At 32.9% G+C, this 72089-nt stretch overlaps 4 protein-coding genes across 4 annotated transcripts; 2 read left to right on the top strand and 2 right to left on the bottom strand.

Moving 5' to 3' along the window:
• The first annotated feature begins 15528 nt into the window (after positions 1 to 15528).
• LOC136235053 (uncharacterized) lies at positions 15529 to 17312 on the top strand. Its single transcript, XM_066024569.1, has 2 exons — positions 15529 to 16255; positions 16346 to 17312. Exons 1-2 carry the CDS (start codon positions 15917 to 15919, stop codon positions 16949 to 16951), a joined length of 945 nt encoding a protein of 314 aa, XP_065880641.1. The 5' UTR covers positions 15529 to 15916; the 3' UTR covers positions 16952 to 17312.
• Positions 17313 to 20012: 2700 nt separating this feature from the next.
• LOC136235325 (serine hydroxymethyltransferase 7) lies at positions 20013 to 25676 on the bottom strand. The gene is made up of 5 exons (XM_066024925.1): positions 25546 to 25676; positions 24285 to 25425; positions 23211 to 23616; positions 20695 to 20796; positions 20013 to 20563 (listed from the first exon to the last, which is right to left on the bottom strand). The coding sequence occupies exons 1-5, from the start codon at positions 25665 to 25667 to the stop codon at positions 20340 to 20342; spliced, it is 1995 nt and encodes a 664-aa protein (XP_065880997.1). The 5' UTR covers positions 25668 to 25676; the 3' UTR covers positions 20013 to 20339.
• A 21975-nt stretch (positions 25677 to 47651) lies between these two features.
• Positions 47652 to 50865, top strand: LOC136200527 (uncharacterized). Its single transcript, XM_065990896.1, has 3 exons — positions 47652 to 47755; positions 47862 to 48015; positions 50592 to 50865. The coding sequence occupies exons 1-3, from the start codon at positions 47653 to 47655 to the stop codon at positions 50614 to 50616; spliced, it is 282 nt and encodes a 93-aa protein (XP_065846968.1). The 5' UTR covers position 47652; the 3' UTR covers positions 50617 to 50865.
• Positions 50866 to 53061: 2196 nt separating this feature from the next.
• On the bottom strand, positions 53062 to 56454 carry LOC136235656 (uncharacterized). The gene is made up of 3 exons (XM_066025490.1): positions 56129 to 56454; positions 54274 to 54789; positions 53062 to 53640 (listed from the first exon to the last, which is right to left on the bottom strand). The coding sequence occupies exons 1-3, from the start codon at positions 56348 to 56350 to the stop codon at positions 53440 to 53442; spliced, it is 939 nt and encodes a 312-aa protein (XP_065881562.1). The 5' UTR covers positions 56351 to 56454; the 3' UTR covers positions 53062 to 53439.
• Positions 56455 to 72089: the final 15635 nt, after the last annotated feature.

A 72089-nucleotide genomic window follows, 5' to 3' on the forward strand; every position in this document is an offset into this window, starting at 1 on the left:
TATGACATAATTTAATATCGACAATATGTATATTTGAAACACATATCCTTAAATATGTGCAAATAATAATATCATTGAAACAACTCAAACAAGTAAAAAATAATACAATTCACAAAAAAAAAAAAAAACTATAAAATACTCTTGAAGTCATAAATGATATTATGGAAATAAATAGAGAAAACAATTAAAAAAAATCAAAAAATAATAATTCACCCCTAAGCGCCATCTAGATGGTAAAAAAAAAAATCTCAGGGGTTCTAAAACGAAACGAAATCTTGATTTCAAACACCAATGCGAGTCTTAGGGGGTTCAAGTGACCGTTTTTTTTAACACAAGCGTTATGTGACACATCTTAAGCCATAATCGTTTTTAAAAAGAAATAATATTTTTTGTCTAATATATCATTTAGTTGGCATATAATTGACTGTTTTTTTTGTATCACGCCAATATTTTGACGATTTCTTTACACATAATTGGAGAAATGACTTATTTGAAATCAAATGTAAATTTTATTGAAAGAAAATAAAATTCATTATAAAACAAACTCCAAATTTTTAGTAACTATTAGTAAAATTTAGAGTTACTTCCAAACAAAACTATGTGGTTTTATATTTTTTTTACAGATCGGTATTTATGGCTGGTAAAAAATTTATTTTGTTAAATTTGGCCCATAATTTCAAGAATTAAAATTGTTTAGTATTATTTTTACTACAGAACCACATGTTTTATTTTTCAAAATCATCATTTTTGGAATTTTTTCTCTCTAAACATTAATTTTCTTTCTCCTAAAACACACACCCAAATGACCTTAAAGCTAAAAAGTTGAAGAATTAAAATTATTTAAAGTATCATTGAAAATTTTCATTTTGAGGCTGTTATTGACCAAATTTGGAAAAATGAAATTTTTACCAACCATAGGTACCGATCTGCAAAAAATACTAAACAGTGAAAAATACAAACAAAAATCCCCATATTAATTACATAAATAGTACTATTTATTCTTTTCTAATTTTTGTGAAAAATGAAATTGTACATAAATTAAACAATTATTCCTTTATATCATTTTCATATACAGTTGTATCCTTGAAATGCCATTAAGAAGAAAATGAAACATTCCCTAAAATGGGTTTTTTTTGGGTAAATAGGAAAGTGATATATCCTAATTAATAACTCTAATACATCAAATCAAATGGTTTTACTTCCTTTTCCATTTATGGACCCACATTCAATTTGATGACCTTAGTTTATAGGGTAATTTTTATTTTATTTTTTTCATTAAATTACACAAATATGAAGGAAATTTCCCAAATTGATACCCATTTTTTTAATTTTTAGTTTGGTCTGGCATGAATTTTGTTTGTTTTTTAGTAATAAATTCAACCATATGCCATACATAACTAAGCAATTTTTTAGATCCTTATTCTTCACTTGGCAATACATTGATTTTTAGAACTAGTTTTGATTGTTTGTCAAAAATGGCAACCTCTTAATGGCTACCATTTTTTGGCCCTTCCAAAGAATTTTTCATCATTTTTATATGTTTTTCCAATGATGTATACCATATGCCTAACATGGCATGGTGGAGGAAGATTAGAGAATGAAAAATGTATATAAAGATGTAAAATTTGGCAATTATAAGTTTAGTTAATTAATGGGTTTTGATTTTAATAATTTAATGATGATTCTCAAAATTATATATGAGGTTAGATGAATTCAAAAAAAATATATAAGTTTTTGAAAAAAAAATATATGTTTAATTTTTTATTATTAAACTACTTATCTTTTTTAACTTGATAGGATGAGATCAAAGATTTACAGTGTTTTTGGTTTTATAAGCATTTCAATCTTTTTGAGATTTCGTTTTTCAGAAATCATAATTTTTTATCGATAGGATGAGAAATTTTTTATTGATAAAATTGTTTCCTTATGATATGTGGTGATATTTTGACATATGGGCTTGACATGCCATACGTTTTAAAGTTGATTTACCCAAATAATTAATGAGATTAAAACAAAAAAACAAATCTCTAAACTAAAATTTATCAAGTCTAGTTATCAAAATATCATCATATGTCAATAATTCTATTAAGTTTCCATCCAAATTGGATTTAAATTTCACCAATTGGGATAGTTCAGTGGCCAAATAATAAAATTTTGGATAGATCAAGCGCCAAATGACAAGATTCCTTGGATCAATCGATGTCCAAATAGTGATTTAAGCCTGTAATTCATAATAAATACGCGGGGTTCGATTCCGTGGAATAGCATTTTTTTGTTCACATTTTCTCTTATTTTTTCTTTCTTTGACAACACGAATGTATAATTTATTACTTTGTTATTGTAGTTATTTTTAAATTTTTTATTTTTTAATAAATTACAATATGAAATTCACTTATAAATTATAATTTGGTACAAAATGTTATTTAGACTCTGATTTATTTAAAATTTTAATATTTGGTCACTAATTTATTATTTGATCACATTTAGACTATAAACTATTTAAATTGATAAAATTGACTCAATTTTGATTAGGGGTGAGCATCGGTTCGGTTCGGTTACTAACCGAACCGAAATTTGTTCTATTTTCATAACCGAACCGAACCGAATAAGTTTGGTAACCGAATTTGATTTAACCGAAAATTTTCGGTTCGGTTCGGTAACCGACCGAATAACCGAAAACTCAAAATATTTAATTTTTTGTACATTTTTATTTAATTAGTTTTCAAATTATATCCTTGTACAAAAGTTACAATTGAATAAATTAAAGGCTACTAAACCAAAATATATGTATACAAAGATAAAGTGTATTTTTTAGGGTTAAACTTTTTATTTATATATATATAAAGATAAAATTATATTTTAAATATGTATATATGAAGTTCGGTTCGGTTATCGGTTACACCGATATTTTTTTTCAATAACCGAACCGATAACCGATTACCAAATAAAGCTAAAATTAAAACCGTACCGAACCAGAATGTTAAAATAACCGAACCAAACTAAAATTTCGGTTCGGTTATCGGTTTGGTAATCGGTTACCGGTTATTTTGCTCACCCCTAATTTTGATGATTCCTTGGATCAACATTTAGTGGTTCATTTTTTCTCTTATTTTTTCTCTTTCTTTTGACAACACATGTACTGATTTTTTCTGAACTTTTTTTCCTATTTGGAAACAATGTATAAACTATTATTTTGTTATTGTAGTGATTTTTTATTTTTTTATTTTTTTTAATTACAAGACGAAATGCACTTATAAATTACAATTTGTAATTTGGTATAAAATATTATTTAGACTCTGATTCATTTAAAATTTTAATATTTGGCCACTAATTTATCATTCGGTCACATTTGGACCATATACTATTCAAATTGATGAAATTCTACTTAATTTTGATGAAGTCTTGATATAATTGTTTCCTTATGATATGTGGTGATATTTTGACATATGGGCTTGACATGCCATATGTTTTAAAGTTGATTTACCCAAATAATTAATGAGATTAAAACAAGAAAACAAATCTCTAAACTAAAATTTATCAAGTCTAGTTATCAAAATATCATCATATGTCAATAATTCTATTAAGTTTCCATCCAAATTGGATTGAAATTTCACCAATGTAGAGGAGTTGGATAATAAATGATAACCTTGAGATCTTACATCCAATGTATAATTTTGTCTTGGCATATTGTATAAGCGCCTCAATTTGCACCTACTCTAAATTTCCGGGCTAAAAGATCCCGATTCAAGATAAATTCATGAGGAAGTGGGATTTCTTTAGGATCTACTCCAGCGTTTAGAAATTGGTTAATTGAAGATATGAAGGCAAGCCACCAATATCATCATCACCGTCAACAAATAAGTTATCCTCATTTTATTGGATGTATTTCTCCTCGAGGTCAAATAACATGTAATGAACTCCATCATCTCTATCAGTTTGGAGCTAAAAAGATAGGTGTGTTCCAGTAAAATTACACAGAGCATGAGTCGTAGTAACATTACCTTTCAGCGCTGGCACCTCCTTCAACCACCTCTGTCGTTATTTACCCTAAAGGAATCTTATGTCTGTCTTCGTCGGATCCTGCACTGGTCGCATCACATTTTGGATCCCTAATTCTATTCTGAATAGTCTTTTTACAGGATTTTCAAATGAAATAGCTCGATTATTTCCCTCTTATGGAACTTATAAACTCTCAGAATATCATTATTACAATTATACTCTTGCTTTTTTGTACTTGATGGTTATATTGTTATAGAATAATATTATTTATTTTGTGTGTGGAAAACTTTATTTTATACATCATGATTGAATTTGTAAGTTATGAATAATTTTAGGAATTAGTCCACACCAGTTTGTGAAATACTTTGGTGGACTTGAGATTTTAGGTTTTAGTTTTTTATTACTCGCGGAGTGTTAAATAGTGGATTAGAGTCTCAATTTTTTTCCTATTGCATAATTTGAATGGAAATAGGAAATAGGGTTTTTTTTTTTTGCAAATTTTTTTAACTCTTTAATTAATTTAACCAGGTTTCTTGTTGTTGCTTCATGCTTTGAAGAGTGAGGATGTTGGGTAGGAACTTTTTAAGTTCTTCTCTTATGTAGTGTTTATAGGGTTTTAGTGCTATTAGGGGTCTCATATGTTGAGTGAGTGATTGTCATGCAGTAACATGCTTGGAAGGTGTTTTTGAAATGCCATTAAGAAGAAAATAAAACATTCCCTAAAACGGGTTTTCTTGGGTAAATAGGAAAGTGATATATGCTAATTAATAACTCTAATACGTGGCTCTTTATATATAAACTCTCAGAATTTACATGGTATCAAAATCTTATATCCAATGTCGGATAACCCATGGATAGTTACTTCATACTCCAGATGGTTCAGAGCTTATGGAGAATGTTAGATATCTCATGTTACTTGATTAAGAGCTATATAGCTCCTTACAATATGAACCAACCTCCTTCTTTAATGCATATTTCAAATTAAATTTAACTTTTATTTTCATAATATGAGAGCTTTATTCTTTTCTCTTCCTCTTAAATGAACTAATATATTCATTACATTTTAATTTAGTGTATTTAAGGTTTATATAAATAAAGGCGTCACGAGTTTCATAAAAATAATAAGATATAAAAATTATATTTATATATTTTATATTCTTTTATGATCTCTTACTGACTTGAGCGTCAAAATATCTTCGCTCGTTTTGGACATCTCAACTACTCATGTCCTCAATACATTCAAATTCTATCCAATTTTCATTTTCATAATTTATCATAAAGAGAGGGAGCTATTGAGAGGAAATATAAATGACTTTCATGCCCTTCAAACAATAAATGAAGAGGGACCAAATATTTTTTATTTAGGGCACCACAAAAGAATTAAATAGAAAAAAGAGAACAAAAATTCTTATATTAATTAGGAAGGATTACATATCTAATTATGGAGGGGCAACCATATATACATATAGGCATTACACCCATTTGGTCCCTAAACTAAAGCTTCAAAATAAATTAGGATCCTAAACTATTAAAATCATCAATCAGGTCCCTGAACTAAGCAAAAATTATCAATTGAGTCATCATCTTACCCTAAAATCAGAAATTGTCACTGTTTGATATAGACGGTAATAATCTCTGTGTTGATTCAAACTTGGTTTGTGGAAGAGAGTCTGAAACTGTTTAACCGAATGATTTTCGATGAGGCATCAATTGATGATTTTTGTTTAGAATGGAGACTCAATTGATGATTTTTTGTTAGTTTAAGGACCTTATTGATGATTTTGCTAGTTTAAGCTCCTAATTGATTTTGAAGCCCTTAGTTTAGGGAGCCAAAATATTATGCCTATACCTATATAATTTAGGATAAATAATTTATTAGTCCCCTATTTTTTACCTAATACACTATTTGGTCCTCCTATTTTGAAAAATACATTTTAAGGTCAATATCTTTTGCCAATATTAACTCTTTGGTCCTTTTATCTATTTTTTTAGATTTTTAACCGAACATATCTTAGCTTTTAGGACAGCCACAACACAATACAAAATGACCATGTTATTCTGTTATTTTATATCTGTCTTTTTATGCCAAATATAACGGTTACAAGTCTAAAAAAACTAGACAAAAGGACCCAAATGATTAATATTAACAAAAATTAGGGATCTTATAATGTGTTTTTTAAAATAAAAAAACTAAAAAGTGTATTAGATAAAAAGTAAGAGACTAATAAATTATTTATCCTGTAATTTAAGTGGAGTGAGCAAATAAGAAAATGGAGTGGTCATAGCCATTCCATTAACTTAATTCTTCTTCACTTTCCAATGAAATCTCAAAAGACCAACATACTCATATATTTTCTTAAGATGTCCCATTCTCCAAAAACCCACGAGCACTCTTCCAAAAACAATTTTTTTATTTTTTATGAAAAATCAAATATATAAATAAAGATTTCATGGTCCCCCACCTTCCCAACTCAATAAAGACATATAAATATAAATTAATTATTAAAAAATACTAATATATGAACTAAATATTAAATATAGGTTTGCTAAGAGAATAAAGGGGAAATTTTTTGAAAAAAGAAGAAAAAAAATACTAGTTCCCCACAACTTTAAACATTCTATTGCTCTTGATTACTACCAACTAGGACCAATTAATCATTAGGAGCCCATTTGGTCAAATGCACAAAATTTGGTCCCTAATTAGCAATTTGTTCATTAAAAAAGAAAAATAAAGGTCCTTTTTCTTTCTATATTGCCGTTTAATGGGTCCTAATTATAAAGCTGTAAAGATGAATTGTGTTTGATGGATTAAGGTTTAGGAAAAAAAAATTAAATAATAAACATGTAATGTAATGTAAGAATCCAATTTGTTCATAGAAAAAAAATGAATTAAGAAATCATTTGGTCTCTAAAATTGGTTAGTAAGATGAGTTTAAGTATCAATTTGATTATCCAAAATTGATATCTAGAGTTAATTTAGCTTAAATGATACGTATCAATCATGGTTGTAAAAAACGGACCGATCAGAAAACTGGTAAGGACAAAGGGTTAAGGGTTTAAAGTTCAACCGGAGTTCAAAATATCGTATGAAAACTAATATTTTTTGTTTTATTTAACCTCTTAACATGGAAAAATATTGGCATTACATCAATTTTGGTCCCCAAGCTAAAGCTTCAAAGTCAATTAGGACCCTAAACTATTAAAATCATCAATTAAGTCCGTGAAGTAAGCAAAAATCATCAATTGAGTCCTTATCATATTCTAAAATCAGAAACTATGACTATTTGATATATACTGTAATAATCTATCTGTTGGTTCAAAATGGGTTTAGGGAAGACAATCTAAAACTGTTCAACCGAATGATTTTTGATGAGGCCTCAATTGAATATTTTTGTTTAGAATATGGACTTAATTGATGATTTTCTGTTAGTTCAGGGACCTAATTGATGATTTTGATAGTTTAAGGTCCTAATTGACTTTGAAGCCGTAGTTTATGGATCCAAATGGGTATTATGCCAAAAATATTAATAATATCAATAAAAATGTATATTAATAATAATATAATGTTCTTTAACATCTGAAAATTAAAATTTTCTTCTCAAATCCTTGATTAATTAGCATATTCTATTCAGACTTGACATGAGACTTGAAAGTCATATGAAGAGAATAATTTATAAATAAAAATTATAAAACTAATCCTAGAATATACTTTGGTAGATTGCAAATAGCATATACGAAATAGAAAAGAAAAACTAAACTAGAAATTATAAATATAGAGAAAGGACAATGTAAAAAGTTGTAGTATCTCTGTACCGATATATGAAAAAGTTGAAAAAATAACTAAGGACTAAAGTAATAAACTTATTGAATTATTGGAGTGCATAAATTCTCAATTTTCTATCAAACTTATGTAGTAATTAATTAATTAACGAGTCATTGAAAACTAATAATATAACTAAACTTAATTTTAGATTTTCTTTAAAGAAAGAGTAAAATTTTGACCGTGAAACCCGCTAATCCGTTATCGGTTTAATGGTTCAACGGGTTTTAAGCATGTTTCAGTAATGTTAATTTTTTAGTATTTTTGGACTGGTTTATCTATTAGGTCCGGTTCAACCGGGTTGAACCGGCTGGGCCGGTCCGGATCTTACAACCTTGGTATCAATACATGTTTAGTAGTTACTTATTTTGATAAAGTGTCATTTTAGACTAATTTGATACTCCCCCGTTTTTTAATAGATGTCGTTTAAGGGCTGGCGATTTGTTTTTTTCTATATGATGTTTTGTATTACAAACACGTATTTTATAATAATAAAAGTTCAAAATTACCCTGTATGAGAGAGGTTTAATATTTAGAATGAGCTAGTTATTTTAATAACCCAATAAGTATTTTAATTTTTTGGTAAATAACCTTAAACGATATGTATTAAAATTGGAGTAAGTATTCGATATCAAGTTAAAAATTCAAACTAATACTAGAATTTAAATTTAAACTAAATTAATTTTTATAACCAATTTTAGAGACCAAATTCATCCTTAATTAAATAATTTTTTTGGCCTAAAAAGACTAATTTTTTTTATTAAAAGAAGAAGAAGATAAATTGCATTGAAGAAGGTCCTAAAACATGTAAAAAATACAAATAACCTCATCATTTCAATATTGAAAAAATCAAAAAAACAAATCTAGGATAAATAAAACCCACAAATTTCAATAGAATAGATTGCAAGTAAAGGACCAAAGTCAGTTGCTCGAGGAAGAATAATCCAAAATCAAAAGAGGAAATTCACTTCTATCTAAATTGATTATATTTCACCATTTTATTAAATTAAATTAATTTTACAACTTGTAGAACCAAAATCTCAGTCAACTACTCGGTCAAACTTTTTTATAACCCAACAATGTAATCATACAAACAAACTTTGCCAACTAATATTAATATTCTTTTATAGTACTAATGTTAATATTTGAATTCATATATAAATTGATTATAAATTTGATCAACAAAATCTATTGACATTATAGTTTTCAAAATGTCTTATTTAACATGTAGAATGATAAAATAGAAAAATTATCGAGGGATCGGAGACCAGTGACTCCACTCTGATGTCCAAGTCGGTAAAGGGAAATGTTATTAAGTAGTATGTAACGTTTAGGTGAACTGTGTGAATGAATATAGTACATTTTAGTGTACTGTGTATCTTATATTTATAAGAGAATCGAATTGTGTATCCTAAATGACAATAGAGATCCACGTGACAATCAGTCAATGGTGAAGGCATGTTGTCGATCAGAAATGGTGTAACGACAACACATGTAATTCTGCGAATCACGGTGTCGGACATGGATAGGAATGTGTGTGATCCTGAAGTCTCATTTGACTAGTCCACGTGGCTTCATCGGTTACTTTGAAGGAGAGAGTACCTCGTTTGATTGATCCACGTGTATTATGAAAAAATTTGTATGATATCAGTTTTATAAAAGTATATAACCTCAAAATGATTGTTCACGACTTCAAAATAGAAAATTTCTAAAAACTAAAGTTATTTACAACTGCATTTCTTATAAAACCATTATTTTCTATTTTCCGAGAGTTTTTTCTAAATATTAGCTTTCTTTTTGTTAACCAAACAAGATCTAACCTGAAAACAAAAAAAAGTTTAAGAATTAAACTTGTTTAGAATATCATTTCTATCAGCTTTATAATAAAGGTTTTCTTGTTATTGGAGTGCTCGACTGCTAAAAGACTTTATATTAGTAAAAGGAAAGCTCGAGAAATTTTATGTTCCTTTTAAAATTTAGCTACCATAAAAAAAAAGTAAGACCAAAATTGAGGAACTATATATCTAAGTTGTCTTATTGTTATATCTCATTTTAAAGTTTAAGCGTAGTCGTGAAAAAAGTAAGATCAAAGTTAAAAACCATAAATATAAATTTAAGTTAATTTTTACTAGCTACTAATAATTAAAAATATTATCGTATTAAAATAGTATTATATTATGGAATTGATGAGATATAAATATAAAATAATAACAATCATATCAATTGTGTCATATTAGTTAGATAATTTTTATAAATCGTGTTATTGTGTTTGAAAGATATTATTTCAACACTCATAGAAAGCTTATCCTATTTCTATCTTTGTTAATAATATTCTAAACTCTTAAGCTAACTTACTAAATGTCTAGGGCTAGGCGTGTTGTTGCTTATATGAACACGAATAATTACTCGATCAGTAACAGTGATGAATTCAAGAAGCATTGGAGGGTTTGAACATTCACTGGCTGAAAACTCCATGGAAGCTATGTACGAGGTTTTAATTTTATATATATATAAAATCATCTAAAAAATATCAATTGAGCATCCATAAATTATCTGAGAATATGTCAAACACTTTCTATCGATGAATCATGAATCTATCACTATACCTCGGTAACAAAATTTATGGATTGAGATGTTTAATAAGTTGAAACATTTTATAATTATAATTTTATAATTCATTATTTTATTGAACTTTATTATACAAATTAATGGTCAATTTATTAAAATTAACATATAAGGTTGTGGTAACAATTTTGAGCACTTTTAATTTAGTATTTATCAAATAGTTACACCACTTAATATATTCAACATTTATAATAATTAATATTTAATTTTAAGTTCTATCAAATACCATCTTAATCTTTTTTTTTCTCTCTCTTCTATCGATGTATATACGGACAAAAAAAAACATGCAATAATATCGATCCATAAAAACTTGTAATTACAGAATAGCCACATAAATAATGCAATATTATAATAAGTGAAAATATTTTGTGTCCATTTAGTTCTTTTTTAGCTTATTTTTTTATTGTCATCTACACCAAACAGTAAATATAGAGCGTTTAGTTAGGATTGTAGAATAACGATCTACTAACTACCAACAAGCAATAAATAGCTAATAGTAACAACAAACAATGAAAGTGATTAGTTATTTGTTATTGTTGCTAAGTGGTAGATATTGTTTATCGTATGCTCTTGTTTTTAGATAGCTGATCTGTCTTACAAAAAGTTATAATTAGATGTTTCTCAATTATAATCAAGCACTTTATACCTTCTATGTAAAAAAAAAACAACAGCGAAAATAAATTATAAAAAAATGAACACTTTGTATGAATCAAGATTAATGTAATACAATTTGACAATAAATTACATCTACGATAGAAGAATATATGATGTCTCCATTTTTCGATCCTTTTACCTATCTCTCACTCAATTTATGACATGTGACATACTTATCATACTCTAACCAAAGTTAACCAAAAATTACCAAAGTTACCTGTCTCCCACTCAATTTATGATACGTGACATACTTATCTTGCTTTAATCCTATTAACTTTGATTATTTTTGGTTAACTTGATTAAAGTAAGATAAATATGTCATGTATCATAAATTGAGTGAGAGACAAGTAAAAGAATAGATAAACAAGCACAACTTATTTTCTTCCATCCATAACCTTCCAACTAAAGTGTTACTTTCTTTATGGCTCCTTATTAAACATGTTCACGAGCTTGTTGGGGTACTCAAACTCTTTGTGGGTTGGTTTGAACATACATATTTGATGTTTGGCTTAACCCGATCAGACCTGCTCAAATCCACACATAAAATGGGTTAGATCTGAGATTTGTCTCAAAAGTTCAAATCAGCTCGACATGTGCTCATATCATTTATATGATGTTTTTTTTTATCTATATTTGTTTTTTTAGTTTGTTAAAAATGTTGTTTATATTTATTTAAGAATTTTGTTAAAATAATTAACTAAAATTTAGTTTGATGTAATTAATATTAATTTATTTTTAAATTTAAATATATTAGTTGAGCCGGATGGGATGGACTTAAAAATCAATTCATTACCCAAACCCAACTCAATATGAAAATAGTGCAGATTGGTCTGGGTTTGGACAAGGCATGCATTTATATATGAAGCTCAGATAAGTTCGGTCTGAGCCTGGTCGGTTCAATCCATGAACATATCTACCCTCACCTTTATTACTTGAACTGTTGAACTTTATTATTTACTAATATAAAGGTCCTTATAAAATAAACTACTTCAAAATGATAGTTGACTACCTTAAAATTAAAAAATTCCAAAATTAAAATTTTTTAAATGACATTTCTCATATAATCAATGTTTCCGATTTTCCAAATCACTTTGGAGCTTTTTCTCTCTAAACAGATTTTTTTCTATCTTCTAACCAAATAATATGCAAATGAGTTCAAAACCGAAAAGTCCAATAACTAAAATTGTTTAAAATATTATTTATGTTACAAACTTAACCTATTAAAGGCCCAAGTCCACATATGGACCTTAGACTCTCAAATGGGCTCGTCCCTATATGAATCTTGGAACCTCATACTGAATCACAATCATTGCCTCACCTAGGGGGTAGTAAGGTAATCTCTCCCTTTGAGACCTCTATAAAAAAGTACTTCTCTCTCTTTTTAGGACATATTCTATATTCTTTTATAGTGTTTTTCTGACACTCATATTGACTTTGGCATCAGAGTGTACATAGGGCCCACTATAACACATGTAAATATTTGAAGATCGAGTCAACGATCGAGCTCTTGGGCCAGATCCAACATTTGGTACGATGAGCGTGGAAACTACTTAGATAACCTTCGGGTCTATTCTCTCAACTCGACTGACATGAGAAATCCTCCCACAAGAATTTTTCATTAGACATGACGAGAGCGTCAGCCTACAGTTCTCAACAAGGCTCTTGTAAGCATCCTTAAAGTGGTTCTGACATCGACGACTTCTCGCCAGCTAGGGAAGGAGGGTACACACCCTCTTATGACAATGAAACCAGCAAATGTGAAGATATTCTTTAGGCTCAACAAGCAGACCCTACTGTGACCTTTGCAGTCGTTCTACAAAAGCTACAAAAGTCTCACAACAAATTCAGAGAGGCTCAGTTACTGTTGCAACACAATAACCACCATACATGGTAATATCTTATCAGGGAAAATCTCACACACCGATTAGGCGAGATAGTAGTCCATTATACAGGCCCAACCACAACACTAATGGAGACTGAGTCAATGTCGACAATGGAAGTAACCCAAAGGAAACTCCTAATAACAAACTTTTTAAAAATTTCAACACAGAAAGCAAGCCTGTCAGGTCAACGGAAGATGAGTCCTGGGAAGTTTCATGTCAGAGTTTTCTCAATACAAGAGTCGCCGAAGGTATGGTAGGCTATCAAATACCTTCCCCCATATTGTAAGACACCTCGACTACCCTACTACTAGGACAACGATGTCATATGTATGATATTTCCTACAACTACATAGGGGTGTGTTATCACCATTTTAAATAGGGTTTATAATATAGTTTTATCTGTATTTTTTGAGTCTTAATGTATATATTCCACTGATTATTAGTGACTTTCAACTTATTTTGGTCTTGGTTAGGGTTTTGAGCGATTTTAGGCAATCTCTGCCTTAAACGGAGAAAAAACGAAAGTTTGGAAGGTTGCTCATCCATGCAGCTCGTCGAGCAACCTGGACGAGCTATGATTATGAGTCAACAAATGAAGTTCAAAGTCACAAACACGAGTTACATAGGTTGCTCGGTGAGCAGGGCATAGTTGCTCGGTGAGCAATGACAGAAATCAACATTTGACTCCAATCGGAACTCTAATTCAAAGGGCTCGTTCTTATCCCTCCACTCTTAGACATTGTTGATATCATTCTCGAGGAACTTCGACATTTGGGCATTCTAACACGCATGGCTAGATCTCGGATCTTGGTTGGGTTGGAAGAAATTTTTGAAAACAGGAATGGTGAGCCTATAGATCGTCTTATGACAACACTGAAATGATCTACATAGAGCAACCTCAAGGTTTTCGAGATCCCAATAGGCCCGATCATGTGTGTCTTCTACAAAAATCTCTTTATGGTCTCAAGAAGGCTCCTCGAGAATGGTTCATTCGTCTGAAGGACTTCCTTCGAAAAATCAGTTTTAAAATGTCATGTGCTAATAACTCCTTTTTCATACATCACACTTCGAAAGACAAACTCTTCATCCTCTACTGCATAGATGACATCCTCATAACAGCATCATCATCCTTTTCCTTAGCCCAATTCGTGCTAGTGAACTTGTCTCTATATCTCGGTGTTTTTTGTGGTTAAAAGGCCACCATTTGCACCACGACCACCAACGTAATCTAGCTAGGATGAAGCTTTAAGTCCTGCAAGACCTCCTGAAATAAAGGGAGACAATGAACTCAAAAACCTTGAATAAGGTGTTCCTCTTGGGTTGTTCGCTCGCACATCCAAGATAGGGGCTTCCGATTCATAAGCACCCCCAACCCTATATACAATGGTGATCATGGCGATGTCCTCGAGGGTTAGCAGGCTCGCAACGTTACCCACAAGATGCATCAATGTATTCAATTTGGGGCGTACATAATAATCAAAGTAGCTCCCCCTCTTGGTCGAGCTATGCACGTCTGTTGGCCATAATTGACTCATAGCCTCGTCATATAACTTGCTAAGAGTAACATCGACTTTAATAAAATCAGAATGGCCAAGAAACTCTTTGGTGTAGTGATCCATTGTAGTAAAGAAGTTGCATTTGTAACTAACCACGACCTCAAACTTTTAGGGCTTTTCAATTGAGTTACCCTTGATGCCTTCACCAAAATCACTAGTCCATGAAATATTCAAATATGAAGAGAGTTTGGGCATTTGCGGTTAAAGAAATCCTACCTATAGCTTTTCATTCAACATACAGATAGAAAAAGGCAAAGGAAAGAAATGCAGAAAAAGGACATAAATGAGAAACTAACTTGTTTTATAGCCTCATTAATACATTCATATATGTTTCAAGTTCTCAGAGTCACTTCTGAATGCAAATGGGTTTGTCCTCACTCAGTTCAAGATTATATACATTTTCATTGTCAAATTACCATAAATCACAATCGTCTATCACCCAAAAAATTGGCGGCTATTCTTTAGGAAACACACGCATCGGACGACATGCATTAAATTTATATCTCACATATAATTATTCAAGACGCATCATTAGATGGAACATTTATTACAGACCTAACATATTAAAGGCCCAAGCCCCAAATGGACTTAAGACTCTCAAAGGGGCTCATCCCTCTATTAATCCAGGAACCTCACACCGACTCATAATCATTGCTCACCCAAAAATAGTAAGGCAATCTCACGCTTTGAGATCCATATAAAAATGTACTTTTCTCTCTTTTTAGGACATATTCTACACTCATTTACAGTATTTTTTTGATATTCATATTGGCTTTGACATCAGAGTGTACCCAATAAACCCATTCCAGCACATATCAACCTCTGAAGACCGAGTCAACAATCGAGCTGTTATCCAAACCCAACAATTTCCATATACTCTAAAACAAAAAGTTACCTACACTTATAATAATCAATGATGAAAAGATTTGATCTTAGAGTAAAATTCAAACACTTTTATATCAAACAAAAGGGCATGGAAGTAATTCACCCTCCAATTTTATATGGATGGGGAGTACATTTGAATGAGTAGTAGAGAAGAAACAAACACAAAAAAGGAATAAATTGGAAAGAAGCTCATGAAAATTTCATGTTTGTTAATTTTTCTTTTTCTCCTCCAACTTAATTTTCTTTCTTTGTAATATTAATTTCTATAAATTTAGCCCCTTTAATTTTTATTCCTTTCACCCCCATTAAACAATGAAAATGGTATATTATCAATCATCCTTTCCCCTCTATAGGAAACACCCATCATTGCTCCCAACAATCCTTTTCAACCTTAGAAACCTGAGCTTCTAAGATATTCCTCCTCTTCCAATTTCTTCACTCTCCATTTAAATATCCCCCTTCTTCTTCCCCTGAATTTCCCCTGAATTTCAATAATGGATGTCAATGGTTTCTACACCTTTCTCACAAGAGGAATTGATGATCTTGAGAGAGTTTATCTCTCTAATAACTTCATGTCAATTCAATTTCTGCAAAAGGTTTTATCTCTGTTAAGATCTTTTCATTCTCAGTTGACCTTACTTGTTCAGAAACTCCATTTGCCGGTCGGCGATAAGTGGCTCGATGAATACATGGATGAGAGCTCCAAACTTTGGGAAGCTTGTCTCGTTCTTAAATCAGGCATCGCCGGAATCGAAAACTACTGCTCCGCCGGTTTTAACATCACTTCTCCTCTCGATAATCATCGCCGCCTCACTTCTCAGCTCTCTCGCCAGGTTCGTTTGCTAATCGGTAATCGTTAATCAATTCTGCATCATCTGATTAAAACTGAAATTTAAAATTGAAATCGAATTGTTGGAAAACAGGTGATTAGGGCAATCTCAGGTTGCAGAAGAGAAGCGATGGGATTAGAGGAAGAAAACAGAGCATTAATGGAAACACGAATCCAACCATTATCACTACGATTCGACGAAAAAGTATCAATCGAATCAAAGCTGAACGGATTCAATGGATTCAGAGGAGTTCTATACGCAATGAGAAATGTGAGTTCTCTCCTTCTAATGATACTCTTATACGGCGTCGTTTATTGCTGGCCGGAATCGAATTTCCTCCGGAATGGTTACGAAGGATGTCTGTTTTTCGGATCGGCGTTCATGATCTCAACGGCGAGATTACAACAGAGAGTAGCAGAGGAGATAAATCAGATAAATGAAAGACCAGGAATCCTACTCCATGAATACAGAAGATCAAAGATCGCCATGGAAGAACTTAAAGGGGAATTAGAGAGAAGATGTGGACAAGTATTGGATTGGGAAACAGAGGTTGAAATTAGGGAAAGAGTTGAGAATTTGAGAAGTTGTTTTGGAGGATTGAGATCTGGTGCAGACAATATTGTTGCTCAGCTTGATGATTTTTTTGATGAGATTGTTGAAGGAAGGAAGAAGCTTTTGGACTTTTGCAGTCATAGGTAGAAGAAGAAGAAGAACTAGAGAGAGAAACTTAAGAAAGATAAATAGAAAAAAGAAATTGTTAAAAAAAAAAAAAAATCTTTTTTTTTTTGTTTTTTATTTTAAAAAGAAATACAAGGTAGTAGAGGAAGCAGTTGTTGGGGTTGTTGTACCTTTAAAAACCCTTTTTTTTTTCTTACCCATGATGGAGGAGGAAATTGGGAGAACAAGAAAGTTTTGGGGTGGGAAAGTTAAATATAAAAAATTAAGGGGTGGTTATTGTATTTTGCAGGGACCAAGGTGTTCCTCCTTCAATATGAACATGAACAACAACTTTCTTTATCGGTTCCATTAATTTTAGGAGTGTTAGGATCGGATTATCAATCGTGTTATGTGATTTATATATGATAAAAATTGTTAATCGTGGGTCGTGTTAATTGTTAAAATTAACTTTTTCAATATTTCTTTGTGATTTATTAAAATCGGTGAAATTTCAATCAATTTGAATGATACGCTAACTTGGATCGAATTTTTGTTACGTAGATTAAAAGCCCGTACGGTTTATCTGTTATAAAAAAATCAGTAGCATCTTAACCAAACACCTAAAACTCTCATTTATCCAAAAGTTTTAATAAAAATGTTAACTCACTATCCACATTTCATTGGGTTTTATTGGTTTATATATTAAAGGAGTATTTGGTTGCTCATTTTTCACCTCATGTTTGTCTTTTTATTTTAAAAATGAAAGTTTTAGGTGTTTGGTTAGACATCTATATGTTTATTTGTGTAGCTTTTTATAAAAGTATGAAGAAAAAAGGTTTTTCCAAACAGTAAACAGCAGGTAAACCAAACGGGTCTTAAATACTGCCTTATAATATATTATAAGGGTAAAGGAGATTTTTTTTTATATATATATTATTGTAATTATTGGAAGTGGTATAGGTGGTTGGAAATATGAATGAAAAAAGAGAAAGAGAATAGTAAAAATGGGTATTATTAAGAATGATGAGAAATGGAGGCTTTAAACTGTAGAGAGAGAGAGAGAGGTACTGTTAGAATCTTGGGGGTTAAATAAAAGCTATAAATAAATTGAAAAGCAGTTTGCTATCTCTATCATGGAAAAAAAGAGTTTTTGTCTGATTCACTTCCAATGGACTTCATCGTCAAACTCTTCTTCCCCCTGACATCTTCTCTTCCTAATAGATAGTTCAAAGATTTCAAATTTTTGGTTGAACTGTTACTGTTTATTGTAGGGACGGATAGCGGATTGAGCATCCACTAGTTGCCGGAAAAATGCCAAAAGTTCTATAAAAACACTCTTAGAATATTAATTTAACACTCATAAATTACGAGATCTCGCCATAAACACCTTATGTGAGTGAATCCTGGAGTCGTCACTAGTTAAAAAAACTGATTAGACACTTGATTGTTGTTCACTATTGTTGTTAGTTGTTGCTAGCAGATATTTATTGAAAATAGGCTTTCATTAAAATAAAATAAAAAGCTTAAATTGACTATTGATGTATCTAAAATATTGGTTTTTACTTCTTGACATATTATTTGATAACATTTATACTCCACCAAGATGTTTACTTTTGCCTTTTAACCTATTATTTGGTAATATTTATCTTCTGTCTATCCAAAATTTGGATAGATCAAAAGGTAAATATTACCGAACAATAAATAAATAAATAATCAATATTTTAAACAGGTGAGGGAAAGATGAAAACAACTATTGATAGCTATTTCGAATAAAAACAACTAATTTCTATCAATTACTAGTAACTATTTATAGCTATTTTGAACCAAAACAACTAATTTCTATAGATTACCAGCAACACCAAACAATTAAACAATAAACGGTAAATATGAACAGCTAAATCAAAGAGTCTTTGAATACAAACAACAATTTCTAATTAACCTCGAACCCATTAATCGTATTCAACTACCACATAACAATAGTATAAAATAATTAAAAGAAAAGAAAAGTAAAAATTGGCAAAATGTTCTTCCCATATTTGGGGTCTGGGGGGAATATAAAATGCTGAAAATAGGGAAGAGAAGAAGGAAATAAAGGGGCTCATGCTTTTTGTTCCTTGCCGGAAATTCATGGCTTGCCTCCCTTCTGGGGTTCCATTTCACAAATGTGCCATTCAACATAACTATATTATATTAATAATGCTAATTCCTCCCTTTTTTTCTACTTTAAAAACAAAAAAGAGAAGATAGCGACAAAATAAGTAGAAATGAATAAATAAAGAAGAAAGGTTGTTCGGTTTGGGTGCAACAGAACAGAAGAGATGCAGCAGCAAAGCAAAGCTCTGCTTCAACAACAAAGCCTGCTCCAGCTAACAGCTTACACTGTAAAAATAAAATAAAAAATGATCATTGCCCACTGGGATTTCAAGGATCAACTTCCTTTAATCATAACTAGCAATCATGTTCTTCTTCCATCCCCCCATCAACATTTCAAAACCAAAATAACTATGCTAAAAGAATAAACCCCAGTTCGGTTCGTCTAAAAAGTCTGTTTAGTTCAGTTATTATCGTAAACTATTTGCTGTTACTGGTAGACAGTGACTGATTCAAGATTCAGTGACAAATGATGCTCGCTCTCTAGAAGTCTATAGTGCTCGAATGATATTTTTTTGAACTTCCATGGAGTTTTCCGGGTATTATTTTGACAACTAATAGGTGCTCAAACCCCCTACCCGGACATCAGTAAGTGTTTCTCAATCCTAACCGAACACTATATACCGTCTGAAGAAAAGAAATAAAAAAAAACCTACAAAAAGAAGAATCACATACATTGTTCGATTAAGAAAAACAGTTTAACTATTTTAGAAGAAAAATCAATTAACATCTACCAGCAACAATAGCAAATATGAAATAATAGCCGAACCAAACTCGTTCTAAAACATTAAACAACAATAGTTGAACCAAAACACGTCCTATATTGACACCAACTCTCGCGTCCAAGTACAAAATTCCACCTCACGACAGTTCTACAAGCAGAAGGTTCTTACCATAACATCTGCATTATGGCCAAAATTTGAAGGACAGAGATTTGTTCTCACCAAGTAAATGCTCAAATATGTTACATGTTCAACTCATTCTAAACACCGATTCAGATTGAGTGCTCGAAACAATCTGAATCTCAAAATAAAGTTTCGAGCGAGCGATTTGTGTAATCTTTACATAAATAGGAAAATATAGTTCTGAAACTGATATGCTATGTACTCAAGTTATACAAAAAAAAAAAAAAACACTTCTATTTTAATTTACAAGATATGAATGAAAAGTATAGTATGGGGAAAAAAATTGGGGGAAGTTACCGCGGTAACAATCCCTACCGAAGCCACAGATAAAGAAAACAATATTATGAATTACTACAAGGTTTCCCCTACCGCATTCAGAAGTCACATCCTGGCATTGCAAATTGGGACGAGAATGTCTCGACCCTGTTATGGAGCTCAATGATATCTCTATTGTTTTTAAGACCCTTTAGAAATTCTTTCTGCATTTTTCCATGCTCTCTCTGTAGTGTACATGTGATTTGAGCTGCTCTAACAAGAAACTCGGCAATGGTTTCGAAATCACCCTCTAAACAGCCTCTTGATGTCATCGCAGGCGTGCCTGGAAGACAACAGGCAGAAAATATATTAATATATCAGCAGTCTAAGATTTTTTTTTTCAAAGCTAATACAATGAAGTGCACCGAAATTACTGTATTTGATAAATAGTAAGATCTTCCTAACGCAACTCACCGATTCTCACTCCACCAAGACAGATATTGCCATTGTCCAAACATATCGCACTTTTATTTAGAGTGATGTGGCACGTTTCACATACTTTCTCATAGTTTTTTCCTGGAAAATAACAGAAAAGTAGTGATTATAAGTAAAATACAATATGGTACAAGTATACACAAGCCAAGACAAAATTACAACAATAACTAACATTAAGACACAGAAAGGGTGCGAGAAGAAAACACATCCACATCCAGGTGCATACTTAAACGGAAAATGTTTTTACCGCAATCAAAATTAGGGGTGGCATTTTGGGTTGACATGTCATAATCGTATTATGTTATCTATATACGTGATTATAAGAACATAAAAGACACCAAAAATGGACAATCGTGTCAATTTGTCACCCCTATCGAAAATGATGAGCAATTTAATTGACAATATTATTAAGGCATAGTCTACCATAACTTTAAAAGCTATCATAAATAGTTACTTTAAAAGCTACCATCCCAACAATAAGATTCTAACTGCTAAAGCAAAAGGCTCAAATGGCGTCCCTACAAATGAAAAAGTGATGGAAAGTGGAATAGGAAATCAAACAAGGCAACAATTTAGACAGTTTTGGAAAGAATACAGCTGCTTATTTTGCTCCTGGACCCTAAACATCTTTTCCTTCTACTGACCATAATAGTGAATTCAAAACTTCCATCATCAACTGGACCCCAACTAGAATCACAGCATTATCAGGGTTATCGTCAAAAGTAAACAAAATATTTAACTCAAGTCAACCATCAATATGCTAAAGAAAGAAAGAATCAGTATTCAGAAAGAGTTACTATTCTAGAGCATAATATCCATTCCTAAATTTCCCATTTATGTTCTTAACTTGGGTCATAAGTATAACAGCGTTTCTGCGCTAGGAGGTTATTAATTTTGTATTGGGAGAAGTACAAATAAAACCTTTGAGGTTTCATTGATTTACAAGTAGAGAAGTGTAGTATTTTTCTTTTTACAAAAGAGAGCAGATGCTTTGCAAAGTTAGCGGAAAAAAAAAAAAGGAATTTGACTAACACTGTTTGTCACGTCATCAAGTCAGCATGCCACATCATCAAGTCAACATATCACATCATCAAAAAACCAATATTTCATTGTGTCATGTCAATATGTCATAGGTTTCATTGATTTACAAGTAGAGAAGTGTAGTATTTTTCTTTTTACAAAAGAGGGCATATGCTTTGCAAAGTTAGCGGGAAAAAAAAAAAGAATATGACTAACATTGTTTGTCACGTCATCAAGTCAGCATGCAACATCATCAAGTCAACATATTACATCATCAAAAAATCAATATTTCATTGTGTCATGTCAATGAAGTCAACAAGTCAATGTGTCATGTCATCAAAGTAAATATTCCACGTCATCAAGACTTTTTTTTTCGCTAACAGTGTAAAACACATATCCTTTTTGCAAAAAGAAGTACCATGTTCATTTACTTGCAAATCGATGAAAGCACAAGAGGGTTTCTTTTGTATCAAATCCAAAAATGAGTACACACGTCTTGGAGACAAGCTTAAACTGGATCCAAAGTAAAACATGCATATGAAAATCATACTTCAAATGTAGTAATCAATCTTCTCATCAGAAACACCAAAGTTTCTATGAGTCCAATGCATTTTCAGCAAAAAAAAATGAATTACAGAAAATGTAATATTGAATAACAATGAGTGCTCAAAACAAAAATATCCAATAAAGTTCTCCTTGCCAAGTATTTACTTCTGTTCACTTGGGTTAACTACTGAATTTTCTCCAAAAGCCAACTCAAGCCATTAAAGAGGATGTGGTTATTGTAGAGAATTATGGAAAAACAAAAAATCGAAATAAAACAAAACAAAACAAATGAAATGATAATAAACTTTTACTGTAATGACTTTGACAACACAGCCAAAAATATCTTATGAATATTGTTCCAGAGGATTAATAGCAGCAACAGTTTTTCAGCAATCAATCAATCAAATATGGAAATACCCGACCCACATAAAAGGATGCAAGGGAACAAAAAGGGAAAGACAAACTAGATCTAACTGTAAAGAGCAACTTGACGCTTCATAAGTATGAAAGGCCAATGCCAAAAGTAAAGCAAATGTCTGGTTTATTTTGTTCTTTTTCTTTCTCTCCTAAATCTCTAAAGAGTAACATGTGTCCCTACATCTCTTCTTTATAGAATTCTATCTTCTGAAATAAATACAAGAAATTGTTATGCAAATCCAACCGCACATGCCTGATTTCTCGCATCAAACTATAAAATATGGAGCATGAAATTTCCCAAAAAGTCTCCTGAGTTTATCTATTGAGAACTATAGAAGCACACATCACTTTTCATCTTCTAAGTGTCTAACCATTTATTCACCCACTAATGACATTTCCACATATAAACAACCATAGGTTAAGCTTTCAAGATACTGCCATACCATTTTCCAACAACACAACATGCGCTCATATATACTATATATTAAGTTTCACAAGAGAAAAAACAATACCTGCCAAGCCGAGAGTAGTTAGATCCCAGAGCAACAGATGGTTGTCAGTACCTCCAGTCACCAATCTGCATTTTCTTCTCAGCAAAGCACATGCTAATGCTCGTGCATTTTTCTTCACTTGCTGCATGTATGCTTTATACTCTGGGCTTGCAACTTGTTTAAAGGTTATAGCAAGTGCAGCTATATGATTATTGTGTGGACCACCTTGTAGCGCTGGGTGAACTGCAAAATTTATCCTTTCTTCAAAATCATACTGGCTATTACCATCACCGTGATTTGGAAGCATTCCTGGCTTCCTTGATTTTGGGCCTTTCCGGTAAAAAATAATTCCTCCTCTAGGACCTCGTAGACTTTTATGAGTTGTAGAGGTAACAATATCACAATAATCAAACGGACTTGCACATTCCTGTAAAATGAGAACAGGCAAGATTACGTAAGTAGTGAATAGAACTACTTATTATATATGATTAAGCACATTCTCCTTTTCTCTATTGCTAAGTAGAATTGTAAGCTTTATGTACATCAAATAGCAAAAAAATGAAAAGATATGTGTTTCAATAATATGCAACTACTTCAAATTGAGTATAGTTAAGATATGTTGTGATCTTTTTAAGATGAAAAGCACACACCTAGAACAAAATTTTGCCCAAGTGAACTAAAGACATAGAACAAAATTTTGCCCCGAGTGAACCGAAGACCAGAGAACAAACTTTTGCCAGTCTGAAGGTTGATTACTAAAGATGTACGCATGAAAAAGTTAATCTGTGTATGAACTACCAAGAACATAATACAAAACTTCAGTGCTATTACTGAGGACTTCAAATGCAAGACCAATACCTACTACCGCTTAACTAAAACACAAAACACCAAGAGTTAATAATAAATCAAGCTCCAATAAGACTAACTAATAACCACAGTTTGCCTATTAGATGAACATAGTCACAGATTCTGAAAATTCTAAGAAAACTAAAGCATACAAAATGTAAACTCAGGCATAGTGATCCTACGAGTGAAATTTAGATAACAGCCCATATCCACAACAAATAAAAGCATACTGAATTAAAATTCCCATACCTTAGCTGCCACAAGACCACTAATATGAGCCATATCACACATCAATACTGCTCCAATCTTATCCGCAACTTGCCTAAACCTTGAGTAATCCCATTCCCTTGGATACGAGCTTCCACCACAAATCAGTATCTTAGGTCTAAAATCCGTCGCCTTCTCCTCCATTTTTTCATAATCAATGTACCCAGTGAGTGGGTTCACTTTGTAAGGTAAAGTCTCAAAAAAAATCGATGAAGCTGACACCTTTTTTCCTCCCGCTGTATAATAACCATGACTCAAATGCCCTCCAGAAGGTGAATCCAAACCCATAATCCGATCCCCAGGCAACAAAAGGCCAGTATAAACCGCAAAATTAGCAGAAGTACAAGAATACGGCTGCACATTGACACCCCATTTTTCAGAATCAAGCCCAAAAGCAACTAATGCCCGACTACAACATAGCGATTCAATTTGGTCAATATACTGATTACCCGTGTAGTATCTCGCCCCAGGTAATCCCTCAGAGTATTTATTTGTCAGGTGGCTACCTAGGGCTTCCATCACAGCACGGCATACAAAATTCTCAGATGCTATGAGTTCGATCCCTTTCGCCTGCCTATGCTTCTCTTTATCCATAATATCATGAATTTCTGGGTCGGCAAGGGATATCGGCTGGTTCCCCCAGCTTCGCACCATGGCTCGCCGACATTCGAGGCTCGGTTCAACGGCAGGTCGCTTAGGAGGTTGATTCGGTGATGACGACGACGATTGACCATCCCTTTGCCTCTTCAAACACATCTGATGCCCTAAAATGCTAAAATTCTCCTCTTCCTCAGGCTGATTCTCATCTCCTTTCTCAACTGAGTTATCCTCTTCCTGGTCGAGTAATTGCAACGGAATTGGAATCGAAATAGGGCTCGGCGAGGAGTGGGAGTGGGAGTGAAATCCAAGAGACAACCCCGATTGAGCTTGCGAAAAATCCATTTCATACAACGAAAAAACGAAAGGGGTTGAAATTGAATACTCAAGGATAACTGTAACAACAACAGAAACAGCGACAACAGCGCCTGAAAGAAGCACAGTGAAAAAATCGAATTCGAGGGGTATTTCTGTTCTGCGTGGAAGAAGCAGAAGCACCAAATTCCATGTGAATTGAGACCAAACCCTAATGAAGAAATAAAAAAATTAGTACTAAATGAGAAAAGCGTAATCTTTCAGATATAGAGAATGAGAATGGAAGTAATTGAGAATGACGGATATAGAAATGGGAAGGTAGGGGATGAACCTGGATGGAATTCTGGTTATGCTGAAACGCGAACTACCGAAGGAAAAACTACACGTATTGCTTTGAGACGGAATGGCGGTTAGGTTCAGCTGTGAGACTTTGCCCGATTTATATTTAATCATATTATAATTTGTTTTTTGTTTTTTTAAAGTCATGGTATGATTTCTTATTGAGGCTTAATTAAATGTTTTAAAATTTTCCAAAAATATCTTTATAGTTTGTCAACAACATTTCTAATTATTTTTTCATTAAAAAAACATCTTTAATATTTAATTCCCTAAAATAATATAAAATAATAAATAACCAAATTTATATTTTTCTCCAACTATTTAATTATTTTATTATTAAAATTAAAGAGAAAAAATCCTATAAAATTTTTTGAAAATAATAAAAAATATAAATTGTCATCTAAATGACTAGTCAAATTTAACTAAATACTTAAATCGTACTTTCAAAATCTCTAGTTAAATTTAATAATTTAAATTTTGACATTCATATCATCCTATTAGAGATGTTTTTATATGGGGAAAATTACAAAACTAGATCAAATGAGAGGCCCATTTACATATTTAACCTATTTACTCAACCTATTACATATCTAGACTCATTTTGTGTGACTTTCCCGTAATACCCCTACCCTTCCCACTTCCCCCCACTCTATCGGTTTCTCTCCCCTGTTCTCCTTGGTGCGCGAAAACGGTTTGGCTCCTCCATTAATGATTTGAAGACTTTTGATCTTCCTATTTGCCTTTAAATTGCATGAAATCTGCACCATGTTTCCAAATCACAATGAAGTTCTCTTTTCATCTCTTGATTCTGCAACTTCCTCACCCTAGAAAACGAAGTCATGGTTCTTCATCTTCCTGTTCGTTAATTGATTTCTTTCTTCTTGTTACCATTCCAGAAATGGTTATTCTACGTTATTTCCGTCGTTCTTCCCAGTTTATCATATTGTTAGGAGCGAAAAATGTAAGTATCTGTTGTTTTTCCTGCGTTTTCCATGAATTCACTTCGCGTAGTCGATGAATTCGCGGAGATCTGCGAAGAGAACGAGCCTGAAACTTGATGATCTACTTCGCGAATCGATGAATTCGCGACGTTCTGCGAAGAGAAAGAGTCTGAAACGTATGGATCGACCTCGCGAATCTATTAGTTCGCGAAGTCTGCGAATAGATCCTTACGTTTCAGACCTCGCAGACTTCGCGAAAGCATCGATATGCGACGTAGATAGTCACATTTCAGACCTCGCAGACTTCACGAAAGAATCGTTATGCGAAGTAAAATCACCTCTTCCCATGCACATTTACATTCGCATGCTTCACTAATTTTCATTTCGCGAATCCAAAATCGTCCTTTTTCATAACTAACACGGTTAAATTTTTCTGTAGATGGTTGAATACGTAACATCCCTTTCTGGAAGGCGGCGTACTGGGCTGCAGGGAAGATGATTTTCCTTCCTATATAGGGATGAACTTCCCCAAGATTGACACATTCACTCCTGAAATGATTCGTTAGGAGAGATTGTGTCAATCTCGGGGTGCACCATGGGACACGTCCATCCTATGGTGCCAATCTTCAAAGTGGACCTAACTTAATCCGGTGCCAATTTTAAAGCGGATGAGTAATCTTCGTTTCAAAATTGGTACCGGATTAGTTATTGTGGCAATCTTGTTGTAAATTTTGATAATGTTATGATTTGAATGTTGTTATTGTGGCAATCTTTTTGTAAATTTTGATAATGTTATGATTTGAATGTTAGAATCCGTTGTTGTTTGCCCTTTTTTGTTATATACTACTTCGCGAATTAGCTTCAAAACACATCCAGGCTTCGCATATGCGAACTAAATTCATCAAGCAAACCCAAACATTTACTTCGCAGACTTTCGCATAGTATGGAATATGCGAAGTCTGATGATCCGTGAAACCAAACCGGGCCGAATCATAAACACGGGCCCAACCTATACTTAGGCCCATGGTTCAAGATCAAACGGGCTCCGAATAAAGGAAGCGGGTAAAACGAGTAACCGTCCCGAAATCCTAAACGGAGCATTAAACCTCCCACTCAAAACAAACGAGACCACGTTTGTAGCCACGTAAGGGACGTGGCCTGGAAAGAGTAACCGCCCCCGGCGGTTACCTAGGAACACTTATAAAAAGGACATAGAAGCAAATGGGGAGGTACGTTCACATTTTTTCCCCACAATACCAGTATCAATTTACCAACCTTCCCATAAAACTGACTTGATCGTCGGAGAGTTTTCCCGGAGATCCTGTCTCCGGTTCTGTTTTGCAGGTAACCGCGGCGAAGATCATCAAATCGAATCTAGCAAGTTATCATTGGTGCGGTGAGCGTGGACCTTTTTTATCAACATTTGGTTAAAGGTACCCTAAGAACATGTCAGAACCATCACGAACGGCCGGAGTTACAACCAGATCAGCTAGTACGAACTCAAGCCACGGCAGCCTGCGAGTACACAGCCTGTGGTACCCAGCTCGTCGAATCCTTCAGGGCAGTTGAGTTCCTTATTGGAGGTCCAAGTGCAAACTGAGATGGAGATGTCTAATAGCGATTTTGTACAAATGGCAGGACAGGTCTTGGCTTCGAATATGAGCCAAGCGGCTGGGGATCGAATGATTAGTTTGTTAACTGCAATCGCTGAACACAATACCGCCGTAACGGCTGCCCCTCAAGAACCTGTTGTCATCTCCACACAACAACCAACTATTCCTGCCATATCTACGCTTCCACAGCCATCTCGAGAGCCAAATCGGATGAGTCAGAGTAGTCGCATGACACCACATAGCCATCCAGACCACTACTCACACCAAGATCCTATTATGACGATCCATCCGACCTGGCAGTCATCCCAACCAATGCCAGGAATGCAAGGAATTCTTTCGCTACGACAAACGGAACCCTTTGACCACGGACATTCAGGGTTGATGACGTCTGGAGGGAATATGTCTGGGCGGGAGCATACTTGGAACTTTGATCCTATAACTAGACAGCGGTTAGCCCCACGGCGAGAACAAGTGACGACACAGTATGGCGGGTGGACGTCACCCTGAATTCATCAGCAACGGATGAAAGAATTTCGGTGGGAACCCAATACTGAATTGGAAGATCAACTGCGAAGCATGATGGAGCGGATGGGATACACACCTAGGGCAAGAGCAGCGGTGCAGAGTGATTCGCCTTTTGCCCCATCATTGCGAGAATTTATTCCAGATCACAGAATAAAAGCACCGGCGATACCTAAATATTATGGGGATCCAAATTCTGACCCTGAGGCACATGTCAGAAACTATAGAGAGTTGATGGATGTTGCAGGAGCAAGCGAAAGCATAATTTGTCGATTGTTCTCGACCACTTTGGGAGGAGCAGCATCCGATTGGTTTCGGTCCCTACCAACTGAATCTATTCACAACTGGAATCAATACAGTCGTGATTTCTGTGCAAAGTTCGTGGGCTGTAAAGCAGCGGATGTGACGGATAGGCAGCTGAAGGAGATCAAACAGAGAAACTATAATTCCCTAAGGGAATTTGTATTCGCATTCAATGATATTCTGGTACGGTTACAGAACCCAGATATCGTGAGCATTCGCAACATCATGGCGGATGGAACCACAGATTGGAGCATGCGGGAGGAAATCATCCGTAATAAACCACGCATAGTGGCTGAACTCATGAAGATAGCAAAAGAATTTATGGAAGTGGACGATGTTAACAGGGAGCATAGAGCTCAAACCCGGCGAGAAAGAGATGCGGCTAGATCCACCTCGGACAATCGCCGCCATCAAGGCCAGGCATATTCTAAGGGTAATCTGGTTCGAAAAAGCGATCGTTCCTTTCAAGGGGGGGATATCAAACACCATTGAACACGACTCGTCATGAGGTGTTACTTTGGATTGAGAAAAACCCTCTGAAAAAGGATGTGCAGTTTCTTGAGGCGAAAGGTCGAACCAATTTGGGGCGATATCTTATCAAATATTGCAGGTTCCACAGATTGAAGGGCCATGACACGAACGATTGCTATGAATTGAAGAGGCAGATTGAAAAGCTGACTGAGAGGGGCAAACTGAGTCAATTCATTAGAAAAGAAACGATTGATGAGAAAGGAACGCTCCCGCATGAGGTAGAAGCAAGGCCAGAAAAAAAGCAGAAAAAAGGGGTGATTAACGTGATAGCAGGCGGGATCTATGAGCCTCCAACAAAAAGGGCTCGCCGTGAACAGCGAAAAAGCAACACGCGTAGGGGGATGCCCTCAATTACTCATTTACGCGAATCACGGAGCCGTATGCGGATGCTTTGGTGATTACGATGGCCATTGAAGGATGGGACGTTAAGCGGGTCCTTATTGATACAGGCAGTTCTTGCAATGTCATTACTCGAACTGCATTCAACAAGTTGGGAATTAACGACGAGCGAGTGGAACATATGTTCATGGATGTAACTGGTTTTGGAGGTCAATCATCTCAAACAAGTGGACAGGTGGTGTTGGAGACAGAAATGGGCGACAAGAATCTAAAATGGCGAGGTGATCTAGAATTCGCAATTGTTGATCTCCCATTGGCCTACAACATAATTCTGGGGTGTCCGTTCCTATCGGAAACGGAGTCGCTCATCTCAATGAAGCATTTGACATTGCATTTGCCAACACACCAAGGGCGAGTCATTGTTGAAGGGGATCAACTTATATCTCATCAAGCTTATACATTGTCACTTGAACCGAAGCCAGATGGAGAGGATAAAGTTGATGAGAAGTTGCCGGCTGAAGCGTTAGGAGAAACAGAACTATTCGCCATCTCAAATGATAAGAACGTACGGATAACGATAGGACTTCCAGAGGAAACGAAGAAAGCCATTACCGAGGTGTTGATCCAATGCGAGTCGGCATTCGCCGCTCCGAATGAAGTGCTGAAGGGGATAAGTCCAGATATAGCAACCCATCGTTTGAATGTGGACAAAGGTGCAACCCCAGTGCGACAGAAAAAGAGAGGACATGCTCCAGAACGGCAGAAGGCGATTGAAAAAGCAGTGGCGGATTTGCTAGAATCAGATGCAATTCGAGAAGTCACCTATCCGGAGTGGCTAGCCAATGTGGTGCTAGTCAAAAAGCCAAATGGAACGTACAGAATGTGCGTCGACTTCAAAGATTTGAATAAAGCTTGTCCGAAGGATATGTATCCGCTACCTAACATTGATATATTGGTAGATGGGACTGCGGGATTTGAAGCTTTATCGTTCACCGACGTGAAATCCAGTTACCACCAGATACCAATGGAGAAGGCGGATGAGATCAAGACGTCGTTCATAACTCATCAGGCGACTTATTGCTTCAAGGTGATGCCCTTTGGACTGAAAAATGCGGGAGCAACATATCAACGGATGATGAATAAGATATTTTCAGACAAATCAGGCGAGAACTTCTCGATTTATGTAGATGACATGATCATTAAAAGCAAGAAGATGCAAGACCACCCGCAGGATATTAAAGAAATCCTAGAAGTACTGATCAAATATGGCCTCAAATTGAACCCAAAGAAATGCACGTTTGGAGCAAGAGCAGGAAAGTTCCTGGGTTTCATTGTTAGCGGCAAAGGAGTTGAGGCGAATCCTGAGAAGGTTAAAGCAGTGATGGAGATGAAGACACCGAGGAACATAAGAGAAGTACAGAGACTGAACGGGCGGTTGGTGGCATTAGGGCGATTCATATCATGCTCAGCTAGGAGATGTCTACCTTTCTACAATGCCATCAAAAAATCTAAGTCCTTTGAATGGACGCCGGATTGTCAAGAAGCATTTGAGGGGATAAAGCGATTACTATGTTATCCGCCCTTAATGAGCAGGCCGGAGGATGGAGAAGATTTATTTCTTTACGTATCCGTCACCAGTATGGCGATATGCACGGTGATGGTGCGGGAAGAAGAGGGGCAATAATATCCAGTGTACTATGTGAGCAAAGTCTTGAAAGACGCAGAACTTCGGTATTCAAGGTTAGACAAAATGGCCCTCGCGGTGATAACCACGGCGGCTAGGTTAAAGCCATACTTTCAGGCGCATACTATCATTGTGAGAACTGGAATTCCAATGCGAAAGGTACTACAGAAACCTGACGCATCCGGCCGATTAATGGAGTGGTCAATTCGGTTGGGAGAGTTCGATATTCGCTACGAAGGAAGACCAGCTCTAAAAAGTCAAGTACTTGCCGATTTCGTGAATGAGTTCACGTGGGATGAAGACGAATGTCCAAAAGCACAAAAAGAAGAATGGAGTATGTTCACAGATGGGGCATTGTCCACAGATGGAGCTGGACTGGGAGTCGTCATTAAGGGACCGGATGTTATTCGCCTGTACTATGCGGCAAAGTTAACATTCGAAACTACCAATAATGCCGCGGAGTATGAAGCAATGATATGCGGATTGAAGTTGCTTAATGAACTTACGCCAGAAAGAGTGGTCATCTACAGCGATTCTAAACTCATGATAAATCAGATCACAAAAAATTATCTGGTGAAATAGGAGGATCTGGTCAAGTACCATCAGGTGGTCGGCAAACTGACGCAGGAGTTAACAAACAAGGGAGTCGTCTGGGAAATGGTGCATGTTCCGAGAGGCCAGAACACAAAGGCTGACGAGTTGGCAAAAGCAGCGGCGAGTAGAGAACCATGGAGTCAAAAAGCATGCAATTTGGAAATAAGGTCAGCACCAGCATTCAAAGTCGATCAGATTATGGTCATCGAAGAGCTGGAAGATGATGAAGATTGGCAGATGCCCATCCGCCAATATCTGGAACATGGAGATTTGCCGGTTGATAAAAGCTTAGCCAGAAAACTAATTGGGCAGTCAGCGAGATACTCAATTCGAGATGGAACTTTATACCGGAAATCATATACATGTCCATGGTTGAAATGTATTAGCCGCAATGAAGGAGACTATGTACTGCGAGAACTCCATGAAGGAATTTGTGGCGCACATGAAGCATCCGCGGCGTTGGCAAGAAAAGTCAAGTTGATGGGATATTATTGGCCAAAGGTGGTGGAGGATTCCCAGAAGATGGTAGCGGAATGTCACAGCTGTCAAATCCATGCGAATGAAAACCATGTTCCCGGAGCCGAACAAGTCACTATAATGACGGCGTGGCCATTCGCAACATGGGGGATCGATATAGTGGGCCCGTTCCCAGAAACGACAAAGAAAAGGAAGTACTTGATAGTCGCAGTCGACCACTTCAACAAATGGGTAGAAGCGGAGGCAGTAACCGCTCAAACACCTGAGCGAATGATCGAGTTCTTACGAGAGAACATTATCATACGGTTTGGAATCCCACAAACGCTTATAACTGATAATGGCACCCAGTTCAACTGTGTAAAATTCAAAGCATATTGCGAAAGCATGGGGATCAAAAATCATTTTTCTTCTGTAAATCATCCCCAATCGAATGGTATGACAGAGGTTACCAACAGGGCCATGATTCAGGGAATCAAGAAGCGGCTAGGCGATAAAAAAACATGTTGGGCGGATGAGATACCTCATATGCTATGGGCATACAGAACTTCTGTAAAGGCAGCAACAGGCGAAACACCTTTCTCGCTGGTTTATGGAGCCGAAGCAGTCCTGCCTGTTGAAATCAAGTCGCCTACAGATCGGATAATTTATTATTGTGACACCCAAAATCCTATCAATATTAGAGATGCATTGGATTCTGTAGAAGAACGAAGAGAAAAAGCTTACATGCAAATGGCAGTGTACCGCAATAGAATCAAGAAGTATCATGACAGAAGGGTGCGAAAGGTGATAATCAACGAGAGCGACTTGGTCTTGAAAAAAGCGGATAAAATACAATCCAGAGAAGGCAAAGGCAAATTAGGCGTCAACTGGCTCGGGCCTTACAGGGTATCCTAGAAGTTGGGACCATCGACTTTTGAAATAGAAGAAATGAGCGGAAAAAAGCTCCCGCGCACCTGTAATCTAGAGAATCTACGCCTATATAAACAGGCCGAGTAGTTCAGGGAAATGACGAGTACTCTTTTTCCTTTTATGAGTTTTTCCCACTGGGTTTTCTGATAAAAGGTTTTAATGAGGCTTTGATCCCGCACAGTTTGTATACCCATGTAACAAGAAGTCTTTTTTCTTTATCAATAAAGATATTCAATTGTTGCATCATTCGCAAAACCTTATGTTTAATCTTAAACACACATAAATGTGTTGCCTATTAAAGAAAGGCGGATGCATGATTACGCATCATTCGCAAAACCTTATGATTAACCTTATGATTATTTTTGAAAGAAAAATTATAAGGCATAAAATTAAGCGAATAAACGAGTACTCAAAAAATTGCGAAAAGGGTCTGGCCACCCTAATGAAAACAAAACTAACTACGAAAAATTACAAGTATGAAGTCGGCAAGAGGCAAGGGTCATATACGAAAATAACCGGCATTAAAGCGACGAAGGATAAAACAACAATTGCACATATATGAAAAGCGGCGGCAAGGTCGCTCGGTTGATATATATACTGGCAGTTTGTTACATACAACAGTTCGGATATAAATAAAATTATACTACAGTTTCTTCTCCTTCGCCTCTATTGCCCCCTTCGCCTTCAGCGGCTCCTTCATCTTCTCCTGTGGGATGATCTGCTTCAAGCGAATCCCCAACAATCAAATCAGTAACCGCATCAGAGCGAGAAACATCTTGTTCAACGTGAGAAACATCTTGTGGTGCCCCTCCTTCTACGTTCTGATTTGGGATCTCACAGCTAATTAGAGAATCATGAAAACTCTGCCAATCCAAGAGAAGTACCTCATCCATATCAGCATCCTCGGCCTCCAACTTGTCCCATTTCTCAGCTAAATCCTTTTCAGGAATGGGAACCTTGGGGCGATTAAGTACATGATCTGGATGTCCATGCTCATAAGCCGCATGAATCCGCTCTCCATACCAATAGATGCGAGCACCATCTTCAGCTGTGATCTCCTCGGCCCTCCTCTTTTGCATCTCCAAGGCTTCCTTGGACGAATTCAGATCATCAATGACTTTCTGAAGCTCATCGGACTTAGCCTGGAGGGATTTGAGAGCTTCCTCCTTCTCGCTCATAGCCTTTTGACAAGCACCTTCAAGGACCTTTACTTTGCCTTGGACATCATCAAAAAGCGACTTCTGAGTCACCAATTCAGTACCAAGGCTTTCCAACTCTCTAGCTCGTTCAGCATCCCTGCAGAGAGCACCCTCCGCGAAATTGATAATCTGCATATAAGACGATACGCGAATAAAAAGAGCGAATAGAGACATGCGTTTGAAGGATAGAACATAAGTGGAAAGCAATATACCTCTATAGCTCGCTTCTGAATCCCCTCCATGGCAGTCGGAAGAGGCACCTGTTCGCGCACATGAGAAGCGGAGGAAAGTCGCCCAAGGACATTGCATATGGAAGAAACAATGTCCCTACAGGAAAAGCTCACGGCTTTACCAAAGGTTCTGGTCCACCATCCGCTGATATCAGGAATCGGCTATGGATACACAAGGAGAAGGGTCAGGAGAACAGCGAAAACTGACAAGAGAAAATAAATAACGCAAGAAAAGCGAATAAATTATGATACCTCATGAAATGGGGGACCGCCCTTGGCTTTGGATGGAGTGGACGTAGATGTACCACCGACAGTCAAGGATACGGAGGTATTCTTCTTCCTAGGGCGAGAAGACTCCACATCCACATTACTCTTCCGCTTTCTATTTAAAGGAAGCTCCTCAGAAACAGAAGCGGGGCCCTGTGAAACGGAAGCAATTGGGGGGGAAGCCGCCTCAACAGAAGGAGTCGCCCCCACAGGAGAATTCGCCCCTGCAACAGAAGTTGTTCCCGCCATCCGCTTCTTCCTTCTCACCAGGGCTTTCGCTTCCCGATCTGTAGCGAGTTGAGATAAAGGATCACCCCTGCAAAGGGTTAAAAGAAATCATCAACTTGGAAATAAGTTAATAGTACCTTGTACAAAAACGCGATAAGGGATATAGACAACACGATCTCCCTCGCGGTAGGCAATCGCTACTCGGCTTCTTAGCATATGGAATGCCTGATCATATGTCCATACAAAAGGAGGAGTGCTCTTCAAGAACTTTATAATATCGGATTCGTCCTTGCTGGGGTAACCAAAGTTCAAACTCTTTATATTGGGTCGGCCCCAGCAGCGAAGAAAGTTTGGATTCCCTTCATGGAACTTAATGAAAAAATAGGACTTATCCCACTCGCGGATTTTGTTCGACTTCTCATCAAAGCCGTAGTAACCGCTCTTTCGGATGAAAGTAAAGTACTCCCCCGAACTCTTGAAATGATGAAGCTTAGAGAAAATCTTGAGCGAGAGGGGAACCTCCAGACAATCCGCCAAAAATTTATCCAAGGTTAAGTCGGCCCATCCGTTGGGATGCAGTTGTCCAGGTGCGATTCCATAACCACCAATGATGGAAGCAATCTCATCCGCCAGCGGATACGTGAAACCGCAGATAATCTGGGCGATAAAAATGGTGAAATACCCCTTTGGGTAGTCGCCCGGCCCTCTATTCTCCCCGGGTATGATGGTTTCCAGACCTTGGAGCCAAGGATACTGCTCCCGGAAGTCATCAATCGTCTCGCGGCAAACTAGGCTTCCCAACCTGTCCTTTTTTGGTAATAAATGGGGAGTTAGGACAGGTGGTGGAATCAACTTCTTAGGGTCAAAACCTAGACCCTCATCAGTTGTATTCGCCAGATGGAGAAAATCGGCGGGATGGGAATCAGACCAAGGAGAGCTGGTTGAAACTTCATCAACCATCTCATCAACCTCATGAGACACCTCGCGAACGTAATTTTCCTCGAACGGTGCGAAATTGAGGTCAGGGTTCGACATATTAACGAAGAAAGACGATCAGAAATAAAAAAAGGGTCGAACGAGTTACAAGTTGCGGAAAGGAACACTTACATATGAAAGAGAATATAGAGAAGAACGAACGCTAAAGGGTTGACGCCGGAGAAGAAATGACGGAGAACGAAAGAACCACTTTCGAATTTTGAATATCCAGACGAAGACGAAGAGTCCCCTATAACATATGAAAAGACCCTAAAGGGCTCTTGCCAAAATAAGGGGGAGGCATGTGATGATCCGTGAAACCAAACCGGGCCGAATCATAAACACGGGCCCAACCTATACTTAGGCCCATGGTTCAAGATCAAACGGGCTCCGAATAAAGGAAGCGGGTAAAACGAGTAACCGCCCCGAAATCCTAAACGGAGCATTAAACCTCCCACTCAAAACAAACGAGACCACGTTTGTAGCCACGTAAGGGACGTGGCCTGGAAAGAGTAACCGCCCCCGGCGGTTACCTAGGAACACTTATAAAAAGGACATAGAAGCAAATGGGGAGGTACGTTCACATTTTTTCCCCACAATACCAGTATCAATTTACCAACCTTCCCATAAAACTGACTTGATCGTCGGAGAGTTTTCCCGGAGATCCTGTTTCCGGTTCTGTTTTGCAGGTAACCGTGGCGAAGATCATCAAATCGAATCTAGCAAGTTATCAAATTCAGACGGGATGGGGCGAGCCGCGCGTAAATATTGGGGGTATTTTTGGAAAGTCACACAAAATGAGTCTAGATATGTAATAGGTTGAGTAAATGGGTTAAATATGTAAATGGGCCTCCCATTTGACCTAGTTTTATAATTTTACCTTTTATATATCTAAAGGTATTTAGAATATGAAGAAAGAGAGTGGCAATAATAACTATGGATTTTAAACCACTCATACAAAGAAATTAAAAAGGGTGTGATGGCTTCCTTGAGGACAATTGCTTGAACCCTAATGTAGATGCTTGAGTCAAAACTGATGAAAACTCAATTAAGTGAGGAAAAAAAATGAGAAGTTTTCTCTAATCTTATAGGGAAAAAAGTTATGTAGGATCCGAATTAGGTCTTAAGACATCCTCTCTAGAAGGTAATATTTGTCACAAGCGGTCCAACGAAGCCGACTAAGCCTGATTCGAAGGCATAACGAGCATGTTATGCTTTGAGTAAGTTTCAGTCAAACCTGATATTTGACAAGAACATGTGAATTTTATAGGTTCAAGTTTAATCACAAGCGTCATCACGTGTCAATAAAGGTCCCAATAAGACTCCAACAAGACTTACCATGCTCAATTTGGATGTTGGGATAAGAAGTTGAGACTCGATAATGTTTCGGGTGAAATCCAGGATGAAACTATACGTTGACCTAAGATAATAAAAGTTGTTTTTATCGTTGCAGCGTATCAAAAAGTACCAAACTTGCCAAAATTAGAAGTCGAAATCGAATTTTTTGGAGAGAAAATGACTGATGGAAGCAAAATCATGGGAACCACGCACTAATGCTCGGTTGACACGGAAAATGACAAATCCTAGTCGGCACGTCTCATACTACTATTGTTCAAGTACCATAAGCGAAACAACATAGACCATATATCCAATATTAATTCTGAAACCACATAATATAAACTATTAACCATAAGAATATTGTTCTAACATGTATATATCCATCACTGTCACTTAGTATAAACAGTTAATGGTAATACAAAATTGATTAGATAAACAATTTTCTTTGTTATTTTTATAAACTTTAATAGAATTAGTCATATGACATGACATGGAGGCATAACATATCATTTTGTATTGGGATCTAAAGCAACAAAACTAGTTGTAGATAGAAGTAAAGTATGAAATGTAAGGTATGAATTAAACTAAATCTGAGCGATGGTATAAAATCAAACTATTACTCATTCATGGAAAGACGAATGACATTTTAATAGAGATATCGATGGTTGCTAGAGGTATAAACAAGGATCTGTCGAGCAAAGGCACGCACCGACGAATAGTGGAAGGTTGTGAGCCGAGCTCCACCAAACAGTTAGCTTTTAATGTTGTGTTTCTTAAAATGTATGGATATAGGTGCTCATTTCCTCCTAGTGCATCGGACGACCTGTCATTACTGGGTTAAATGTGATTGGCCCACCAAATGTTTGAGGTCCATGATGTTAGGTGTATTAGGGTCCGAGTAGATTGGATTGCATTACAATCGTACATAAATGGAAGTACTATATTTGCACTGGGAGATTGGGCAATGACCTCACATTTAGAACAATTTTTGGAACAACAAAGGAAATGAACAAAAGGTAGGAGAAATGAGAGAGAATTGAAGGTAGAATCGATGATTTAGAGATTTGGAATTCTTCATCGTGTTTGCCAAAAGGACATTATATAAGTATCTGTCGTAAGTTTAATCATAGGGCGTTTCAGAAATATGCAAACAGTGGCATTTAGGTCTATGAGCTTGTGAAATGACAAGAAAGAGTAAACGAGTAGTAAAAAAGTAGGAGATGACCGGGTAAAAAGTGAAGAAGATGAAAATACACATAAAATAAAAGGTCATAGATGGATCTGATGGACTCAATTCAAATTTTTAGACTATATTCAAATTTACTATTCGATTTTTCCACTATCAAATGTACAAATATAATTTTTTCCTGTGTCACCTCGTATTTTTGGGTGTACTTGCTTTGTTCGAGATGTTCATCCACAAGTCACTAAACTTGACCCCAAAGCCCTTAAATGTGTCTTCCTTGGATACTCTCGTCTTCAAAAAGGGTATCGTTGTTTTTCTCCTTCTCTTGATAAATATCTTGTATCTTCTGATGTCATGTTTATGGAACATCTTCCCTTCTTTTCCATGTCGTCTGATATCTCCACAGGTGATACTGATGTTGATGATGAGCTGGTCTATCACGTTCACCAGGTCTCAGATGGATGTCCCTCTAAGCCACCAATTACTCAGGTATATTCACGACGTGAGAGACCTCCTGCTTCTGATCCAATACCAATTTCTGCTCCGCCTTTAAATCCTGCTCCTGAGTCAAGCCAAACCACTGATGAACTTCCCATTGCCCTTCGTAAAGGTACAAGATCTTGCACCCATCCTATTTCTGCTTTTGTTTCCTATGAGCGCTTATCTTCTCCTTCACAGTCTTTTGTTGCTTCCCTTGACTCTACTACTACTCCTAAATCTGTATCTGAGGCGTTGTCCCATCCGGGCTGGCGCCACGCCATGATTGATGAAATGAATGCTTTGGATGCTAATGGTACTTGGGACTTGGTACATTTACCTATTGGTAAGAAACCTGTTAGATGTTGTTGGGTATTCGCTGTGAAAGTTAACTCTGATGGTTCTGTTGCTCGACTAAAGGCTCGCCTTGTTGCAAAAGGCTTTGCTCAGACTTATGGGGTTGATTATTCTGACACCTTCTCCCCAGTGGCTAAAATGGGCTCTATTCGTCTCTTTATCTCCCTAACTGCTCACTTTAATTGGCCCTTGCATCAGTTAGATATAAAAAATGCTTTCCTACATGGGGACCTTTAAGAAGAAGTTTACATGGAGCAACCACTAGGGTTTGTTGCTCAGGGGGAGTATGGCAAAGTTTGTCGTCTCCGCAAATCTCTATATGGGTTGAAACAAAGTCCTCGAGCATGGTTTGGAAAGTTTAGTCAAGCAATTGAGATTTTTGGGATGAAGAAGTGTAAGTGTGATCACTCTGTTTTTTATAAACATTCTGCTTCAGGTATCATTCTCTTGGTCGTCTATGTAGACGATATTGTTATTACAGGCAGTGACATGTCAGGAATCTCGTCTTTGAAATCATTTCTCCATGGTCAGTTTCATACCAAGGATTTAGGAGCTTTGAAGTACTTCTTAGGAATTGAGGTGTCAAGGAGTAAGAAAGGAATTTTCCTGTCTCAAAGAAAATATGTTCTTGATTTGTTGTCCGAAACCGGAAAATCTGGAGCTAAGCCATGCAGTGCACCTATGACACCGAATGCGCATCTCACATCAGAAGGAAAGCCCTTTGAAGACCCTGGAAGATATAGGCGTTTGGTTGGAAAGTTAAACTATCTTACAGTGACTAGACCGGATATTGCCTATTCTGTCAGTGTTGTTAGCCCGTTTATGTCATCTCCCACTGTTGATCACTGGACTGCACTGGAACAGATCTTATGCTACTTAAAGGGAACTCCTGGCCGAGGCTTACTTTACAAGAATTATGGTCATACCCAGATTGAGTGTTTCTCTGATGCAGATTGGGCAGGAGACAAAGATGATAGGAGATCCACTACCGGTTATTGTGTCTTTGTTGGAGGTAATTTAATTTCTTGGAAGAGCAATAAGCAACATGTTGTTTCTCGCTCCAGTGCAGAATCTGAATATCGAGCGATGTCTCAATCAGTGTGTGAGATTATGTGGATTCGTCATCTCCTCTCCGAACTTGGGTTCAACGTCACCACTCCGGCAAAATTATGGTGTGATAATCAAGCAGCTCTTCATATTGCTTCCAATCCTGTGTTCCATGAACGTACTAAGCACATTGAAATAGATTGTCACTTTGTTCGTGAAAAGCTAGAAGAAAACATCATTGCTACAACCTATATTGGCACCAATGAACAGCTTGGAGACATTTTTACCAAAGCCTTAAATGGGGTTCGGGTAAATTACATCTGTAACAAGCTGGGCATGTCAATTATCTATGCTCCAGCTTGAGGGGGAGTGTAATGTACGTAATTGTATATAGATATTAGTTTAGGGACCTATTAGCATATTAGTTCAGGGACCTATTAACATCTATACCACTTTGTATATAAATACCTAATATTCCAATAATACATTATTGAGTTTTCCCAAACTACAGTTTTATTGTTGATATAGTGAAACTTTTCCAACCCATTCCTTTGTTTCAATCTCCAAACTTGTTTTAGTTTGCATTTGGTGTTGCCACAAATTTGTCTCGGCACTATTATATGAAGCAAATTGTGGCGTACAAGTTTGATAACTTGTAAAATATTTTATTGTCGGAGCACTTACCAGTGATGTGCCGTTGGGATTGACAGAGGCACTCTTATGCCAAAGTCAGTAATAGTTTCAAGAATAAACTCAAAAGTACTATAGTAAGGAATCAGTAAACATACCTAATACTCGTTGGGGTTTGTGTATTTATACTAGATTCTGTAACCATCTTTATGTTATTTGAACAATCTTGGATTTAGTGCCCTTTAATGTATTAAGTGTCACGTCCGTAACTAAATTTCTAGAATTTATATTTTGATATTAGTATATATGATAATTATTAGGTGTATGATTTTTATTTGGTGTTATAGGAAAAGTTTGGAGTTAATTTGAGGATTTTAGGTGTAAATTAAAAGTTTAGAATAATTTTTAAAAGATTATAGAAAGATTGAGGATCAAACGTGATATTTGCCAAACTTTTTACTCAAATATTCGAGAGAAATCGGATGATCATCATCTATATATATTTCCTTTTTCTTTTTCTATTCCTGAAAAAGTTATCAGTTTTCTCCGAACCGTTTCTCCACCGTTTCTTTGATTTACGGAGATTCGACCGTCCGAATCACTCGAAATTGAAAACATAGCATCCTTATGTATAGATCTAAGTCCTAACCGAAGAGTTTTTAAGTTTCGACAATGTTTGGAGGGAAACATCTTAGACAGGATTTAGAGGAGAATTGAACGGGTGTATTTTAGCCAAGGTAAGTAACTATCAACTATATTTTGAGTTTGATGTATATAAATATATATATAATCAAAGAATTTTCAGAAAGTGATATTTTAAGGTTATGCAGGAATTTTATAAAATTAAGGGTTTTCATGATCTTGTTTTTATTGTGAAATTATGGTTCAAATGAAGCTATTGACTATGTTTCTATGTGAATTTCAGATTTTACTTGATTATGTTGACTTAAGGTTTCATTTGGTTGATTTACATATATACATATATGTTTTGGGTTTCAATGTATATATATATTGAATAAAATGAATTTGATGATTTCTTACGAATTGTTTTTGGATTGAGAAATCTGTTGCGGTTATTGTTGTTATTATTTTGGATTGAAGTCCAAATATGATTTTTATGAGTTGTGATATTTCGAAAGATTAAATGGTTTTGTCCATCTAGGATTGCTCGGGGTAGGAATTGTATTTGTAAGACCATATCTAATGGCGGTATGGCCAGAGTGCACGGCTGGTAGTCCTAACTGTTAGGCAAGGAACGAGATATAAATGAGATATCTCGATATTGTTATGATTGATGTTATGATCTACACGGGTGGAATTCGAGGATGAATACATATACACAACTTTGATTTTATGAACTTAAGTTTTGAGTATATTTTATAAGGTTTTAATGATTATATTATAAACTTAAGTTTTGAGTATATTTTATAAGGTTTTGATTAAATCCCTTTATAAACGTATATATGTAGCTATGTTAAGTAAAGTTGGTTTTTATGGCTGATAGTTTCTTACTGAGATTTTTGTCTCACATTTTTAAATGTTTTAATGTTTTTAGGTGAGACAGTACAGGATATAGAGAAGGTTCCCGACCGATTAGGCGAGGTTTGGAAGTTGACTGCTTATTGTTAGCATTATGGTTAGAACTTTGGTATTGCAATTGTAATATAATGATATGTGGATAAATTAGAGACTCCTAAGTATTGATTATTATCTTTCCATTTCACGCCCGATGCCGATTGAGGTCATTTTGGGTCGGGTGTGACAGTTTGGTATCAGAGCTCTAGGTTAAATTCTTCGGACCTAAGAGATAGTAATTGAGGAATATCGATATTTGGTAATACCTAAGAAATAATCGATAGTAATTGAGGAATGTGGATATTTGGTGATAGTTAAGAAATAATTTGGAATTTTTCGAGGATTCAGTAACTAGCTAATGAGGGGTAGAAATGAGATTTGATGGTTAGTAACATATTGGGTGTATGAAAAATAGTAAATTCTTTGATATTTGGGTGATATGGGTTATGAGTAAGTTATAACTTTGAGCTAGAGATATAGATAATTGTCTATATCGGTGCTACTGGAAAATTAGATTCGGACCTGAATCTTGTGATGCATTTTTCGACTAGATATAGGTTGAATCTGTCATAGAGTCCTAAATGAAAGTTCTTTATTATTATCTTACGTTTCCAGAGGTTTTTGAATCGCCTTAATCAGACTCCGTATGAAAAAGTTATGCTGGAAATGACATATGTTGACCATGTTAGCTTTAAACCAGAATTTGGTTTTTGTTTGATTTTTCTCCTTAGTATGACTTGGAATTGATATTTGAGAGTTTAATAGTTGGATGAAAAATATACGTATCTCAGATGTGAAGTAAGGTTAGGAGACTTTGAAATGATATGATGAGTTTTGAAGTTAATATATATGTGATTAAGAAAGCGAAAATGTGGAGATTTCAATTAATTGTTTTGGAGGTTGATTATAAATTGGAGATTATGATAGGAGTTTAACAAGTTATGGAATTGTAATTGGAATACATGATATCCGCATTCAAAGTACAGATCTATTGTTGAATTTTATCGGGTTGAGGTTTAGAATTATTGAGAGCTATGAATTTTGAGGACAAATGTTTTTCTGATCTTAAGCACAGTTTGAGGTAGCAGATTAAGAGATAAAGATGAAAGAAGTTATTTTTAGTTGAAGTTTGTGTGAATATGGTTTCAGATTATATAAGGATCGAATTGAGTGTTTATAGGTCAAATAAGAAATTCTAAGGATATTATAGATTTATTGACTTTTATGAATGTACAAATATTATTTGGAGTTTGAAAAAAAAAAGCATATTAGCTGGATTGATTTTAAGGAGTCAAATGGAGACTTATAAGAGTGATGTTGATATTAAGATTTTATGAAATGACTCTGATTGATAGGAAATTGTATCATAATAATGAGGTTTATAGTTGATTGATGATGATGATTGAAGTTAATGATACGAATTATGATTAGAGTGAAAATTTATAGATATAAGTACATTATTATTATGATGAAGTAAGATTATATTAGATTCAAATTATTATTCGAATTATTTGAAGTTTAAGAAAAATATAATATCATACATATTAGCGGTTCAAAAGTGATATTTTTGAAGTCTGTAGAACTTGGAGATAAGTGAAATATATTTGATATATATGTAATTGATGGAATCAATTGTGATTTCACTTTATTAAAGTGAGACTTGGTGTATGTTAGGAAGATATGAGTGATATTTGAAGTTTTATTGTGGATTATGGCGATGGAGATTTTTCATGGAGTTAATGGAAGGAAACATTAGAATTTGTAGTCTTATGGTGATTATGAGGAATCTTGATAATTTGAAAATGGTTTCGGAAGGAAATTAAGATAGATTAGAGAATATGAATTTCGAGGACGAAATTTCTAAAGGTGGGGAGAATTGTCACGTCCGTGACTAAATTTTTAGAATTTATATTTTGATATTAGTATATATGATAATTATTAGGTGTATGATTTTTATTTGGTGTTATAGGAAAAGTTTGGAGTTAATTTGAGGATTTTAGGTGTAAATTAAAAGTTTAGAATAGTTTTTAAAAGATTATAAAAAGATTGAGGATCAAACGTGATATTTGTCAAACTTTTTACTCAAATATTCGAGAGAAATCGGATGATCATCATCTATATATATTTCCTTTTTCTTTTTCTATTCCTGAAAAAGTTAACCGTTTCTCCACCGTTTCTTTGATTTACAGAGATTCGATCGTCCGAATCACTCGAAATTGCAAATATAGCATCCTTATGTATAGATCTAAATCCTAACCGAAGAGTTTTTGAGTTTCGGCAATGTTTGGAGGGAAACGTCTTATACAGGATTTAGAGGAGAATTGAACGGATGTATTTTAGCCAAGGTAAGTAACTATCAACTATATTTTGAGTTTGATGTATATAAATATATATATAATTAAAGAATTTTCAGAAAGTGATATTTTAAGGTTATGCAGGAATTTTGTAAAATTAAGGGTTTTCATGATCTTGTTTTTATTATGAAATTATGGTTCAAATGAAGCTATTGACTATGTTTCTATGTGAATTTCAGATTTTACTTGATTATGTTGACTTAAGGTTTCATTTGGTTGATTTACATATATACATATATGTTTTGGGCTTCAATATATATATATATTGAATAAAATGAATTTGATGATTTCTTACGAATTGTTTTTGGATTGAGAAATCTGTTGCGGTTATTGTTGTTATTATTTTGGATTGAAGTCCAAATATGATTTTTATGAGTTGTGATATTTCGAAAGATTAAATGGTTTTGTCCATCTAGGATTGCCCGGGGTAGGAATTGTATTTGTAAGACCATATCTAATGGCGGTATGACCAGAGTGCACGGCTGGTAGTCCTAACTGTTAGGCAAGGAACGTGATATAAATGAGATATCTCGATATTGTTATGATTGATGTTATGATCTACACGGGTGGAATTCGAGGATGAATACATATACACAACTTTGATTTTATGAACTTAAGTTTTGAGTATATTTTATAAGGTTTTGATGATTATATTATAAACTTAAGTTTTGAGTATATTTTATAAGGTTTTGATTAAATCCCTTTATAAACGTATATATGTAGCTATGTTAAGTAAAGTTGGTTTTTATGGCTGATAGTTTCTTACTGTGATTTTTGTCTCACATTTTTAAATGTTTTAATGTTTTTAGGTGAGACAGTACAGGATATAGAGAAGGTTCCCGACTGATTAGGCGAGGTTTGGAAGTTGACTGCTTATTGTTAGCATTATGGTTAGAACTTTGGTATTGCAATTGTTAGGGTCGTTAATGAGTTGTTTAATATCACTGGTCATAACAGTTTCTTGGAAAAACGACTCGGTGATAATAATGGTGTATCTGCCTTGGATAGCGTATTTTCCCAATCCCGGCGGATGTAGATCCCTCTTGGCGTGACTGATCCACGTGGCGTATCCTGATTCATATGGGGAATATCATTCCTTTAAATCGGTGGATTTTATCATGCGATTGTGCTCTGTGTCAATAGCTCCTTTTATTTATGGATTTTTTATATCCCGAGGATAATATTCGGATGTTATCAAAGTTGCTGCTTGTTGAAGAGTAACCAACGGAAAATACTAATCTCATTGGATTGGAGATGCTGTAAAAAAAAAGGGTCAAATACATAAATATCATAATTAATTATAAAATTACAACTAAATCGTATCGCCAAACTTAATTTTTAATATGTCATTATTCTCTATAATATATATATATATATGTTTTTTGGTAGAAAAGGAAAAGAAAAGCGAACAACAACAAACTACCCAGGAATTAGCCTAGGGAAGCTAACCCCAATCCTATCTTCTAAGAGAATATGAGAGATGAAACTAGGGGAAACATGAAGGGTAGTAACGCCTAACGTCCCTTCATGGCCCGCCGCCGCCAAGCGATCAGCAACACGATTCTGCTCTCTAAAAATGTGTCTGAACTCTACGAACTCAAAGGAGGAGCAAAGCCTTATAATAGCTTTGATGAGGTTGCGACTGTTAAGACCCATAGAATGATTCTCAGAAATCATTTTGATTGCTTCCAAATTATCAGACTCCACAGAGAGCCTCTTAACACCCAGCCTTTTAGCAAGATTGATTCCAGTAAGAATAGCCCAGAGCTCCGCAGAAAAGGAAGAACCCAACCCTAAATTCTGGGAGAACCCAGAAAGCCAGACGCCCCCTACATCTCTAAGCACACCTCCAGCCGCAATCTTACCATTACTGAGGCAGGAACCATCAGTATTCAGCTTCACAACCCCCTCTCTTGGCCTGCTCCATCCCACGAGATGGACATCACAACACTGAGACTCTGGCAAGGGACTCTCCTTTGAAACTTTACACCATAATTTATAAATTATAGACTCCAATTCATAAATCATAAACCCTATAAAAACATATTCTAGACTTCTAATTTATAAATTCTAATCCTTAAAATATATTAAAAGTACTAATTTTACTAGTTTGACATAATCCAAAATTATGACTTGACATAATTGTAAATAGTTTTTTAAAAATGAATTTCTGTGTAATTTTCCCCAAAAAAAGTTGTACCTACTTAGTGTTGTTTAAATGGGCCCAACAAATTTCCAAAATGGACTAAAAGCCCATGTCGGCCCAACCCATGAATCTCAAATAAAAGATAGAAAAAGAAAAAAATAAGCAAAGGTTTCGTCAATGGAGGCTTCGTCTGCTTCCCTTTCGCACTGGGATTACTTGATGCTGTTAATTTTCCGTCCAGCACTCGCAATCTCTTTCGTTGTGTTGTTCATATCTTTCGGTATCTTTCTATTTCTGTAATCGATCTCTTTTCCCTATTTGATCCATTCATATAAACTTTTCTTTCTCGAATTTGAAATTGAATTTGGGGGCGATTGAAATTGCAGGATGGTGTTTGGCATGGAAATTGGTGCTGGTTCACATTCCTCTAGTACAAGAGATATTCGGATTGCGTAAAAAGCCTGTTAAACCTAAACCTGTGACCGGTCGATTATCCAGATACTACAACTCCATGAACGCCCGAAATTCTGCTTCTCCCGGGTAATTTATCAATTTTTCCTATTGCTTTTGTTATTAATTGGAATTTGGAATGGTTTTTATTCAGCTTCGTTGATCGGATTTGTATGTGTAACCTAATTTGAAAGAAACTGGAAAATTTGGGGATTTAGCTCATAGATTGTTTGATCAGGGTTTTCAAAATGGCACTGTTTAGAACAAATTATTTGAATTCAATTGAGTTTTTTACATTATTTACCATCATGTTAAATTAGTTTTTCAAATAAAATTTTGATGAAATTGAAATTTAGTTGAACTGATTCTTTTTCCAGAAACCATCATAATAGAAGTTTGCAAGTACTCCCTCCATTCTCAAATAAGTGTCGTTTTAGATAATTGTTTTTGTTTTTTTTAAGTGTCGTTTTCGTTTTTCAATTATTTAGTATAATTTTTTGGTTCAAGCATTTAAATATTATCTTGATTTATGTGTTTTTTAAGCTTTTAAAGTTTTTTCTCCAACCATTATAGAAGAGAGAATTTTTTATTTAATTAATCCATGTAAATTTATTAATTTAAATGAATATTAATTGTGTTTTTTAATTTGTGTGAAAAACTCTAAAACGACACTTATTTGAGAATGGAGGGAGTATTAATTTAGCTTCTAATGTACCAATAAATTGAGGAATATTAAGAGCTTGTTTGATTTTAACTAGTTTTCTTTCAAAAATAGCTATAATTATTTTTCAATACCAAACATTCTATATTTACTAGTTGGAAAACTAGAGTAAATTACACTAATGGTACCTGAACTTTACCGTAATTCACACTTTGGTACCTAGATTACATTTTGTCTCAAAAATATACCCGAAGTAACGATGACTGGACAATTAAGTATATTTTACCGGTTAATGGTCGGTCAATGCGATTTTGACGAGTAAATTACACTGATGGTACCTGAACTTTACCTGAATTCACATTTTGATACCTAGATTTCATTTTGTCCAAAAAATACACTTAAAGTAAAAATGACTCAATATTTTAGTATATTTGACCGATCACTGATTGATCAACCCGAGTTTCACCATTTTAAATTAAAAATTGAGACCAATCATAAACTCAATTAACATAAAATTATAATACTTGTCATTTAGCTCATAAATGACAATATTATAATTTTATGTTAATTGAGTGTATGGTGAGTCCCAATGTTTAGTTCATGTTACCCGGTTACTAACCGATCAAATGAACTAAACCTTTCAGTCACCTTTACTTGTGTTATGTTTTTAGGATAAAATAAAATTCAGGTACCGAAGTGTGAATTATGGTAAAGTTCGGGTACCATTAATGTAATTAACTCATGAAACTCGCGTTGACCGATCATAACCGGTAAAAATATACTAAATTGTCCGGTCATCGTTACTTCAGGTATATTTTTGGGACAAAATGTAATCTAGGTACCAAAGTGTAAACTATGTAAAGTTCAGATACCATTGGTATAGTTTACCCTGGAAAACTATATAGGATAAAGTACAATTCTTGTTCAAGAACAAATCCACCCGGACCGTTTAGATCCCTCCTAAGCGCTTAAAATTGGGAATTCAAAATTCAGTCTGATTTTCCCACCTATATTTTCTAGTCGTTTTTTTGGCCGTCTTAGATATGATAAAAATGAGAAATATATTTTTTTTCATTATTATTTTAATTTTTTCTTTTATTATAATTCATTTTTAAATATTGTCATGTTGTTTTTGGTGAATTATGTTTATTTTTTTTTATTTAATTGTGTTCTCTATTTATTTTTGTGATATGATTGACACTTTAAAACACTATGAAATAGTTTTCGGTTAATTATATTATTTATACATATTATTTTTTATGTTTCAGTTATCTCAATAATATTGTTGTTGAAATGTTTTTTTTTACAAGTTTTTAAATATACATGTTATAAATATATATGTTTTTTCAATATTAAATCATTTTATATTATTATTTCTAAATAGTACGATACATATTTTAATTACATTTACATCAGAAAATCTAATTAATTTCCAAAGGTTGTATCCGTCCAGCTAGCGGCTAATGTTTTTTTGCAACCTTGCGTACAATTTAACTCTATGTTTATGGATTTAACTTCCACATACAAAATATTGCAATCTTAACTTTACAGTTTAATAGACATAGCAATTTCAAATCTCATTAACTTAAAAATTGGTTTGTTTTTTTTTTTTTTTGGTGCAATTTCATATTTTAGCCATTCTCTAACTTTTCTGTCATCCAGCACATTTTTTATATTAAAAAACACATCTTCCTTCAATGAAACTTTAAATTATACCGTTTATTATCAAACATTAGTGTTATTCTAGGAATATTTACACGGACCTTAATGATCAAATGAATTTGATCATTTACCGTTAGATCTAGATTTATTAAATCTAAATCGCAGGATACTTTAAATCTCCACTTTAGGATTCTAATAAGTTTAGATCTAACAATGAATGACCAAATAATGGATGGTCATTAAGGTCCATGTGATCAAAACTGAGTGTTATTCTCCTCAAATAACATAGAGCTAAATTTATTTTAGTAAATGGGCACTTTAATAATGATTGGTTTAATTGCAGAGTTGGTGAGGAGACAAAGGGCTAATGAGTGATGAAGGAACACTCAAAAGAGATTATTATTGAAGACTTAAAAGTGTACAGAGATGATCATGACATCCTGCTTTCTTTCTGTATTCAGAATCAGCTCATTGGCATGCTTAAAATGAGCTTAAAAAAATGTAAAACCACGTGTTTGCTGTTACTGTTACCTGTTAATTTAACTGTTACCTGTTAATTTAATGATAGATACTAAATATTAGTTAATTTTTTTTCTACAAAAAGCAGTTGTTTTGAAGTTTTACTAAATGATTTTTTTCTGTTTAAACTTAAAAGACAAAAAAACAATTTCGAAAGTTGAAAATAAACAGACACATAGTATAATATAAGAAGAAAGTATTGAAATAAGATATACATGTATATGTATTTTTTTTTTAAAAGTAAACTAGGAAAGGAAGATAGAAAAAAACAAAAGAAAAAGATGGTGCCCAAATAATCCTCCCTAAGGAGAGGAAGCATCTAGGTAGGAGCAAAGGGAAGATTGGTATAACCAAGAGAAACCTCATGAGCTTTATTAGTTCGAAACTCATCGAAGATCGGTACAACCAAGAGGAACCTCATGACCCTTATTAGCCGAAAACTCAGGAGTTCCATTTCTTTCTTTGTGGATGTAACAGAGAACATGCTCCGACGAATGGGACTTAGAAAAATTACTATTCATTAACAACTTCGAGGCAGTCTGATTCAACCAAAACTTATTGATCCTTTGTTTTAAAGCCAAATTTAACCTTAAGCAATACGGTTATTACTCCTCTAGAGCCATCGGTATTTAATTTAAAATTACCATTTTGGGTTTTTCCACCCAACACAAACCTCAGTTTTCTTAAAACAAAAAAACTCATGGTATTCATTGAGTCCACCCAGCTCTAACCGTTATCCGGCTCTTATTACACCATTCTCAGAGAGTAGCAGCGATCATAATAAAATTTTGGCCCCAATTACCGATACTAAACCAACTGTCATTCTTCAAAATAGTGAGAGAAAACCAGACCCCAAAAGTCTGCTAATGAGCCCTAGGGATGAAGATATTTTGGAACACACAATTATTGTCTTCATACGCATTATTTAGATAATTTATTGGGCAAATTAAGTGATGTTAGTTTTGCACTCATGTTGCCTAACTATTGAATTAAGGATCCGTTTGTTTTAATTACTATTGCTGTTGGAAAAAGCAGTTAAAAAAAAAAACAGAGATTCTATACTTTTCTAAAAGACTATTTTTTAAATGTAAAAAACAGACAACCGAACACCTAAAACTCTTCTTTTTGAAGTGAAAAGACAAACATGAACATAAAAATGAACAACCAAACACCACCTAAGTATAGATAAATTGCCAAATTGTAATTTAATTTGAGTTGAACCCCTTTTGGTCAATTTAAGATTTACAAAAACAACCCGCTCTATATAATTTATTTAACATAATCATAATTTTATATTTTGTATCTATGACGGAATATATAAAATACATAAACGATCATCCATTTTACACTCCTAACTTGATGAAATCAATCCAGTAACATCCAAAAAATAGCATAACAAATCCAATCAATACATATATTTTGTTTTCACCACCCACCTCCCTCAAGTAGGATTGTCAATAATGGGGTAGAGATTTATTGGAGATCATCCTGATGAAAACAGGAATTCCCGAGAAAAATCTCACGAAACAGGGGTGGGGAAATTTTTTGTCCCCATGGGCATTCGATCCCCTGGTATTAAACAATTTATTTTTTAACACTTGATAAATATAAGATTAATACACATATATCTTTATATTTGTTCGTATTGTCACATATGCTCCTATAAGATAAACAGACAAATACATCCTCATATTTTTCAAATGACACCAAAAATACATCCACATCACCTCCAACTCACCTGCCACCCCACCTATATCAAATAAACAGCCAGATATGTTCTTGTAATTGTTAACGACAGACAAATATACCATTAGTTGTGTGATGACTAGACTAACAGAATTATGCTAAATAAGCTTATTGTCAGTCGTTAACAATTACAATGATATATTTGGTTGTTTATTTGAAATATGAACATATGTGATAAAACAAATAAATACAATGGCATATATGTATTAACCCATAAATATATTTACAACACTAATTAAAATACTATACATATTATTTATACTTGATTAATATATTAAGCAATTATAGTTTTTTTATATATAAATTTTATTTTTAATTGATATTTAAAGATAAAATCCCAATGCGAAGTCCAACCCCGTGGGGACTCCAACAGGGCGGAAATGATGAAGAAACCATTCCCTGTCCCTTGCTCCTATTAATGATCTTTTTTTTTCCCTTCACAAGACCGGAAGCTTAAAACTCGAACCTATGACCGATAAGACTCTTGACCAAACGTTTAGCCTTTGGTTTGCTGACGTAACTAAACATTCATGCGATGCAACATCATGTAAATGAGAAGGTCATGAGCATGTTTTATTGTGAAAGAATACAATTTGTTCATCTAAATTAATCTTCTGAGAAATGCAGAATTCCATAAAGAACACTGAAACTGCAAAACACAGAGCAGAGGAGATTGTTACATGATGAACCATCATATTCGCAATCTTGCATCATGCAACACTCGTTTTCTCTGTAAATTTCGCCTTGAAAACGAAAATGACTCTGCAGGTATCAGTTCTCATAGCATTAAAGATCAAAGGGTTCACAACTTTTTCCCCCCAGGATGTAAATCATTCAGCAGCAAAAGCTTCTCACAAAAACTCAAGCTAGCAGATCAAAACATAAATCTGATTTTGTATACTAGTTACCTTATGCGTTGATCGATGTTATCGGTCGTCCATGCTTGCAGCTGTTGCTGCAGGTTGCTCTACGCTGATAGGGGCTTTCTTCTTACCAGGGCCGGCAGAAACTTTAACCATTGCTGGTCTCAGAAGCCTATCTCCCAGACGAAATCCACGTCTGAATTCTTGAATTATAATGCCTTCCTTGTATTCTTCAGACTCTTCTCGTGCAATAGCCTCATGGAGCTGCAACCAGAACATAGAAATTAACTCAAATATACAGAGATGATATATATATAAATGTGTGTGTGCTCGTGCGCTTTTAGAGGTGACAATTGTGTGCACAACCCGATACAAACTCAACAATACTATGATGTTTTCACATGTAGGAGGTAATAAAATTACTAGTGACCTGTGAACACGATTTAAAATCCCATATTTTTATATGTCATCTATAATAAAAATAGTATAATTACCCGTGACCTGTAAACACATTACATGAACCCAAAATGATATTAGCAGGTCAAGGGTTTGTTTGATAGATTTTTGGTCAACATTTTAGATGGTCATAGTTAAATTGCTAATCCAAAAATGATATAAATATTCAGAAGTATTACTATTAAAAAAATTAATGTCACCACGACACGAACCCGATTGGGTTGACACGATTACAACACGAAATTTTGGATTGGGTTAGAACTGCCTCATTTAACACTACCTCGATTAATTGACACGAGCACGAGCACTGATCACTTACACGAATTGTCACCCCTAATTATAGCAAGAAATCAGAACCCTTTTTCAGAGGACACACAAAAATAAATCTTTTGAAGCGCAAACTTATGTAATTTAAATTATTGGTTTGGAGCATATACATACCAGGGGATCAAAAGGTTTTCCAACTGTTGCTACAGAAGCCACCCGCAAGCTCCTCATAATCTCCACAAACTGTTTGTATATGCCCTGGTAACTTGTATCAATCTTCTTCTCCATTTCTGTATCTGGTTTTAATTGTTGCTTAGCTCTTTCAAAGCTGTCCACCATGGGCAACAGGCTCTCAATCACCTCTCCTTGGGCGTTGCTCCTAACGTTAATTCTTTCCTTCTCTGCCCTTTTTCTAAAATTATCAAAATCTGCCTGCAAACGAATATGTTTTTCCTTGCCAGAGACTATTTTGGCTGATAACTCTGAAACTTTTTGGGCCAATTCAGAATGCTCATTTTCTATAATTTCTACACTAGCTTCAAGTTCTGAAATAAAACTCTCATCTCCGAGAAGAATTGCCTTCTTATAAACCTTAATCAGGTTCTTCAAACTCGGTACTTGCTTTCCGTTTTCTTCTTTGCTTGAGGTCTTCATATGATCATCATGATGAATCCCCTCGTCGTCATTTGTCTACAAAAGATTATGATAAACCAAACTACTTTTATCCTTTTTAACTAGTATTATCACTTTCAAGAAAGAAAGAAAAATTATGCCCACGTTTAGTTCTCCTTTTTGTAGCTTCTTTTTAGTGTTATACTCCAACCAAACAATAGACATAGAGAATTTGATTAGGATTGAGAAACAGTTGCTTATAACAATTTTGGAAGGAAAATCAACTAATATTTATCAGCAAACAGTAAACAACAACACCTAAAGCAAACAAGTTCTATATCACATATAACTAAACATTGGGAAAGGCTAAAATCATAAACTGAAGTATACTTGAGAACACATTATTGGTTGACTAATTCAACTTCGAATTTACCAAGAACCAATCTAGAATTCACCAGTGCATCCAAAATGGCGATGCCAAACTTCTTTCTAGCATTAGACAAAAATACAAATATCTAGGACATTTTCAGTCTCTTGTTTTGATATATAGATTTGTAAAATAGACGAGCACAAAGCATGGATATACATGTATCAATAACCCAGTCACTGTTTTTGATGGTGCAGGATGTTTTTCTTCCCAATCCACAAACCAACAAGTACTAACTTAGTTTTAGAACAGCAGAAAACAGACTAAAATGCGCATAAAAGGTTGAAAAAACAAATTCAATAGCTTGAAGAGCATAGATACAGGTTCCATAGACATCCTAAGCAACTATTCGAGCAGTCTAAGTTAATAAACCGTTAATAATCAACACATTTATTGGAGAATCGAATTTGGCAATAGACAAATCGAAACAAGAAAGTTAGATCGATATAAAGTCAACCAGCATACAAGTTCAGATAGTTCGGTTTCTGTCATATATTGCACCAACATAATAGATTCAATCTCCAAACATCTCGAATTCTTATGAAACCTTCATTTAATAGCCACTAGTTCAGGCTCAACTCTGCATATTTCCACACACATCAACCCTACTTAAGCATCATCACCATTTCACCTAAATTTTAACATACATAGCGATTATAAAAACATTGACAATTTGTCAAAACTCCACAAGCTTTAAAATGCGCTCCAATTGAACCAATAAACACATTAATAAAACCAAGGATTGTTCGAATGGCTTAGGTTATCTCTTTGAATCTAGAATCAAATAGATAGATTGGTAGAGCAACTTATTTCTGCTGATTTAATCTTCATTTTTAGATCTCCAAATAGTTATGCTACAAGCATCTAAATGAACAAGTTTCTGCGAAGTTCCATTTATCCCAAAAAAAGGCGAAAAAGGTTCGGTTCAAAGTGGAAAGACTTTTCAATATCTATATGAAAAGTAAAATTAAGCAAAAAAATGATACGTACAGAAGATTCAGAGTCTTGAGCGGATAAATAAGCCTTGAAAGAACGCCTTGGGAGAGCGGGAGAAGAACTGGAGTGAGAAAAGCGGAGCGTAGAATTGGAAAACCGAGGAACATGATGAAGCGCTAATGAAGTCTTTGATTCTAGGGTTTTGGAGGATTTTGCAGAGAATGAAGGAGGAAGAGGAGGAGCCAGAAGAGAGCGATTAGAGAAACAAACAGCCATTGCTGATGATAGATGGCTGCTCTGCTCCAAATTTCAGAAAGTCAACTGATTCATAAACAGTTTTGACTATAAATCTTGGGGCTGATTCAAATTTGAAGGCCTTATCAGGAATTTTCCAGAGATTACCGAAGCTACTGTTCTTTTCTGTAATTAATTTCATACTACATGTTTTTTATAGGGAAAAGTACGAAAAAAATGCTTATGGTTTGCCAATTTACAAACAGAGGCATGTGGTTTAAAAGTTTATAAATAAAGGTCTATGGTATGTTTTATTTACAAAACAAAGTATTACAATTACACATTTAAGTTCTAATTACAAACAAAGACATTTTTATCTTAACAAAAATTATACTTACATATCAACAAAACATAAACCCAAAAAAAAAAACTTTCTAAATCGAAACAATAAATAGTATGGTGGAATTTTACGTTTTTTACTAATCTGACAGTTTATGAATTAAACTGATATTTAAGTTCATTTTACACAGTTGCAATTTGATTTTGGAATCTGTGTTTTGTTAATATATAAATGTAATTGAAAAAAAAAATAAAAATGCTTTTATTGTCATCGATTACTTAAAAGTTTAATTTTAAATACCTTGTTTTGTAAAAAAAAGCATACCACATACCTCTATTTGTAAACTTTTAAACTACGGACCTCTATTTACAAGTAAAGTAAACCACAAGCATTTTTTCGTACTTTGCCCTTTTTTATATTACAAATTTATTTTAGAGATTTTTTTTATTATAATACATAAATGATATATAATTAATACATATTCAATCACATGTAGGTTGATAGAAATAACTAGTTTTAAATCCGTGCGATGCACGATATATAAAATATTTTTAAATATATTAAATATAAGTAAATAATATGAAAAATTTATCAATATGTAGTTTACAATATATTTTGACTTTAATTATTAGCACCACAACAAAGTGAAAATAAAGGCGTAGTACTATTTCGATCCTTGTGAATTCGTTCTTGATACTATATTAGTGCACCACAAAATGAACATGAAAAATCTGGATCGCCTATATCCAAAACATCTAAATTGGAAAAGGTAGAAAATAAAGGCGTAGTACTATCCACAACAAAGTGAAAATAAAGGCATAGTACTATTTCGATCCTTGTGAATTCGTTCTTGATACCACATTAGTGCACCACAAAATGAACATGAAAAATTTGGATCGCCTATATCCAAAACATCTAAACAGGGCCGGCTCGGGACTACTTGAGGCCCTATGTCACATCTGTGTCCTCAATTTAAGTTATTATACCCTAATATTATGTTATATTATAGTTATTTATTGATTGGAGAGTTAATTGAATATTATGGATATAGTTTGGAGACTAATTTCATGTTTCAAGTGTAAAATTAAAAGTTTAGGGTAAGTATTAGAAGAAGTTAAATTTTAGAGGGACCAAAATTGACTATTTCTCTTATTGGGAAGATCAATAACACAAATCAAGATTTGTGTTCTTTAAATTAATTTACATGGTTGGAAATAATGTGAGAAATAATTACAAAAATGTCATATTACTTTTATAATATATATATAAAAAATCAATATGTACATAGACTTGACAAGTGTTTATCATGCATGTTTTCCATTATGCATGTTTTCCACATATACCTAAAATTGCCACATGTAAATAAATGTTATTATTATTATTATTATCAATTTAAGTATTTAATTACTTTTAATTTATTATTTATTTAATATATATATATATATATATATTATACTTATTTTTATAGAAATTGTGGTTTTGATTTAAGATATTAATTTAGTAATATTTTATTTTAGAATTTTATATTATGAAAATAAAAAGGTAATCTAGTAAGTTTTAATTTTTATTCCAAAAATAAATAATTACAAAAAAAAAAGATTTTATTTTTTCTAAATGGTTAATTTGCATTGGTATATCACCTACACATATACATTTTTAAACATTAAAAAAAAGAGGCATGCATTTATGAAATGTGTCATACATGCAAATTTTGAAAATTTAAATGTGTCATGCATATGAGAGGTGGCATTCATGCATTTGAGAAAAGATTAATATATGTAGAAATCTATTTGAAAAAAAAAAAGATATTCATAACTATACATTATTTTCATCCTGGAACAAAAAAAAAGGGAAAGAAAAGAAAAAGAGAGAGAACTCAAGGAAATGAAATTAAGGGTGTGAATAAGAGAAAGTTGGTAGTAAATTGAGTTAAGTGAGAATGTCCAGACACTTCAATTCATAGTTTAAGTGGTGAAGATTGAAGTTCGAAATCTTTAAGACGAGTTTGTGTACATTAGACAGATTTTGAGACTCGGGTTGTATCTTTCGTCGATTAATTGTTGAAGTAAGTAATTATCAACTACCTTTTTTAGTTTTTATGTATATATATGTATGTATAACTCTATATTTTCCAGAAATTAAATTTTTGTGGTGATTTTTGACATGCATTTGATTAATTGGAGTTTTTATGATTTAGTTGTTAACATGAGCTTAAAGTTAAGTTCAAGTAATTATATATGTATTTGCATGTCAATTTCAACCTATAATATATGTTTATATATATATGATTAAAGTTTGGTTTTGATGAACTTAGTATATTTGATTAATATTTGTGTAAAATTTGATATTTTGAAGAGTTAAAATTCAAAGAAAAGTTTGTTGAGAAACTTTATTGATAATTGATTTATGAACAATGGTATATTTATATATTAAGTGATTTTCTATAAATTTATTTCTCAAAGTAAATTTTAGTTTTAATTAAAGATTGTTAAAGTTGCAATTTTGATGAATTTATGATTTATTGAAATAAAGTATATTTTTAAATTATTTATTGATGATTTTAGTACAATAATGATTTATGATGGAATACTTTGGAAATTGATTGAGGAAAGGTGTTGATAAAACTTTATGATGTTTGTTTATGAGTTATATATATTTTGATATATATATATATATATATATATATATATTTCTGTTCTTAAATTATATTATGAAATTATAATATTTTTAGTATCCATCAAGAGTAATCCGGATAGGTGGCTTTAATTAAAGTCCGTATTTAGTGAGAAATACGGCCTGTGTACACAGTTAAGACCTAATAGGGCATGGAAAAGAAGTGTTGAGTAAGACCATGCAGGGTTAGGCAAAATTATGAGATATCTCGATTCTATTATATTGTGGGGATTGATACATACGGGGATTATCTCTCGGATGGATACGATTTGCGAAATATTTATTGATATACGATTTGTGAAGTAATTATTGACATACGATTTGTGAGGTATCTATTGAGATACAGTTGATGGAGCTTTTATTAAGATACAGTTTATGAAGTATTTATCGATATACAATTTATGAAATATTTATCGAAATACGATTTATGAAGTATTTATTGATTTACGGTTGATTTGAGTAAATGGTTAATTACGAACCTATTTATTTTGTATAGTTGAGATTTTAAACAAATAAAATATATATAGCTATTTTGGATATGATTTTTATATTAAATGTTTTAATACAGTGATTTACGTTTTGACTATGTGTGGTATTTTGAGAAATGATAGCAAGTTTATGATATTTGAAAATGCATATTTGGTTAAAAGTACAACTTTGAGTGTTTTATTATGGTTTAATCCATAAAGTGTTCATTTTTAAGAATATGAATTTTTATGATGCATTTTGAAAATTAAAAAATATATATATAGCTATTTTGAGTATAAGTACTTTATATAGTTGATAATTGCTTACTGAGATTTTTGTCTCACCGTTTTAAATGTTTTAATGTTTTTAGGTGAAAGTACATGATCTAGAGAAGATTACCGACTGATTAGGCGAGGATTGGAAGTTATTGCCTATTGTTAGAATTATTATTAGAACCTTAGTATTTCAATTGTAATATGATGGAGAGTTAGTAAATATGTTGAGGTTCTTGAATATACATTTAAGAGGAATGCCTATAAAAGTGATATTTATGATATTTGGATAATTTGGAGACTCTTAAGTGTTGATTGCGATATTTCTATTTCACGCCCTATGCCGATTGAAGTCGTTTAGGGTCGGGTGTGACAGTTTGGTATCAGAGCTCTAGGTTAAATTCTTCGGACCTACGGTTGATAGTAATTGAGGAATATCAATATTTGGTGATAGCTAAGAAATAATTGATAACAATTGAGGAATATGGATATTTGGTGATAGCTAAGAAATAAATTGAAAATTTTGAGGATTGGGTAACTAGCTAATGAGGTGTAAAAATGAGATTTTATGGTTAGTAATATATTGGGTGTATGAAAATTAGTATATTATTTGATATTGGTAACATGAGTTATATACATGATATTAAGTATGATTTATAATTGATATTTGGGAGTTTAATAGTTAGTTTAAAACTATATATATTAGATGAGAAATAAGGCTAGAAGACTTGGAATAATATGACGAGTTTATATTCTTAAGAGTATAAGTAATCGATGAATTGATAAATTGATGAATATATAAGCTTGAGAAAAATAAAGTATGGAAATTTTTACTATTTATCATGGAGTTCAATTAATATTTTGGAGATTATAATAGACACTAATTTGGAGTTATCATAAATAGTTGAGGATATGTATATTGACAATTGAATTTATATAGTACCTTCATTGGTAATAGTGAAGTAATTTTAATTGAAGTTTGTGTGATTATAGTGTAAGTTTATATAAGGATCAAATTAAGAGTTTATAGATCAAATAAAGAAATTGGATGACATTATAAATTTTATTGACTCTATATGTGTAAAGATATATTTGGAGTTTGGAGAAAGAAAAAAAAACATTGATATCGTAATTTAGGTACTATATCCGTGACTATATGGTTTGGAGAAATGATTGAAGTTTATTTGGTTGGATTAATGGTATATATGGTGGTGAATATATAAAAAAAATAGCATAGTAGTTTAATTGAATTGGAGGAAATAAATAAAAAATTTTAAGAGTGGCATGAATATTAAGATTTTATGAAATGAGCCTTATTGATAGGAAATTGTATTATAATAATAAGGTTTATATTTGATTGATGATGATGATTGAGGATTATAATATAAATCATGATTGAAGTGAAAAATTATAGATATAAGTATTATTATCATGATGAAGTAAATTATACGTTGATGCAATTTATTGATTCGGATTATTTGAAGTTTAAGAAAAATATAATACCCTACATATTAGTGGTTTAAAAGTGATTTTTTTAGAAATCTATAGAACTTGGAGATAGGTGAAATATATTTGATATATATGAAAGGGATTGAATCAATTGTGATTTAAATCTATTAAAGTGAGATTTTGTTTAATACTAGGAGGATATGAACATAAAGTGTATCATATTATATAAAATTGAACAAATGATATTTGAAGTTTGTTGTGGATTTATTGGTGATGGAATTAACTAAGTTGAAGTTTAGAGTTACTAAGAGTTATATAGGATTATCATAAAGATGTTGATATTGATAAATTATGGAGTTAATGGAAAGAAACATTAAAATTCATGGTCTTATGTTGATTATGAGGAAACTTTGTAATTTGAAATAACTTTGTGATCTCGGAGATTGTTTGAGGAATAAAATTAAGAAAGATTAGAGAACGTGAATTTCGAGGACGAAATTCTTTAAGGTGGGGAGAATTGTCACATCCGTGTCCTCAATTTAAGTTATTATACCCTAATATTATGTTATATTATAGTTATTTATTGATTGGAGAGTTAATTGAATATTATGGATATAGTTTGGAGACTAATTTCATGTTTCAAGTGTAAAATTAAAAGTTTAAGGTAAGTATTAGAAGAAGTTAAATTTTAGAGGGACCAAAATTGACTATTTCTCTTATTGGGAAGATCAATAACACAAATCAAGATTTGTGTTCTCTAAATTAATTTACATGGTTGGAAATAATGTGAGAAATAATTACAAAAATGTCATATTACTTTTATAATATATAAAAAAAAATCAATATGTACATAGACTTTTTTTTTTTGAAAGAAAAAGAACTTTATTAACGAATCAACGAATTATCCTTACTTAACTCAAGTTCGAGCCAAGAGGGAATTACAGAAGAACTAAATGGACTAGCATTGGAAATAGCTTGCCTAGCAATAGCATGGGCAACTATATTCGCTAATCTAGGAACAAAAGAGACAGAAAAATCTGGTCTAGAATCAATAAGTTCTCTGATATTAAGAACTAATGAACCAAACTCCGACAAGTTGTCTTGAAAAGAGTATACACTATCCACCACAATCTTCGCATCCGATTCGAACCCCACATTTTGGATACCCAGAGACTTCACCCAAAGAATACTATAATAAAGAGCAAAAGCTTCAGTTAGCTTAGGTTCAAGCGTCCCCTCCCAGCACCTACTGTACCACCAAAGACACCGACCAGAAGCATCACGCACCGCTGCACCAGCTCCACACCTCCCTTCTCTTATGAATAATGACGCATCCACGTTACACTTCAAATTTGACGGGTCCGGTACAGTCCATCTCGGAATCATAACAGACGAACGATGCTGCAATATTTACATAGACTTGACAAGTGTTTATCATGCATGTTTTCCATTATGCATGTTTTCCACATATACCTAAAATTGCCACATATAAATAAATGTTATTATTATTATTATTATCAATTTAAGTATTTAATTACTTTTAATTTATTATTTATTTAATATATATATATATATTATACTTATTTTTATAGAAATTGTGGTTTTGATTTAAGATATTAATTTAGTAATATTTTATTTTAGAATTTTATATTATGAAAATAAAAAGGTAATCTAGTAAGTTTTAATTTTTATTCCAAAAATAAATAATTACAAAAAAAAAAAGATTTTATTTTTTCTAAATGGTTAATTTGCATTGGTATATCACCTACACATATACATTTTTAAACATTAAAAAAAAGAGGCATGCATTTATGAAATGTGTCATACATGCAAATTTTGAAAATTTAAATGTGTCATGCATATGAGAGGTGGCATTCATGCATTTGAGAAAAGATTAATATATGTAGAAATCTATTTGAAAAAAAAAGGATATTCATAACTATACATTATTTTCATCCTGGAACAAAAAAAAAAGGGAAAGAAAAGAAAAAGAGAGAGAACTCAAGGAAATGAAATTAAGGGTGTGAATAAGAGAAAGTTGGTAGTAAATTGAGTTAAGTGAGAATGTCCAGACACTTCAATTCATAGTTTAAGTGGTGAAGATTGAAGTTCGAAATCTTTAAGACGAGTTTGTGTACATTAGACAGATTTTGAGACTCGGGTTGTATCTTTCGTCGATTAATTGTTGAAGTAAGTAATTATCAACTACCTTTTTTAGTTTTTATGTATATATATGTATGTATAACTCTATATTTTCCAGAAATTAAATTTTTGTGGTGATTTTTGATATGCATTTGATTAATTGGAGTTTTTATGATTTAGTTGTTAACATGAGCTTAAAGTTAAGTTCAAGTAATTATATATGTATTTGCATGTCAATTTCAACCTATAATATATGTTTATGTATATATGATTAAAGTTTGGTTTTGATGAACTTAGTATATTTGATTAATATTTGTATAAGATTTGATATTTTGAAGAGTTAAAATTCAAAGAAAAGTTTGTTGAGAAACTTTATTGATAATTGATTTATGAACAATTCTTTTATATATATATTGTGGGTTTGTCAGTTCTTAGGCCATGAGTGCTCACCCCGCCCAAGTTCTGTCTCGTCCCAATTTCTATCAAAAAAATTGATTTATGAACAATGGTATATTTATATATTAAGTGATTTTCTATAAATTTATTTCTCAAAGTAAATTTTAGTTTTAATTAAAGATTGTTAAAGTTGCAATTTTGATGAATTTATGATTTATTGAAATAAAGTATATTTTTAAATTATTTATTGATGATTTTAGTACAATAATGATTTATGATGGAATATTTTGGAAATTGACTGAGTAAAGGTGTTGATAAAACTTTATGATGTTTGTTTATGAGTTATATATATTTTGATATATATATATATATATATATATATATATATATATATATATATATATATATATATATTTCTGTTCTTAAATTATATTATGAAATTATAATATTTTTAGTATCCATCAAGAGTAATCCAGATAGGTGGCTTTAATTAAAGTCCGTATTTAGTGAGAAATACGGCCTGTGTACACAGTTAAGACCTAATAGGGCATGGAAAAGAAGTGTTGAGTAAGACCATGCAGGGTTAGGCAAAATTATGAGATATCTCGATTCTATTATATTGTGGGGATTGATACATACGGGGATTATCTCTCGGATGGATACGATTTGCGAAATATTTATTGATATACGATTTGTGAAGTAATTATTGACATACGATTTGTGAGGTATCTATTGAGATACAGTTGATGGAGCTTTTATTAAGATACAGTTTATGAAGTATTTATCGATATACAATTTATGAAATATTTATCGAAATACGATTTATGAAGTATTTATTGATTTACGGTTGATTTGAGTAAATGGTTAATTACGAACCTATTTATTTTGTATAGTTGAGATTTTAAACAAATAAAATATATATAGCTATTTTGGATATGATTTTTATATTAAATGTTTTAATACAGTGATTTACGTTTTGACTATGTGTGGTATTTTGAGAAATGATAGCAAGTTTATGATATTTGAAAATGCATATTTGGTTAAAAGTACAACTTTGAGTGTTTTATTATGGTTTAATCCATAAAGTGTTCATTTTTAAGAATATGAATTTTTATGACGCATTTTGAAAATTAAACTATATATATATAGCTATTTTGAGTATAAGTACTTTATGTAGTTGATAATTGCTTACTGAGATTTTTGTCTCACCGTTTTAAATGTTTTAATGTTTTTAGGTGAAAGTACAGGATCTAGAGAAGATTACCGACTGATTAGGCGAGGATTGGAAGTTATTACCTATTGTTAGAATTATTATTAGAACCTTAGTATTTCAATTGTAATATGATGGAGAGTTGGTAAATATGTTGAGATTCTTGAATGAATAATGTAGTAGGAATATTGATTTATTTAGAATATACATTTAAGAGGAATGCCTATAAAAGTGATATTTATGATATTTGGATAATTTGGAGACTCTTAAGTGTTGATTGTGATATTTCTATTTCACGTCCGATGCCGATTGAGGTCGTTTAGGGTCGGGTGTGACACCCTAGGCGAAATATAAAATATGGGCCCTTAATATGTGAATCTAAATTCGTTTGATTATCAACATTCTCATCTAATACTTCCATATTGATATTGTTTTCTATATTGCTAGACTCCTCCATAACCATATCATTTTCTGGTTCATCTGTTGTTGATGTAGTTTTTTATCAAAAACTTATTAAGAGCCCTTTTTTGTGATTGTACGAATTCTTCAGCTCTTTTTTTCTTTTGTCTTTTTTCATAATCAGATTCATATTTTCTCTTTATTATAAATTGCAATTTTCAATTTAAATAAAGAAAATATACAAAAATAACAAACAAAATATGAAAACTATAAAAAAATATAGCAAAATCACCTAAAGAAAAATCAAAGGAAGTATTAAATTGGAAACAATAATTTTATACCTGATAAGATGAATTGGTGAACAAAAATCAATCCAGATTAAAATAGTTGAGCAAAATTGTAAGTGAGTATGAAGAAGAACTTGTAGAGAACCAAATTAGAATAATTGTAGTTGACCACAATTGTAAGTGAATATAAAGAAGAACTTGTAGTCGAGAAATTTAATTGTAAAGAACTCAATTTGTAAGGACTGGTGCATATAAACACCTTGTCTTTTCAATTTTTTGAATGTTAGAAAACTGATAACAATTGAATATGTTTTCTTTTCCAAGTCTGTGATCAAACACAAAAAGAGGAGATTATGATCTACTTACTAGCATTTAGTCAATTGAGTTAGGTCTTTTTTATCCTTCCAAAATAATAAAATATGGTAATATTTTGTACTTTCCATTTTCTAAATTAAATGAAACTGACAATTTTTTTAAACTTAAAATCGTATATACGTAGCAAATTTACCCCAACTCTCTTTTTTACCAATTAACCAAACTAACCTATATATTACTATAATAATAATATATATAAGAGGCCCTAATTTTTAGGAGGCCCTAGGCAATTGCCTAGGTTGCCTAGAAGCCCAGCCGGCCCTGCATCTAAATTGGAAAAGTTAAAAAATAAGATAAAATAAAATAATTATATTAATCTAAACTAATAATAGAACACAACAATAAAAATTTAATCATAGGATAATAAAATTTTGTCAAGTCTAAATGAGAATTTTGTCAAGTTTCAAAACAAAGTATGTGTTAGTTAATAGACCATAAACTAATTTATAATATCAAATTTTATACCATTATTATTTTGTAGATCATTGAGCATTATATTGTTCCCATCAATAACTTGTTCAACTGTTGAGTTCATTATAGAGGAAATTATAAGTAAAAAAAAAATCATAATTACTCCAAAAAAAAGTTATTATATTACTGTTTTAAAGGTGGAATCTTCTATCATTATTTTGGTTAATATGAGTACTACTGCAAGTTGCATTAGAATTACCATATTAAAATTTAAGAGATAAATATTATTTTAATCATTTTTTTTATTTATAAATTTTCAAGTTTACAGGATTTTGTAAGTGAACTCTAAAAATATACCAGATAAAAAATATTTGATGATTTGAATATTTTATGTTTCTACGTATTTACTCAACATGATATTGTTCAAATTATATGAGTTGAAAAAATTAAAAATATTTAATGATTTGGTAACAAATAATTCAATGATTAAAAAATTACCTCCACCAACACCATGGAACCTTGGAAGCTTATTAGGAAATCGTTTTCAATCATTTTGTTCTTTCTTTTCAACATTGCTAGACGTGCTTGTGAACCCAATTCATTTACCACATTAAATTTGAACTATTTTCATCCATCTAAATAAACCACGCTAAAGTATATATCAATGGTGGTAATATATCAATAAAGTAATAAAAATATACAAACTGAACTTGAATTAAATTAAATAGAATTAAGAATCTTATAACAAACTATACACCATAAAAATTAAATGTTTCAGTTTTATTGGATTTAAGTTTTTTCATTATGAATATTATGAAAATGTCTAGATAAAGAATATGTTACGTCCGTGTCTAAATTTCTAGAATTTATATTTTGATACTAATATATGTCATAATTATTGGGTATGTGATATTAATTTGGTGCTATAGAAAAAGTTTGGAGTTAATTTGATGGTTTTATGTGTAAATTAAAAGTTTAGAATGATTTTAAAAGATTATAAAAAGATGGAGGATTAAAATGGATCTTTTCCATATTTGGATATATATTCCAAAAGAATCACGGATCATCATCATCTTTGGTTTCTTTTTTCCATTTTTTTCTCTTTCTCTGCCTCTTCGTGATTTTTATCGTTCCTAAACCGTTTCTCCACCGTTTTTTTGATTTACGGAGATTCGACCGTCCGAATCATTCGAAATTTAAAACATAGCATCCTTATGTATAGATCTAAGTCCTAACCGAAGAGTTTTTGAGTTTCGGCAGTGTTTGGAGGGAAACGTCTTAGACAGAATTTAGAAGAGAATTGAACGGGTGTATTTTAGCTAATGTAAGTAACTATCAACTATATTTTGAGTTTTATGAAAATAGATATATATATATATATAATCAAAGAATTTTCAGGAAGTGATATTTTAAGGTTATGCAGGAATTTTGTAAATTTGAGGTTTTTCATGATTTTGCTTTTTATTGTGAAATTACGGTTCAAATGAAGCTATTGATTATGCTTCTATGTGAATTTCAGATTTTACTTGATTATGTTGATTTAAGGCTTAATTTGGTGGATTTACATATATACATATATGTTTTTGGTTTCAATATATATTTATATTGAACAAAATAAATTTGATGATTTTTTACGAATTGTTTTTGGATTGAGAAATCTATTGCGGTTATTGCTGTTATTATTTTGGATTGAAGTCCAAATATGATTTTTATAATACAAAAGGGCTAATTGAAGCCAAATGATTTATGGTTATGAAATAGTTTGAAATTTAATTGTGAAAGGAAATTTGAGCACGTTATGATTTTATGATTTTATATCCATCGAGAGTTATCCGGATCGGTGGTTTTATATTTGAAGACCATGTTCAGTGAGGGACATGGCCTGTGTACCCAGTCTGAAGACCTATTGGGTATGGCAGTGAAGTATTGGGTAAGACCATATGGGATAGGCAGTGTTAAGAGACGTCTCGACTATATATGTGGTTATGGATTGATACTTAAGGGGAGAAACTCGAGGATGGATACAATGTTTTAAGTTCATTTGGATTATGTTTTCGGTTATGATTGATTTTGATATAAGGTTTTACGTTTGATTAAATACGAGTTGGTTTGATAAAACACTTATTTGATTATAATATTTTATAAGGTTTTGAACTCAAGAATGAATACAAGATTATATATTTTTTATGGTTTTGGTTTACTACTTTGACTATATTATGAACTTAAGTTTTGAGTATATTTTATAAGATTTTGATTAAATCCCTTTATAAATGTATATATGTAGCTATGTTAAGTAAAGTTGGTTTTTATAGTTGATAATTCCTTACTGAGATTTTTGTCTCACGTTTTTAAATGTTTTGATGTTTTTAGGTGAGAAAGTACAGGATATAGAGAAGATTACCGACCGATTAGGCGGGGTTTGGAAGTTGGCTGCTTATTGTGAGAATTATGGTTAGAACTTTTGGTAGTTCAATTGTAATATAATGGCATTGGATAATTTGAAGACTCTTACGTATTGATTATAATCTTTTTATTTCACGCCTGATGCCGATTGAGGTCGTCTAGGGTCGGGTGTGACAGAATATATTTGAATTAAATTAAATAGAATTAAGGATCTGATAAATCAAATCTGAAAACCAAAAAGCTATAGTATATATAGATTAGCGATGAATTACAACGAATAACAGAATAAAAAAAATAGAATTTAAGGATGTGGGACAAGATTATAAATAGAGATAAAATTATAAATAGAAATTCGAATTTAAATGAAGTGTTTGATTCCTTCTAGCAATATAATTTTTATATTATTTCTAATATTAGTGGTACAGAAGATTAAATGTATTCTTGAAACGTGTAGAAATGTTTGAAAAGTGCATATCAGATAGAAGTGTTGGATTCCTTCTAGGAATATAATTTTATTCTTATTTTTAATATTAGTGGTATATTCTTGATATTATCAAATCAATAAAATTAGCTATCACTTACACCGGAATATATATCTTCGACAATACTAATATTTCATTTGTTTTTTCTGCTCGTAAAATTAATTAAAGAAATACAATTCTTTTTGTAATTGAACCATATCAAATTTTAAACTTTATTTAAAATCGTAACACAATTTAACAATTTTTTTTATGATTAAACCTATTGTAATTTTTTTTTGTTATTTATTCATATGGTATTATTTGAACAGGTTTAAATTGATTTGTTTTTTTAAAGCGTTAGAATTAAATTTGCATTTTTATTGAAATAATAGGAGTTAATTTGCACTATTGAAATATTAGGAGTTAAAATTGGCTTATATTCTTTCTTTTAAAAAGGTTCAAATTGACCCTTAAAGTTGACATGGATGGTCAATTTAGCCCAAATCAATCTTTGGATATCAATTCAGCCATTAAAATTGATCGAAAATGTCAAATTAACCCATGATCAAATCAGTCTTAAAGATATAATATATTTTTTATAAATAAATTTTATCTTTGACAAATAGTTTTTTCATGGATATTGAGTTTATTAAATTAATAAGTAATTAGGATTTGAGAATCATAATATAATAACATGTTAGACTAAGAGCATATATCATTATATAGTTATTGCTTGAGAATAAAACTCATTAATTAAAAAAAACTAAAAACAATTAATTTAAAAAGTGTTTGATGAATTTGTAACATAATAATCGAATAAATATATAAAAAATATATTTGAATTAAATTAAATAGAATTAAGGATCTTACAGTAACTGATAATGAATCCTGAAAGTTTAAGTCAAATATGAAAACAAAAAAGTTATAGTATCATTAGCATTGACTTACAATGAATTGGAGAAATAAAAATTTAGAACTGGGGTGTGAGATAAAATTATAAAGAGGGAGAAAATTATGTATCTATAGGATAATTTTAAAATTGAAGCTAAAATTAAGAAAACTATGTGCTACCTATATAAAATTTAATGTTACAAAGTTAAATTTTTTTTTTTTGAATCATCTAACTCCATTATTAGAAACTGCAAAATCCTTGCAATAAAACTGAAATTGGAATAAAATCTATAAAATTTACCAGAAGATTTTTGGTAGTTAAATTTACCAGAAGATGATATATATCCAATAAAGCTTAAATTTATCATAACATCATTATGAAACAGTATTGAAAATTTTATATCAGTTTTCACATTTTTATACATATTCGAATATTATTATAATCTATACTAGAATACATATCAATTTTCCAATTTTTAACTCTCTCATTGTCATAATTTGTTCCACTAAATATGGAAAAATGTGAAAACTCATGAACTCTAACTCCTTATTTTTATCCGTTTTTTCTATTGATTTTATGTTTTTTGAGATGAGATGATCAGTATTTATACATCAAAATTGACCCAACAAAAATATTTCTATTTTTCTAAAAAAATAATAATAAACAAAATCAGCATAGATGATAGGTTTGTAATATTTAGAGCAACATTGTTATACATATCGTGTACTAGCAGGGAAGAGAGAAGCCGAGAGAAAAGCTAGAGTTTACCTGAAACAGAATAAAACACGTAAAATTAACAATGCAGAATAACAGTCACATTGAATTGCCAGAAAATTATTAAGCTATTCAAGTTGATTCGAGGAAACTGTCCATACTTAAGAAAAGCTAGAGTTTACCTGAAAGAGAATAAAACACGTAAAATTAACAACGCAAAATAACGGTCACATTGGATTGCCAGAAAATTATAAAGCTATTCAAGTTGATTCGAGCAAACTTTCCATACTTAGTTTGATTAGACCGAGAGAAAAGCTAGAGTTTACCTGAAAGAGAGGTTGAATCGTAATGTGCAAATTGTTTTCGGAAAATTAGAAAAGAAACTAATTAAAAGAGAAGGAGTTAGAGTTCCAATTGAAAAAGAAATTATATAAGTTAAATAATATAAATTGTTATGGTTGTTGGCTTAATTACACTTAGGGCACGTTTGGTTTACCTGCTGTTTGGTGTTTGCTGTTACGGTTTGCTGTTGTTGTTGCTGTTACGGTTTGCTGTTTATTGTTTGCTGTTTGATTATTAGTGTTTGGTAAAACTATGGTTGCGTGTTGCTGTTAGTATATAAAATGACTAATATAGACATGTTTTAAATAAATATATAAAATTAATTCCAAAAATAATAAAAGTAAGGGATAAAAATCAAATTTAATCCTAATGTTTTAAGAAAAACGCAAAATTAGTCTTATGCAAATTTAACCTTAACGTTTCTAAGCAAGATCAATTTTAGCCATATGTTAGAAAATTAGAAAAACTAGTTTGACTGATATTTAACTGTCAGTTCAGACCTTTCGAATATCAATTATGTCTAAGTTATTTAGTGTATTACAACAAA

The sequence above is a fragment of the Euphorbia lathyris genome, chromosome 7, assembly GCF_963576675.1.
Source record: "Euphorbia lathyris chromosome 7, ddEupLath1.1, whole genome shotgun sequence".
Taxonomy (NCBI): domain Eukaryota; kingdom Viridiplantae; phylum Streptophyta; class Magnoliopsida; order Malpighiales; family Euphorbiaceae; genus Euphorbia; species Euphorbia lathyris.

What these genes read in the sequence shown, in the direction of transcription:
- LOC136235656 (XM_066025490.1), bottom strand. Translation starts at nt 56,350, where the DNA reads ATGGCTGTTTGTTTCTCTAATCGCTCTCTTCTGGCTCCTCCTCTTCCT. An exon ending in CTCAAGACTCTGAATCTTCT is followed by an intron (nt 54,790 to 56,128) that starts GTACGTATCATT and finishes AATCTTTTGTAG; the next exon opens with ACAAATGACGACGAGGGGAT. An exon ending in GAAAACCTTTTGATCCCCTG is followed by an intron (nt 53,641 to 54,273) that starts GTATGTATATGC and finishes TTCTGGTTGCAG; the next exon opens with CTCCATGAGGCTATTGCACG.
- LOC136235325 (XM_066024925.1), bottom strand. Translation starts at nt 25,667, where the DNA reads ATGATTAAATATAAATCGGGCAAAGTCTCACAGCTGAACCTAACCGCC. An exon ending in ATAACCAGAATTCCATCCAG is followed by an intron (nt 25,426 to 25,545) that starts GTTCATCCCCTA and finishes TTTCTTCATTAG; the next exon opens with GGTTTGGTCTCAATTCACAT. An exon ending in TCTTGGTGGAGTGAGAATCG is followed by an intron (nt 20,564 to 20,694) that starts GTGAGTTGCGTT and finishes GTTGTCTTCCAG; the next exon opens with GCACGCCTGCGATGACATCA.
- LOC136235053 (XM_066024569.1), top strand. Translation starts at nt 15,917, where the DNA reads ATGGATGTCAATGGTTTCTACACCTTTCTCACAAGAGGAATTGATGAT. An exon ending in CTTCTCAGCTCTCTCGCCAG is followed by an intron (nt 16,256 to 16,345) that starts GTTCGTTTGCTA and finishes GTTGGAAAACAG; the next exon opens with GTGATTAGGGCAATCTCAGG.
- LOC136200527 (XM_065990896.1), top strand. Translation starts at nt 47,653, where the DNA reads ATGGAGGCTTCGTCTGCTTCCCTTTCGCACTGGGATTACTTGATGCTG. An exon ending in TGTGTTGTTCATATCTTTCG is followed by an intron (nt 47,756 to 47,861) that starts GTATCTTTCTAT and finishes TTGAAATTGCAG; the next exon opens with GATGGTGTTTGGCATGGAAA. An exon ending in CGAAATTCTGCTTCTCCCGG is followed by an intron (nt 48,016 to 50,591) that starts GTAATTTATCAA and finishes GTTTAATTGCAG; the next exon opens with AGTTGGTGAGGAGACAAAGG.